The sequence below is a fragment of the Biomphalaria glabrata genome, chromosome 6, assembly GCF_947242115.1.
Source record: "Biomphalaria glabrata chromosome 6, xgBioGlab47.1, whole genome shotgun sequence".
NCBI lineage: Eukaryota > Metazoa > Mollusca > Gastropoda > Planorbidae > Biomphalaria > Biomphalaria glabrata.
The window spans coordinates 366,043-419,972 of record NC_074716.1 but is presented as its reverse complement, the minus strand read 5'-3'; the positions used below and the strand labels follow the sequence as shown (position 1 = coordinate 419,972).

The 53,930-nt window shown below is 36.2% G+C and overlaps 2 long non-coding RNA genes across 7 annotated transcripts; one reads left to right on the top strand and one right to left on the bottom strand.

Annotated features, from left to right (window-relative positions):
- The first annotated feature begins 24,620 nt into the window (after nt 1-24,620).
- LOC106058411 (uncharacterized) lies at nt 24,621-37,867 on the top strand. Of its 6 annotated transcripts, XR_008778431.1 has the most exons (9): nt 24,621-26,347; nt 27,162-27,379; nt 28,157-28,310; nt 29,087-29,257; nt 29,463-29,608; nt 30,577-30,665; nt 30,989-31,228; nt 36,505-36,634; nt 36,769-37,867. It is a non-coding gene; the product is annotated as an uncharacterized LOC106058411 (long non-coding RNA). The 6 variants fall into 6 exon arrangements; XR_008778432.1 differs by lacking the exon at nt 24,621-26,347 and having other exon boundaries at nt 27,109-27,379; nt 30,545-30,665; XR_008778433.1 differs by lacking the exon at nt 24,621-26,347 and having other exon boundaries at nt 27,109-27,379; nt 29,463-29,618.
- A 1,426-nt stretch (nt 37,868-39,293) lies between these two features.
- LOC129926739 (uncharacterized) lies at nt 39,294-42,022 on the bottom strand. The gene is made up of 2 exons (XR_008778459.1): nt 41,695-42,022; nt 39,294-41,571 (listed from the first exon to the last, which is right to left on the bottom strand). It is a non-coding gene; the product is annotated as an uncharacterized LOC129926739 (long non-coding RNA).
- Nucleotides 42,023-53,930: the final 11,908 nt, after the last annotated feature.

Below are 53,930 nucleotides of genomic sequence, written 5' to 3'. Positions count from 1 at the left end.
TTTAAGATTTTGGTTGATAATTTTAACATTTAAAGCTATAAGCTTTTCTTTTTTATATGTTATCTTCTTATCTTATACTATACAGACCTTACTTCAAAAATGTTATAAATAGGGATTGTTAGAGGGAAGCACTGATCATGTTAATGACACTTAAAGTATATAAATAATGTTTGCATCAGTCAAACAAAAGAAGACTTTTTAAAAATGATATTGAATTGCTCATGTTAATTAGTCACTTAATGACTTAAGAAAATTGAAGACTATTTCCTCTCATCCCAAACCTCATGGAGGATGGGAGAGGATTGTGGCAGACAGATTTTAAACCCAGAGCCATCAGTCCAAAGCAGGTGTACAGTTAGCATAATTGTACTATGAAATTGGCTAACTTTGGCAGACTCATTTCATGATTGAAAAAGATTAATTGAGAATTTAAAGAACTAGAAATCATTTATTTGTCTCTCTGAGCATTCTATCAAGTTTTGTTTTTTAATTGTTAATCTACTGTTTAGTTTATGTACTTTTGTTGCAATGCTAAATGTCTTTTGATCCTGAAGTCTCTAAACCTAGTGTTTCACTGACCTAGTTGGCCTCACTGCTGTTTTTTTAAGACTGTTCTAGTATTGGTATGTTTCCTTCAGTTGAGGAATCCAAATCAAAGGTGTTCATTTATTATCTGAAATATACATTAAATAGCATTTCTATTTTTGTTCTTATTAAATTGGAAAAACATTGTGGTGGTGTTTTTTTAAAACTCCGGACAAATGGCATACAAAAAAAAATCCATTTTGATCAAACTGGTCTTATGTCTTCTTGGTGGCATATGATCTATTATCTACTCAGGGATGTAAGACATCCTCCATCAGGCATTTATCCTATATGCTCTGTATATTGCTGAATTGTTCACTTGTAAGGTAATTTGTTATGTGTGCAGCATAGTGTGAATGTGGAAAGGTGCAAATTTGTGTTGAAATAGGAAGAGAAGAAACCGAAAAATGGAGTAATTTTATTGTTTGTTAATCAAGATTAAGAGTCTCATCTGCTCGTAACATAACTAATTTACTGACTCGTTTTAGGATTCTTCATTTTTAGATTAGAATCAATGTCCAAGCACTCATGCACTATCCATGTAACTTTTGCTTTTTACATTAGGTTACTAATAGTTTTATCTTTCTACATGGCTGTGTCTTTGGCTACAGATTCCTGATGACCAAGAAACAACTTACTTGCAAATGTTCATATTCTTTGCCTCTGTATGCTGGGTAACCAGTGACAAGATCCAATGTAGAGTGCAGGGCATATGCTGGACTTAATTGGATTTGAACTTTTCTACCTTTGAAAAAGAAAAAACAATTGTACTCAAATCTAGTTTAAATTTGATATTTACTTAACACACTAAAATATTCAGACAAAATTATTCATTCAATTTATTATCTTCATTATTGTCAAATAGTTAAGGTTATGTTTGTACGATTTTCTATTTCATGTCAACTGGAAACATTTTAAATTTGAAGTCTACTAGAAAACATTATATGCTTTTTGTTACCATGGAGAAACTTTTTACTTGACATTTAATTGAGAACAATGATGAATGTGCTTTTTATTTAAAGACACATAAGTTAATAATGCTATTTGATTGAGAAATATCTAATGAAAGATAACTTAATAATGCAGCCAACTATTTCTTCTTCTTCATCGTTCTCATTGTTATGTTGGAGTGTTCATATGACTAGACCAATACATGAGATGAACTGGGCAGTGGTTTCCAAATCAGGGAGCTCTCCATATAGTTTTCTTTCTATTGGGGTGATTTGGGGCCAATGTCTTATACGGGCCTCTTGGTAAAGAGAGCAGTTTTGGAGGACGTGGTCGGCATTCTCTGGTGATACTCCACATGGGCAGATTTCACTGGTTCCAATTTTGAGCTTCTGGTGCATGTGTTGTCGCATTCTGTTGTGTCCGGTCCTGAGTCAAAAGATTAGACGTTGGTCTTGTCAGGATAGCTTATAGTAAGCGTCATCTTTCTTGTGATTTGGATGAGAGCTCGTCCATTTCTCATTTATTTTGTTTACAATTAATTTCTTCATTTCTTCTGGATAGAGTGCAGAGTTTATTTGAGAGTTAGTTCTCCCACTCTTGGCGAGTGTGTCAGCCTTCTCATTTCCTTCTAGTTGTATATGGGCTGGTATCCATTGAATAACAGTTTTTTTGCTGTTGTTGTTGAGCTTTGTAAGTGCTGTTCTGAGGTTTTTAATATAAGAGGAATAAGAGGAGTTTTGCAAGCTTTGGAGGGTTGTTTTTGCATCGGTTAGCAAGACAATATGACTGTGAGGGGAACTTGGATGATTTGCTAGCATGGTAGCAGCTAGTTCTAGTGCTTCCCTTTCTGCTCTGTGACTGTCAGAGAGCTCTCCAGTTGCAATGGATTTTTCTAGTTTTCCTCCATCTGGCCATTCGATAAGTATTCCAGCTCCTCCATTTGTGGTGGCTTTATGGGATGAGCCATCTGTGTAAACTCTGATCCACTGATTGCTAGGGTAATTGGTATGTAGAAAACAGTTCACTATTTCCTTGAGCTCTGTTGGTCTGTAATCAGATTTTCTTTTTATATTTTCAATATGGTCCCTTATAGTAGGAAGAAGGCTTTCGTCCCAGGGTGGAGATTCGTTATAGTGTATCGAGGATTCCAGAGTTATTTTTTCAAGTTGGTGTTTCTTTTTTAGGTTTAGAGATTCCTGTAAGAAATTGGTCCTTTTGAGACGGTTTTTTGTGCCAGTTTTGTGGATTTTTGTTCTGAGTGGGTGCCTTTCCAAGGTTTCCAATTTAGTGAATTGGGAAAGGATTTTTATCTCTTCTTTCATCCAGAGAGATCAGGGCAGCGGTTTCCTCCATAGCTCTTATGGGTGTTGTTGTTTTGATTGCTCCTGTCATAATCCTTAAACCAATATTTTGAACCTTGTCTATTTTTCTTAGGTTGGTTTGGGCTGCTGAGCCCCATGCTGAGGCACAATATTCTAGTACAGGTCTTACATAACTGGTATAGGTCTTTTTCAGGATGTTGTGATTAGCTCCCCAATCTGTGCCAGCTAATTTTTTCAAGAGGGATAGTCTCTGGATGCCTTTACTCTGTGTTTTATCTATTTGGTTTTTCCAGGTTAGTCTCGGGTCATAGGTGACTCCAAGATATGTAGGGCTGTCATTTTTTTCTAAAGCTTCCTTATCTAATGTTAATATTATTGTTTGTTGTTTTGTTGACAGTGAGAATATGGTATATGTTGTCTTTTTTGTGTTAATGGACATGCCCCAGTCTTTCGACCAATTATTGAGTATATCGAGAGCATCCTGTAATCGAAATTTCGATGTTCCTACATATTCTTCTGTGCTAATTAAGGCAAGGTCATCTGCATACATGCTGCTTTTAACTTTTCTTGGTAGGTTTTGATTTAGATCGTTTATGAATATTAGGAACAGTGTTGGGGATAGGACTCCTCCTTGGGGGACGCCATTTTTTATACCCACTGTGTGGCTTCTTTGTCCTTGCATGCAAACTAAGGCTTTTCTATTATTTAGGTATTCCTTTATCCAGTTGTACATTCTTTGGGATATGTGATGCTGGATTAGCTTGAGCAAGAGACCTTGTTCTCAGACTTTGTCAAATGCTTTTTCTAAGTCAACCCACACAATTGTTGTTGGTTTCTTTTCTCGAAAGCCGTCTTCTATTTCTTGTGTGATGAAGGCAATTTGATCTTCTGTTGATCTGCCTTTTCTAAAGCCAGCCTGGGCTTCAGTGAGTAGGTTATTTGACTCAAGGATCCATGTCAGCCTTCTATTTATCACTCTTTCCATCAGTTTGCAAGTACAGCTAGTGAGGCTGATGGGACGGTAGCTATCCAGTTTATTTCTTGGTTTGCCGTGCTTTAGTATAGGGATCATAATGGCTTTTTTCCAGATGTTTGGAATTCTGCCAGATTTCCAGCTAGCATTGAATATTTGTAGCAGTTTTCTTTTGGCTTGAGGACCCAAGTGAAGAAGCATGTCATTAGATATTTTGTCTGGGCCCGGGGCTTGTTTTGGTTTGAGGACTTTTAGGGATTCATCTAGTTCCTTCATTTTAAGATTAGTGGTCATTCCCAAGGAGTAAGCTGGATTGTTTTCTTTAATTTTATCTTGTATTTCTGAGTTTACATCTTTATTTCTACTTTCATTAATTTGTATTTGTCCTACGCTTTGGAAAAACTTAATGAATTCATTTGCTGCTTCTTGGCCTTTCAGGGGTTTGTTGTCCTTTTCTATTACTATAGGAGTTGTTCTGTTTTCTTCCTGGTTGAGACATTTGGCTATACGCCAGAGTTTGTGGCCGTCTCTATCTACGTTTAGTTGTTCTGTTTTTCATGCCAACTTTTCCTCATGGCGGAAAGGTAATTTTTCCTGAAAAATGCGTTAGCTGCTTTTAGATTTATGTTATTTTCTATACAAGGGTTATTTTCTACTGTGTTTCTGGTTTCAATAGTGTCATTGTGGAGTTGTTGAAGGTGATCAGACCAGTTGGGGATATAATCTTTTCTTGCACCTCTGGGAATTGATTCCTTAGCTGCTAGGAGGATTGCTTTGGAGAAAGCTGAGAATGACTTATTAACCTGATTTGATTTGCAGTTTATTGAAGTTGTGTATAGGTCTGTGAGCTTTGAGAATAGGTGCCAGTTGGCTTTTTTGTAGTTCCATCTGGGGATGGTGGAGTTTTCTGATATTTTGAAGGAGGTATCGATACTGATCAATATGGGTCTGTGGTCACTGGTGGCTAGCTGGTCTGCAACTTCTCTGGTGCACTTTTTGGATAAGTTGTCAGTTGCAAAGGCTAGATCTGGAGTGGTTGATGTTAGCCAGGCTCTTGAGAAAAAGGTTGGTTTATCCTCAGGTTTATTAAGCAAGATAAGTCTGTTCTCTGCTTGCCATTCTTCAATTTTTTCTCCCCTGGCATTTAGGTCTGGGTATCCCAAGCTCTGAGAGTGACTATTCATATCTCCTAAGATTAGACAGTCTTCTTGGTCAGGTATTTGTATGTGGTCAATCTCTATTTCCTTGTCTGGTGGGAAGTAGCAGTTAAATAGATTAATATTTCCATCTGGGAGAATTAGCTTAGTTACCATTATTTCTGATTCTGAGGAGTTGGGCATAGTTATGTCTGTGGTAGGGATGTCATTTTTAATGAGGGTTAGGATTCCTCCTTTGGGTCTGATTTCTCTATCTTGTCTGATGCAGGTGTAGCCTCTAATGGAGAAACGAAGATTACTGTTCAAATGAGTTTCTTGGATGCAAGCTACATCAATTTCTTTCTCATGCAGAAATATTTTTAGAGCTTCTTTTTTCTTTTGGATGCCCTCTGCGTTCCATTGTAAGATTTTTAGACTTTTGGTCTTGGAGTGTTGGCCAGTAGTTTTTACTTTCTTGTCCCTGCTCCTGGCTCCACAGGCAGAGACAGAAGAACCACCAGCTCGCTTGTGTGGGCTCCTTCGAGGCAGAGAGCCGGGCCCCCTACCTGCACGGCAGGATTCCACAGGCAGGACACCACATCTATTAGAATGGTTACTGAACTCCAACATAGATGAGGTTAGTGTCAATGTGTTATGCGCCAGGAGGCCCATTGACTCCGACTTCAGCCTGCTTTTCTTTCTGGGTGTGCTCCCATAGCCTTTGATCATCCAAGATCAACTGCAAGGCAGCAGGTGTTTATTTTCGGATTTTTCTTTCCTAGATGAACTGCTATCCCTAGCTAACAAGTTTCATCTACCCGGGTTTAGAGTTAGAGCACCCTATACTCGCTTTTTGCAATCATTTCCCTGGATTTCTGAGATGTTTTTAGTAAATATTCTAACCACTGGAATACTTCATCTCATCCTCCATGACTGCAAACCAGTTGGTCCATGGCTGTTTATTTGCTATTCACAGCTAACCCTTATATCTAAGGGTCTTTCCCCTATCCGCAACCTGGGGACGCGCTTGGTAGAAGGTGGTAACTCCCCCAAGAGCCAACTATTGATTTGTAGAGAAATTTTATACCACCAATAAATATTTTTTTAGAGCTGCACATGTCTTGGATTTCCAAACTAAGAAAGCATATTGTTAAGTAATTTACGTGCAGACCCTGGGACCCAGGAGTAATCCAAACCTAGTTATTTTATGCACTGACCAAAACAATATGATTTTAATATTGATATGCAATGATATTCTATGCTTGGTTTTAAACAAACTACTCACTTTATCTGCCTGTCATGTCCAACATTGCACTTGGAAAAGTGTTTGAGATGAACCATAGTCGCTCTAAGACTGAAGGAGGCCAACTTGAATATCCAACATTGCAACATACCTATCATCAGCTTGGCCCAACTAATGATACTGCCCTGGTCATCATCAATCTTTCTGGATAGAAATAATCAAGTAATTAATTATGTGCCTACAAAGATACTAATTTTCAATTAGTCATCAAAACTGTACTAATTTTCAAGTCAACATGCACCAATTAAATATTAATTATGACCAAAAAATGGACCCTAACCTTTAAAATAAATCTTTGTAACACAATCTTAAGGTTTAATTTTTTCCAAGTTATTTTGTTAGCTAAAATATTTATTATCATAAACAACTAAACACTCCTGGCATCTGACTTACAGTGAGACATTGACTAACAAAGGATTGCTATCTATTCTGATGAAAATCTGACTGAAATGAAATTATGTTTCATAGTTTAATAAAGAAACTTATTTCTGGGTAGATTTTTGTTTAGTGTTTGAGAACCAATTTATTTGTAACCATTGCAGTATCTTTACTTGGAAGACACTTTGACCAAAAGTAGATACCAGAGGATAATAACTAACTAAAACCAGTTTAGAATTAGGAATTATACACACTTCAAGTCAAAAAAGAAATATACAACCCTGATATTGGAAAAAAAAGAAACATAATTATAAACTGTTTTAACCCTATACCACATGTATCCCAAATGCTTCAATACCTATTAATTTTTTTCACACATAAATCTTTCCTTATGAAACGCTAACAAATGGAGTTAATGCCACCTGAGATTTTCAATTTAGAAATCTCTATCCCTACTAGGTGAGTTTTTATTAATATAAAAGTGGCAGACTTTGAAAAAAAAAAAGGCAGCAGCTAAAAATACCAAACATGAAATGATAAAGCTGAAATACTTATAAACTTGAGCCAGTGACCAAACAGCAACTGCACAGTAAATAGAATCCTGAACATGTGCTATTCTATTTGTATTCTTGTCAGATCCAATAGAAGGAAAAGACCATTGATAGGACTCTGGTTTCGCAAGATTTGATGTTTTGCTGGCGATACAATAAGATTCAAATTAGGAACATTTGTAATCAATACATACATTTTTGAGATAAAATATATTAAATCATCAAATACTGAATTACAAAATAAATTAACAAAAAGAGTTAAAAAATGATGGGTGAACTGTTACCATGATTGTCCAGAGTTTCATACCCTGCCATCCTAAAGGAGATTTGGGGTAGGATGTAATAATAATGAAGGAATGCCCAAATGTTTTTTTTAAATTGAAAATCATTTTTTATTCTGCTTGAACTATAATATATCATGGGCATTTTAAAATTGTCTTGAGCTTTGCTAATACCAGCAAGTGTTCATTTTGATTTCTTTATTACAGTAGCTTTCTTGTATACACAACTTTTGATGTTTTATTAGTTTTTCCTTTCCACTTTGATGTTTGTGCTCTGGACTCTTGATCTGGTTGTTGACTGAATCAATCATGTCCCAATGTAGTCCAATTAACCTAAATTGACTGTATTAGTGATATTGATAACTACTAAATTTAATATTGTCTGTGGCATTTTACGTCTCGAGAGACGATCTTTTCCCTTTGCAACTTCTTGTGTGACTACAGAGGCCAATCCTTGATACACAGCTGCGATCGCAGGTTGGGCATATATAATCACCAGGCGCCATTGCATTTTCACCCTTCTTTCTGCTTCTGTTGTGTATGACATCTGCAATCTGTGACCCTTCCTTTATGCTCTCTCTCCATGTGGATCTGTCCAGTGCCACCTCTTCCCAGTTGCCAGTGTCGATTTTGAAGAGCTTCATGTCACGTTTGCATACATCCGTATAACGTAAAAGTGGGCGACCAGCGGCTCTCCTGCCTTCTATTAGATCGCCATACAGGATGTCCTGTGGAAGTCGACCTACTGGCATTCTACGAACGTGGCCAAGCCAGCCAAGGCGTCTGCTGCTGATAACAGAGCGGATGTCCTGGCATCCTGCTCTATGTAGCACTTCCTCATTGGTTATCTTATCTTGCCACCTTATTTTAAAGATCCGCCTTAGGCATCGGAGGTGGAAGACATTCAGCTTTTTTTCCTGCCATGAGTAGGTTGACCATGTTTCACTTCCGTACAGCAAGGTGCTCAACACACAGGTCCCGTAGACTAGGGCTTTAGTACTGCTAGTCAGCAATATGTTGTCCCAGACTCTTTTCTGCAACCGTGACATGGTGGCCATTGCCTTGGCTATCCTGTTGTTTATGTCTTTATCCAGTAGAGTGTTGTTGGATATGATGGAGCCAAGGTAACAAAAGTGATCAACAATTTCTAGTGGTTGGCCATTAATGCTTACTTGAGGTGCAGTGTTTGTGTTTTGGACAAGTATCTTAGTCTTGCTTTGACTGATGTTTAAGCCGAACTTCTGGCAAGCAGCAGATAGTTTGTCAACCATGGACTGTAGCTGAATATCAGAATCAGCCACAATAGCTGCATCATCCTGCATCAACAGGAGTTCCTTGACGAGTAGCTTCCTAACCTTGGTTTTTGCCCGCAGCCTTGATACATTAGTTTTCCAGAGGATCTTGTATGGAGAAACACACCTTCGTTTATGTCGCTGTACGCATAATGCAGTAGACAGGAGAAGAATATGCCAAACAGAGTAGGTGCGAGCACACATCCCTGCTTGACACCACTGCAAAACCTCAAAAGGTGCTGATTGAGCTCCATTGAATTTGACAGTACATTTAGTTTCCTCGTGAAAACACTCAATTAACTTCAGTAGTTTGGGAGGGCAACCTATTTTCCTCAGGAGTTTGAAAAGGCCACTTCTGCTGACCATGTCAAAAGCTTTAGCCAAATCAACAAAAACAATGTAAAGGGGTCTGTCTCTCTCTCTGAATTTCTCCTGCAGTAGTCGTAGAGAAGATATCATGTCTATAGTGGATCTACCGCTCCTGAATCCACACTGAGACTCTGGGTAGACTCTAGAAGCTATCACCTGCAGCCTGGATAGTGCCACTCTAGCAAAGATTTTGCCCACTATACTGAGGAGAAAGATACCCCTATAGTTGTTGCAGTCACTCCGATCCCCTTTGTTCTTGTATATTGTGACTATAGTTGCGTCACGCATGTCCTGTGGGACATGACCTGTTTCCCAACAGCGGCAGATTTAATATTAGAGGAATAGAAAAGTACCAGACATAACGTATTGGCTATGGGTTAGTAGCACTTTTTCATAGCAAAATTTTAGGGGCACAGACAGAAAGACAAGTTAAAAAGTGATTTAGCTAAGAAAAAAAAGTCAAGTTTATAACATATGTATATTTTTAAAAAATGCTATTTTCTCATTGGGCTAGAGCAAACTTTTATTACTAGATTACAGTGATGTTTTGTTAGTGAGTTATGGAGATGTTTTTTTTAATGATTAACGCAACGTTATTGTATGGAGGTTTTGTAAATAAAGAACTTACAGAGCATATAAAAAACATTAAGTTTTATGTTCAGCATATGAGGTTCTTTTTCTTTTGTTACTAAATCTCCACTTCATGCATCTGGACATTGTGTCTTCATTTTGTTCCTTTGTTTACTATAAACAACTGTCAATGAATGACTGGTTCAACAATCTGTAGAAAAGAATAAGTCTAATGAAAGGAAATGGCATTTCAATATTCCTGAAATGTGACTATTAGTTAAAGTAAATACAAATGATATCCATCTTATTCATGGTTGTGTAAACAATGAAATATTAGAATATTAGAAAAAAGAGCTGCATTTATCTTTTTCTCTATTTTTTTAATGAATTTTCCAAACTCATGAATGTTGGTAAGGTTCACAGTTTAATCCTCTACCGTTAAAACAAGATAATTAACTTAGAACTTATTAAAAAACATTTTTATCAAAAACAAAATTTCTAAGGAAAAAAAAGTAAATGTTTCCAAATTAAATAATTGATATCTCCATCTCAGTGGTGCTTACAGTCACAATGTCAAATTTTTTGATGGTATACAAACATAAGAATTCATTTATTTTTACAAACTTCATATGTTGCAACTGAAACATCCAGACAACAAAAGAAAATGAAATATATGATATACGCTATCAAGTGTAATAAAGTCCACTGTTCATCTTGACCGAGTTATTTAGTGTTTTTATATAAAAGCTGAACCCAGGGACAATTAAACTTGATGAGAAACCAATGTAGTTTCTAAAGAACTAGATTTAATAGAAAGCTGTAACATATATTTGTGAGCTCATTTTTCCTAAACTAAATGTTGTGCTCAGAGGACAAAGATTTTCATCTATTAATGATGTCATCATCATGTTTGTAAATAATATTTTTTTAGGCAGAAAGATGATTAATTTTACACTATTAAGTTAACAGTATTCATAAAATTGAACACAAACAAAATAATTATTAATGAATGAAAGTATTTGTTTAAATCATGTATGCTTAAACACGATTGGGACTCAATGTTGTTAATACTTGTTATATTTGAGTTACATTCCTTTGTAATTGTTAGTTATGTGTCCTTTGTTGCGAACAAGCAGTATGATGTATGAATTAAATGTCTATGTCCCCACCCTTTGTGACAACTGTCAGAACATTTAATCCAATAACTATTTATTGAGTTGAACTATGAGAAAATGAGAATTTCAAAGTGTAAGTAATGCATAGTAAAGAGAAAGTAAAGTTCCTCTTTCAGACCATACAGTCTATAGGCATAGGGCAGATGATGTTAAGATCATCTGTTTCTTTGGCCAATGGTTAACAAGCAGGGTGTCATGTGGCCAGCACAACAACAAACCGCCTTTACTTTCCCCAACTAAAGTCAGATGCCCATTAGAGTAGGGGCACCCTAAAAATCATGAAACTCAAAATACCAGTTTTAACAGAGATTCAAACCCAGAACCTCAGGTTTGGAAGCCATGCGCTTAACCACTCAGTCACCACACCCCCCTAAGTAATGCATATTGACATGAAATAATTTAAAGTTGAACAATTATCTCAAGTGTTTGATTACAAAATTAGACAAAAATTAAAGTCTGCTTTTCAAACTATTCAAAACAAATGCAGTCTGGTAGGTGGGGAATAGAAAGTGGTAGCTACTTCATTTTACCACTATATGTAGATCTACACACTATAATCTATGTATCTTATCTTATCTTTTGGTAAGAATCTCAACTGCATTTTTAATTGCACATCAAAATTAATCAAATTATGTCTGTAGACATCTAGAGCATTTTTCACCACCTACCACGGTAATTTATTAGCCCCATCACGAACCATGCAAGGATAAATATCTACATCATGCATGGCAGCATGTGTCATGATGATAGATCTATGATTGTAGGTCTACTATCAAATTTAACGAGTAACAACATGATCTGCTATGGCTATATTTAGGCTATATTTTAGATCAATTGAGATTTGAGATGCCAAAACATGGTAATGACCTGGTTTATTATTGATTATTGTGTTATCTTGAACTTCGCCGAGTGCAAAAGAAACGAAGCTGCATCGCATCAGTCGAGAGAAAGAAGAAGAAAGCTAACGTAGGACAGATGCATATGTGGTGGGTTTGGCACAGAAGACAACTAAATTCTAATGATGAAAGGAACTCGTAGGACGATTCCTAACTGTTTATTATACATTTAAGACCTGCCAAAGGCAAACATAAAACATAATAACAATAATGAGCATTAACTAAAAATAATTAATAAGCAGTAAATGATTAGACCAAGTTGTAGACACAACATCAAAGTCTAAATACTAAATCTTAACAAAAAACGAAAAGAAAATCATATAGTGTAAACCAACCATCTCGTCTTATACAAACACAAGAGAGATATGGAACACCCGAAACATTACAAAAAATAAAAGACATTAACAATTAAATAGAACAACTGGTTCATAAAAGCCAGTATCTACACACTGGTTGTAGAATTAGATTAACAAGAGGGACATTTAACTCTTTGACTGCTGTGTTTTTTTTTTCATAAAAATGCTACTTTTTTAAAAAAAATAAGAAAATGTTCCAAACATGGCTAAAACAAAAATTTATTGTTTAAGTACCAATAATGCTATAGTAACATAGCATTTGAATCAATGGGATATAGATCTAGATTTGTCTTCTTTTTATTTGCCTAGAACATCTTTTATTCTAATACTAGACCAGTGCAAGACATAGGCTAGCGAGAGATCAAAGCCTAAATCTCTAACTAGATGAAGGACAATAAAAATCCTAATTCATCTTACCTAAGATATAGACATCTAATAGATCATTATTACTGTTCCTTTGTGATAAATTATGGATTTAGAATAGTTTTATACTTTACTTTTATTTAGTAGTAAACCTTTTGGAGTGCAACTTGAACCAGTATTGTGATGGTGATGATTTTTACCAAAAAGCAATACTAAAAAAAATTGCTAGAAAATATACCAAGAAAAGGCCTAGCATGGTGGATGAATATTGGATTTAGATCTGCCATTTCTGTTGTTTTCATTTATCTTAGGCTTAGTTCTATAGGAATCTACAAAGGTGTAAAGATAAAAGCATAGATCTAGTCAACCTTGATCTACATTCAGGACCTAGCCCTATAGTCTAAGGCTAAGGCCTAAGCAAGGCAATACTAGATCTAAGTCTAAATGCTAATAATGTCCAAGTCTGCTTCATCCTATGCTAAATCTTGATCAAGATCTTCATTATTACAATTCATAGAAGTATAAATAAAACAATAAAGCTTCTTCAGTAGTAAACATTGTGGGTGTGTCTTGGACAAGCATAGCCATGATGTTGTAGATTTTTACAGATAAAGAATACTAAAAAAAAAAAAAAAGAAAATGGGGAAAAAATGCCCACAGTGGATGATTATTTGATGTAGATCTACCATTTCCTTTCTTTTTATTTACCATAAGCTTAGATTGGCTTAGATCTAGAGATATATCTAGATTGACTAGATCTAGAGTCCAAGTCTATAGACTATAGATAAAAGTATCATAAAAGCTTAGATCTAGTCAATCTCGATCTACAGACTACACCTGACCTACTGACAATAATAGATTTAGATCTAGTATCTAGATCTAAATACTAATAATATAGATATAAAAATATAAATACTTAAAATACGCTAAATTTAGACCTACCTGGATCTAATCTATATATTATATCTAGATCAAATTCTTCATTATTACTATTTATTTGTGATAAATTTTAGAATAATTATAATGTTTCTTCAGTAGTCAACATTGTGGGTGTGTCTTGGAATAGCGTAGTCATGGCGACGTTTTTTTACATTGTAAAAAAAGTAATAAATAAATGTCTAAATAAAGCCGAAAGCTTCTCATTTCTATGTAAACAAAGGATGAAGAACTCTTTTATAAAGTAAAAATAGTTCCACTGTTGTTCGTTAAAAATTTTAATTTAAAAATGCAACGAAACAAAGGTAGGGTAAGAACGTCTATTATGGGATAGACGTTCCGTGCGTTTAGGGCGGACAGACCGTCTATGGGATAGACGCTCCGCACTCATTGAGTTAACATTCTATATGGGATCTAATTCGTATGGTATACTTAAGTCTAAAGGTACCCTAACCCCTAACCCTAACAAATGGAAACATTTACATGCTGGTTTTCTAAAAATAACGATAGTCCAACAACATGGACGAAATCCGGGGGTAGCGATATTCTATGTAGACTACTAAATAAAATTACAATATAACATAAAAAAGTAAAATGTAATTACCTGCAGCCATACATAAACACATGGTGTAGAACCAGACACAAACAGGGAGTGGAGACGACGTAGGTCCAGTAACATACGGGAGATGCCGGTCGAATCAACAGTGACCATGTTGGTCTGCCTTGTCATGCGCGGACACAAGGTGCCATTTAGGGGGAAGGGTCACGTGGATATCGGGGTGGCCGGTGTTTCCTGATAAGATATCCACTCCACATATATAGATCTATACATGCACGAACTGTGTCAAACTCTGCCACTCCAGAATATAAGGCTTAATCAGTCACACAAAATTCTGCCCCATCTCAAAACGAAATCAAAGCCAGTGACTCACGTGTTCTCCCGACTCATTGTCTTCCGAGACATGAGGAGCCATATTTAGATTCTAGATCTAGAATCTAATTATAACTTAAAATGCACGTGATTTGTTGGAGACACGGGGAAAAAGTTTGACCTAGATCTACTTTTAGTGAAAGCAAACGTGTACCTAGATCTAAATCTAGATCTAGATACTTAATATAGAGCGGCTCATTTTGCTGTTTCAATCAATTAATTTTGTGTGTGTAGGCCTATAAATTAGCGTGCTTCTAAAAAAAATAAAAAATTAGCGTGCTTCGTATTTTGGATACTTCAAAAATATTGGATTTTTGTTGATATAGATCTAGATCTAGCCGATTCTAGCCATTATACTTTATATGCCTACCTTAATAACATGGATTTTTTGGATTTTAGAACAGTTTGGATTATTTAATACGCAAAGGTAAGGCACTTTTTTTAAAAAGAAGAAAATAGATTACCCGACAAAATGATACATGATAATCTGATGATGATACTGATAGTACTTTAATTTAGTAACATAATAAATGATAGATGAATAGATCTAAGATTCTAAGAGATTAAAATAAAGAGATGTACCATTAGTTTAGTATTACTAGTATTAGTAATATGAGTATGGCAGTGAATGTCAGTGTACACTGACTACGTTGATATGTTCCCATTCCATGTTATCATGATCAGAATACCCCTTCTTTTCTGTGTTTTTTAAAATTATAATAAACGTACCTCATTTTAACGAACAATCTAACACTTTTTTTTTAAAGCCCGTCAGCCTCTCTTAGATTGAAAGTGCATGACCCTCTCTCTCTCTGTTTTGCTCAATGGAACAATTTTTTTTTTACCTGCGCATTGTAATTTCTCCCACTCATTAAACTTTTGACTTGATTTGGAAAGATCATTTTCATATATAATGGGCCTCCGACACATACACGCTCTCATATTTTGGGCCTGTTAATTTTAGTAGCACTTATTTAGGCCTACTTATCTGCTGCTCTCCCCCACCACCAACAAAATGTTGGTCCTTCGTACACATTCCCTTTCCTATTTCTTTATTTCACTTGATATTTTGTTTTCTAAATAAAATGTTTGTTTGTAAAATGTTTTACATGTTTCGGATGTTCCTTCAGAGTTGAAGATAGTTTATTTCCTCGTCCAAACCTCCCTCAGGACGACGGAGATTGGGAGCGGATTTGAACCCTCGACCATCGATAAATCCGAACGACAGTCCAGCGCGCAAACCGCACGACCAGGCAGCCATTCAAAAAGCAATATCAATTCGGTTTTATTCATTGTAATCGTTTATTTGACCCCATTTGAATGTAGCGAAATGACAATAGATCTAGATTATTACTCAGCACTGGCTGCCTAAACATCGTTTCCATCCTTACGCAGTGTAACGCAGGATGGTTGGGAATGGAGACAGGCTGGGCTTGAACCGTGACCTCCGTGCCGCTTGAACCCGGAACCAATAAAACCAACAAAAATCTATTCTTTATCCGATAACGTTTATTACTCACAGAGTCGCCTCTTCTGTCTAGAGCAGGCATGTCAAACTCGGCGTTCGGAGGCCGCATACCACTTTGCGTGCGGCCCGCTTAGCCACCTAAAAATTATCGAAATAATGTTAAACTGTTATGCTGGAAAATAAGAGATGACAAGCTACTTGAATTGAAAAATAGTATTTGTTAAACTGAACAACGAGAGTGAGTTGCAGTGAAAGCAATTTAAGCTACAATTTGTCAAATTTAATTGCAAGCCATAGTACAACATTTAGTGAATGTGATTGTATGAAGGAGTGTCGTTAAAGCCGAAGTAATTTGTCCAGAAAAGGTGAAAGCATTCACAGAAATAGCGTTAACTAGGAACACTGTGGCAGAAAGAATAAATGACATGTCAGTCAGATTGCGTGAACAATTAAAGATTTTTAATTATTTTTATTGGCTCTCCATGAGTCAACTGATGTAACGGGTGTAGCACAGTTGGTTATATTCATAAGGCCTGTGACATCGTAAGACGCAATCATCTTCTTTTTTGAAGTAACGTCTGTATTATATAAGATAAGACAGGAATTTTGAGATACATGAGGTGCTACTTTAGCTCTGTTCTATGCATAACACCACAACAAGCGCGGATATTTTGAGAAATAACAGGGATTGCTATGACAGTACAATTTACTTGCTAGCTAGTCTAACAACGAATGGGGCACCAAACATGAAATGAAATGGTTTCGATGCAAAGTTACTTGCAAAAAAAAAAAAGAGAGACTGGTGCTAAGTTTAAATGTCCTCATTTTCAGTGCATCATTCACCTAAAAACATTCAGCGCAAAGAAATTATAGTTCCAACATGTCATAAGACCGGTTTCAGTCACTCTTAATTTTATTCATGCCTGTAGTTTAAATCATCGCCGATTTTCAATGTTTCTGGATGGCATGGGACACGAATTGGATTGTGTTCTCTACTACACAGAAGTCCACTGGCTCTCATGTCATAAAGTATTGAAGAGATTTTTTTTGCACTGCGTGAAGAAATTGTATAGTTTCTGAACATGAAAGGTGAACCTGTTGAACATTTTCAAACTGACTAATGGGTCACAACTGCGTGTAATCATGTGAAGTGCTTACTAGCAAAATTACGACTGTGGATAAACCAAATATGAAGAGGAAATCTTGTTCACTTCTCAACGTGTCAGGAACTAAACAGATTAAATACGGCTACAACATTTGGTAAATATGTCTTACACCTGGAATCGTTAGTAGATGCTTTCAATGACCGTTTTCGTGACTTCGTTCCGTACGAGCAAGAATTTTCGTTGTTTGTATCTCCATTTTCATTTGATTCTGAAATTGCTGCTGGTAATGTGCAACTAGAGCTGATAGAATAGCAGATTCTTTGTTGAAATCGAAGTATATAGAATTGGCTGTGCCAAACTTTTACAGTTATTTACCCTGAACGGTATGTTGAATTGCGGAAATTTGCAGCCAGAATTCTTGCTGTTTGCAAGCACTTATCTCTGTGAGCAGTTCTTTGCCATAATGAAAGCTACAAAAGCACCTCACCGTTTGAGATTATCTCATCAATATTTGTCATCAGTGATGAAATTATCAGTAAAAAAAAAAAAAATTCAACATGACATTAATAAGCTTGTATCCTATAAAAGATGTCAAGCATCAGAACATAGAAAATAATGCGTAATCATATTTTTAATTATCAAATAGTACTACACATTTAGCTGTCTAAGGGACAGGTATGCCATTAATTATTGTATTCCATTGTATTGTTTCTAATTTACATAAAACTAGTAGGCTGTTTTGCTGTTTTTTTTTGGCTGTGGCCCCTCAGGTCATAGTAAGTTTTTATGCGGCCCATACACCTTAACGAGTTTGACATGCTTGGTCTAGAGTCTAGAGGATCTAATCTATTCAAGTGCTATTTGAGATGTTAACTTTAGTTAGAGTATTCGGTTAAATGTGTACATAAAAGAGCGGGGGTAGATATATAGCCTAATAGAGGAAGACCACAAAGAGGTTTAGTAGCGTTGCAAGGTAGCCTACGAGTGGGCCCAGGTATAAGAATATCTTGGTTGTCACCGCCTCCCCCAATAAGACGAATGTAGTGTGTGACAAAAAAATTGAATGTATTGGTGCATTTACCAAAAGACATTTTAATGCAGTAGCAGTGTAGCCCCTTTTTTAAGATAAGGTAAGATAATTTTATTGATCCAATCAAATGTAAATGTAAATTCAGTTTGACTACAATTGACAACCTCAGCGTAACTACTTTACAAAAACAAAATGGATGAAAAATTCGAACAACATTCACTCATGAAACACATACACATTCACAACCAGCGCTTTATGAGTTTGACTTCTATGTACTTTAAAATAAGTAGGGCTAATTATATCAATTACGTTTGTTTCAATTAGGATTCCAGTAATAGTGTCTTTAAAGTCATGTTTGTACAATTTCTTAACAGAATTAAACGACTTAAAAAATGAAATGTTTCAAATGAATAAAGAAATGTTTTATGAGTTCTATTTCCCAGTATACACATTTACATTCCTAATACACTTCTAGGTGTAAAACTATTAAACATTGCTACAAACTAGTATCTGATTCGACGTTCATTATTTTAACAGTAATTAAATCTAACATTAATCTAATAACATTTTTCTGGCCTTCTTAGAAGAAATGTCAGTAGCTAGTGCTTTTGTCTGTTTCTCACCAAGTGAAGCCAACCTGCTCTTTGTCATACAAATTTGTAAATAACTTTTGTTCAATCGAAATGAAACTGGGCTTTTAACGACGAAAACGTTTTGACATTTTTGATGCCCATGAAATCTGTCGCGTATTTCAGAAACAATGACATCAATAGTTCGTTTGGATACGTTGATGTTGAGAGTCTTCTCTCGAATCTTGAATTTTTTCTTCTTGTAATTAGTGGTAGGCTCATCAAATTGTCTTTTAACCTTCTGCAATTGTGTAGAGCAAAAAAAAAAATTATTAACAGCCCAGCTACTTCAGCAGCCTTTTTTTTTTTTTACACTCTGAAAGTCATATTTTAATAATTTACTTCAGTCAAGAGCCTCTTGAGTTGACTATCTGATGTATGTATTTCTCGCTGCTCGCTATCCAACATTTTTGACACAACATTGATTGCTCTTACAATATTGTACTAGACAATAGGCAGAACAATATCATAGAATGTTTCTTGTTGTCCTCAAAGTGCTGCAGCTCGTTAAGTACAAGTTCTTTATTTATCAAACACAGCTGAAAGTCAGTTAAGATCTTTCAACTATTTGATGTGTAAGTGCTTTTTTAAATTTTATTTTAAATACAGGAAAAAAAAAAAGAAAAAAATTGAGCTTAAAGAAAATTGAATAATAAGCAAAGAGGGGGCGCGACGGCTGAGTGGTTAAGCGCTTGGCTTTCTTTGTGTCACGTCACGTGTGTCCATTAACGCACGACGTGTCCAAATAATGTCAACATTGGCAAGAGTGCAATGGGTCAGAAATAAGGGGAAGTAATTATAAAGAAACTTCTTAAAGGCGCCACGACAAAAGGGGCGCAGACAACTGGTTCGATGACATCGAGGTAACTCCAGCTTCCCATGGCCTCAATGTTGCATGCCGGTGAAAATGTCTGTTTTGGTAGCATTTGTGCGAACAACGGGTAGTGAACCTCGCCTGTCTATTGTAATAGGCCTACTTATCCATACGTGCCCCTTCTCTTCATTTGGGGGGGGGAGGAGGAAGCGGGACAACAATCCAAGGTCCCTGGGATTATGGGTGTGTATCTGAATCTCATGGAGCTCACGGTTAGCTAAACTTTTATTTAAAATAAACTTGGTTGTGAAGACTGTCCATTCTTTTTAAGTAAATTACCATACAAAGAGAAACTTAAGGCCTTTATTTGTTACAGTGATTGATATTAATGTATGTATGGTGAATATATTCGGATGAATTAATTAAGAGACCAACAACAGCGTTCTAAGACCAGTAGAAGACATGTCTAATCACATACCAATTAACATTGGTTTGGTGGAGGTGTCGCATGATCTCGAGTTGGCCCCGCTACGAAGTCCTTCATAAATCACAGACTTTATTATCTTGAACAGTGTAGCGATGCGTTGATTGGAATCAAAATGAAAAAAAAAAAGTAGCAGAAAATAAGTAAGATAAAAAGCAACCATTGCTGGAGATGTGTGCAAAAAAATGTAGTAAAATTATATTTTGAAATATTGCCAATAAGAATAATCTTCGTTTAATTTGAACTTTTTAGAATGACATGTAGAGACAATGTTTCATTAGCCTCTTCCTCATAATTTATAAGAATCAGAACTTTCTAAAATGCATATAGATATGTAGAATTATTTATTTTTAAATATATTTACATTTATAGGTGGCCCACCTGATTTCTTTAGGTGTCCGCGGGCCGCTTAAAAGACTCCTCGGGCCGCTTGTGGCCCGCGGATTGTAATTTGCCCACCCCTGAGCTAGTTTAATCCGACCAGATATTTTGAATAATAATCAACTGGTCCCTCACTACTGTTTAATATGTCTATTACGAATTATTCTATGACAATTGTTGACGCAGCGTGGCAAAACAATAATGATTAATAACAGTCCTTTGATAGAATTATATTTTGCGCATGAGTATTAGATTATTTTACAAACGAATCAATCGTTCTCTCAGCATCTCTGCTTTACATCGCCATTCAGAGAAGTAGACTCCACAACACACAGATATCAGTCTTGTTATTAATCGCTCACATTTTATGATTAATTATTACGTTTAACATTGACAGTAGTATTTCGTGTTTGTTACATTGTTTTTCGCACGCCCATCTAACCGTTAGATTATGGATAAATATTTGAAGCGTAAGCTGACATTTGAAGAAGAGCAAGAGTGTAATGGAAATAGTGACGTAAGAGAGGCCATACAGCGTAGGGCAAAATGATGTAAATATGCATCTGAATATTTTCACGTTGGATTTCTACCGTACAAAGGCAACAGCCGCAATGTGTCATATGTCTCGGTGCGTTATCGAACGAAAGTTTCATATATCAGCAGCTTTAGAAATATACTGTTTGGCCATTCTAAGACTAAGACTAGTATAATTAGGTCGCCTGCTGTGCAGTGCTCCGGAAGTGGTCGGGGTCTTCTAACACCGTAAGGCTTGTAAGAGTCCCTGAACTGACAAGACCACTGGCTTAGCGTGTTCAATCCATGACCTCCGTGTCGAAGGCGCCGTTCAATCCGGCTTAAACTAGATCAGTGGTTCCCAAACTTTTTTTTATCTCGTAGACCCCTTGCCATGTTTTCTGGTTTTCGGTAGACTCCCTGCTTAACTTGTACTGCAATTTTGCAATTCACCAACAACATTTTTTATTAGTAATTTCTAACAGTTGTAAGTCGAAGGGTAAATACGTAATTTAACGCTAGTTAGTATATCTTTTATATTGATACAATTCAAATTAAAATAAACCAAAATAACAATTGATATGTATTACTGGAACCACCAAGCATATTGGAAACGTGTGTTGTTGTTTGTCGCAGGTTCATCATCCGTTGCTACGGATATTATGTTTCATAAAAGAATTTGTTGTAGTATGAAGTAGTCCTTCAAACATTAAATATTAGTTAATTAATTAATTAATTGGTCTTTAAGTATCACAGTAAACGTTTTCGTAAGGAGCAGTTTCTCGTGTATTTCATATTTCAAGTCTGGCTCAAATATTGGGTTCACGGAACTATTTTCACAATCAGTAGAAGGGGCGAAGGTGAGAAACTGTCGTCTAAATCAGTAAGCGTTGGGCGGGAGGGTCTCATTAGCCTGGGCTTGCAACCCACCTAGCAGAAGGAAAACTGAATTCAAACTTGCCTTGCAGATATAGACCTACCCAAACATGGGAAATGTTTCGTCAAGCCGGTGACCTTTTGGCAGTTTGCTGCACACAGCGCTACATCTTGCCAGAGCCTGCGAGGCCGCTAATCCCAAACTGTTTATCTCGTTTGCAAAGAATTACATTATAGGCTTTTAATGTTATAACTCACACCACTAATGTGCCCTTAAACTGTATTGTTGCTTGAATAAATTCAATACTATCAAATTTAGGTTTGTGTTAAAACAAGTTTTTAAAATTACTTTAACAGTAGGTAAAATCAGTGTTTTATCTTTAATGTTTTCGCTATTAGGCTATAAGTAAACAAATCTTGTAAGACGCTCACAAACCGTCATCTTCTCTCTCTGTCTCATGTTGAAGAAAGATGTTGTGGGTCTATTTTTAACTTTTTCTTTGAGAATTTTTTTTTTTCAAACCTTTATCTTTTTATCAGGGTGACATCATCTCAAATGATCCTCCAACGTAATTTGTTTCATATCGTCATAAGAAGTCACTTAGGCAACCTCTTGTTTGATAAAGAAGGAATGAATCCTAGTTTAAAATAGTCAACGCTGTACAATCTACATTTCTTTTTGAACATTCGGGCGTGTCAATCTTCGTGGTTTTGATTCCGTAGACTGTGGTAATCACGTTTCCAATAAGTTAAACAATCAGTTGTCAACTATTTTAAGTTTCGGAAATTTTCGCTCCAGCCTTGTGTCCTTGACATCAAATGTGACAGTCAACTTTCATCGCCTTTGTGGGCAGTCTTCTTAGCCACTCAAGTAGAACCCTGCTCTTAGCATGTGTGTGTTGACCCGACGTTTTAGATTTGCAAAGAAAGTGTGTCTCTAAGGTGCAAAACATTTAACGACAATATGAAACAAAACTTTTTTAAAAAGACAGGTGTCTAGGTTTTTCTTGGTTCAGGCCGCAAGGAAAAGATTTCTAGGTTCATAAATCGGAGATTTTGGGAATTTTTATAGCAACAAGAAAATACGAGCGGCGATATTATGTGCTACCGAGCAATTCACGATAAGAGCCATTTTCCGGCGAATGGGTTAAAGTGTTTGCTGGCAGTGGGGAAAATGTGGCTTGAAGTAAGAATGCAGTTAAAACAATGACAAGGCGAGTTTGAAAAAAAAAGGGAGGGGGGGGGGGAAGGGTATCGCTTTAAAATTGACGAATATAGCATAGCAACTCCGCTCTTGGTATTTGTTCGCGGTATATGTCAGGATTCCGTGTAAATATTTTGGCTCACAATGACCTCCCGACTAAGTTGCTTTGCTGCTAACAGCTAAACAAGAGACCTTGGAGAGGGCGTAATTTTACTGAGGCCATATGTTCCATGAGGAAGACAAAAGGATAATGTTGAATTAGTTATGAATGAATGAGGGGGCAGAAAGATTCCACTGAACATTTAATACGATGACTGTTCAAAGTGAAGAATGATCTGTAAATAATGTGACAAGAGATTGCAACACACATTCATATCATTTATAGTACAAGTGCGAGTCGTGCGTATCTCAGTAATACTATCACTTAATTAACATGGACCCGTATTACGTCGCCTGTTGGTCAAGCCTCAACATTGCTAGCTGAGCGATATTTCCACTCTGGCTCTCTGAACCAGCACCTAGCAGTTCTTGCAAACGGAATGAATTATTTACACAGCGACGAGCCGAGGCGAGCAGTTAAACAACGAAGTTCAACACCAAGCCCCAAAGACAGGAAAAAGAAGGACGTCATCAAACACACAGCAACCAAGAGGGGTCACCAAATTGCGTGCACACACACACATACACAAAATTCGTTCTCACAGAATACAGCCTATGCATCAGCGACAAAATGTAGAACTTAGCCGACATGAGGAGCCATCACTGGCGAGAACCTGCTCCAGTAAGTTCAGTCATCATAAAGATTTATATGGCTCCTAAGCTGAAAAAAGAAGATTGGCCATCAGAAATAGACCTTTTTATCTCTTGCACTTGAAATGAGATTGTAACATTTTAACTTTGAGTGTGTCCATGAAATCTGTCATTAATTAATAATTTACATGCATTTATCACATCAAATCATCATTAGATTTAATTCCATTTTAATTCTGTGTGGCTCTTACTTTAACAAGCTATGCACAAGTTATGTCGTCGTGTTGAAATTGTGTAACTTAAGGTCACTATGATCCCGCGGTGGTATGTGTTGTTCACATCTGACAAAGAGAATTGCCTACTCGATATCGGACTTTTTGTTTTCACTTGCAATAACGTTTTGGTCTTAGCTTAGGTTACTACAATCGAGTTGTTCCATTGCAAGTCAAGTCTAGGTCAGTGATCAATGCTGGGGGTGAAAATAAAAGTGGGTTCCAGAGAGAGAGAGAAGAAAGGAAAGAGAATGATAGCGATCCGTTCCGGTTCAGTGTAACACAGTGATGCCCAAAATACGGCCCGCGGGCCAGATTCGGCCCGCGACCTGGTTCCATCCGGCCCGCCGAAAAGTCGACATAAAGTGCAGAAATGTATCTTGACCTCCACTATGGCCCTCACTTTTGATCTGATTGGTTGCTATCATGTCAATTGTTCTTTTATGAAATGGGACTCTGTATGTAAAATCTACCAGAAAAGGTGAACTTCCCTTTTTTTTTTTTTTCGGAACATGATAATACGCTTACATATTTGTTTTATACAAAAAGTTTAGCTATTTAAACTAACACCATAAAGTCGGCATTATGAAACAAATATTCCGGCATTCTTGTTAAAAAAAAAAGGGATAAACTTCAAATGTGCTATAGATGAATGTAAGTACTAGATACACTGGTTTCTAATCAAATAGTTTCAGGTCAATTTCATTTCTTTTTTTACTTTTTTTTTGTGGCCCGCGACGCGAGTGTCGGAAATAAAATGGCCCGCAGGTCGAATTAGGTTGGGCATCACTGGTGTAACAGATACTGGTATTGACTGCCAAAAATAGGTGGATGGTTGAAATGCGTCCAGTTTATTAGAAGTTTAAAAGGAGAGAATGTTCCGGCATAACTAGACAGTCACAGGTCGGTGTGTAATACTAGTTAAAAGATATTTACACTAATTAATTATTGCATAGGCTAACCAACTATAAGCCTGTAGAATGAACGTTTTCAATGATATGTTTTTGGAAAGTAATATTGTCTCCTAAATTACGTGGCATTGTTGTGTCCTAGTTGAGTTAGAGAGTATGTTAGCTTTGGTAGATTATATTGTGTATTGTTTTTAGCGACGGTTAAAGGAGTGACAGTGACGTAGTCAGACAGACGAATAACGCAGGAGAATAGGCGAACAAGGAAGAACGATGTGGCGATAGCTTAGAACATGGTTGATTAGAATTAGAGATATTTAAATAACGACGGATAAGTAGACAAGACAGGCATCCCAAGTGTTAATGAATGCATCATTTATAGTAGTAGAAAGTCTTGAGTACGTTCATCTTATTAATTGTAATGTTCTTTGGCTAATGTACAATAGTTGATGAAATAGTAGTGGATTTGCATAACACCCAAGATACTAGCCAGAACAGCATGTGTGGATTCGGAGGAGTCTCTATCTAAGGGGAGGAGGACCACCACTAGGGAGCAAAATATCGATATTTAAAATTAAAAAATCGAACTTTTTTTTATTTCATTATTTGAAAGTTTATCCATTTATCTACAAGTTTTGAACATTGAAATATGTAATTTTTAACTTTAAATATTGTTTTTAGTCATTTTTCTAGGGCATGTATAATGTTTATTTCATCTAATTCCGAATCTACATGTAAATAATACCCTTGGTAACGCATCGAATACTTTTGAGTAGTCATATTCGACCTAGGCATATTTGGCATCAATGAAACCGTCGTTTCCTACACTTTCCTAAAATAACCGTATCTCCGAAATAATATAAATAGCGTTTCGGCTTTGAACGGAAACCCGTGGTCACCGAGAGTGTAAAATATATTTATTTATAGATTCTAGTATCTTATTATTTCCGACAAAATGATTGGTCGGCATTGGGCTTCCGCCCCTATCGACATTAGTTTGAACATAAACAAAACATGGTTGTTTACGTTTCATTGATGATATAGTTTTAGATGCTCTACCTGTCGACTTATTATTCAACTTCTAAATCTAGATCTAGCATGAAAACTAAAAAGAATAGACCTTAGTCTAGATTCCTCATTCTAGATCTAGACATTATAAGACTATTAGCCGGCAGGCTAGGCTGAGATGAGGCCCTATCGAGTATCGACATCGCTATTACTATTATTGATAATTTGATTATTCATTCATATTCCCATCAACTAGATCTAGGTCTAGATCTAAACAAAAACATCCTTACCACAAGATAACTGGTGCCTCTCAATCAAGTAGGCCTAAAGCCTATCAAAGCTTGCAATTATATAAGATAAGGACAAATACACATGTGATCTAGATCTAGCTGGATTATCAACAGTTTCACTACTACAAGATCTGATCTAGACTTAGACCTAGACTAGATAATAACTAATACTAATTTTCTTCTCTACAAGTTCTAGTCTAGTTACCACTTTGACATTCACTTTGGAAACAAGACTCAAATACCCAGGTAAAATAATTTTTATTATTGAAATAGATCTAGATCTAACTATTCTAACTTTCGATATAAATGTTATCACTATTGTAGAAAAAACAAACATCAACAATGGATCTATTTTTTTTTTACTGTACATAGGGCTGGGCTAATTCTAGACTATATTATACAATACACTACTTAAATTTCTGGATATAGATAACGCGGGTATGCTGTTCTGCCTCATCGTGGCGCCCGCGTGGAAACGGCTACTTGAGGGGGTAGCTAGGCTAAATGAATGGCGAAACATAACTCCCGTGGGGATGCCCACGGGTAGACGAGAGTCAACCTCTTACACGGGCGGGGTTGTAAAAAAGTCCCCACGAACACGTCCCACATCCATGCGCTGTTCCTCAAAGGGACCGTTACATCAATGGCGGTTCCCACACAGCTAGCTTGGTACAACGAAGGAAAATGACGGTGGCTCCCGGTGCCCTCGGCCTTCGGCCATGTGCAGCCAAGCATGCGTCGGGGCCAAAGGCATTGGAAACAGCAATGTTTTACATAGGCATTGACTCGGGTCCCTCTCAAACAGAACTGTGTTCCCACAGGTTTGTTTTTTTTACTGTTCGGCTGGACGACCAAACAGGTTTTTTTTCAAACTTAGAGCTCGAAGAGCCTTCGGCTCAGCTCTTAGACATCAACAAGGATATAGATAAATAAAAAAAGAAATCACATTGTATTTCTTTGATATTATTAAAACTAACTTATATATTTTTATTTAGAAAAACTATTTAAAAAAAATAATTCAGCTGACTTTACAATCTTTTTTTTTATTTTTATTTTAAAGGTTCTTCGGCATTGATGCAATCAACTGAAATTTTATGGAAAAGATCAGGGCAGAAGTTTACACAGAGATAAACAACCTTGTCTGATGGAAACACCAGGTTGTTTTTGAGAGTTTTATTAACAGATCTGAGCCCAGGTATTGTCGTAAAACAGAACAATTCGTCGGCCTTACAGGTTTCGAACTACTTGGTTCTCTCCGCAGCCATGTTTTATTCTGAAGTAAGGATAGTTAGAATTGATTTACCTTGCGTTTAATGTTTTCAAACCCAATTCAATACTTAAATGATCCAGCGATAAACACAAAAATAAATGACTTGTTCGAATAGAATAGCGACTTACATTTAAGTATTATCCTTGAATAAATAAAACACAATGATGATAATAATCCACCATAGCTGGGCCTGTCTTAGATAAGTAGAGTCCCTAGGCGATGTGATTTGGTGGCCCCAAATAAAATAGAGGCTAGTCTCAAACTAAACTTTCCAAAGACAGAGAGATATTACTTTCTTTAGTCTAGTCTTGTAATCGTTTTCATCTCTTAAATGATTTCCACTACCGGTAGCCTACTTCCACCACACCTTGGCCTTTGATGATAAGTTATCAGCGGCATGGTCATAATTATTCTAATCGTTCTCCTCTCTCAAAAGATTTCCACTACTTCCACCACACTTTTGCCTTTGATCATTACGTCATGTATATCCCTTACAACCACAAGAAGCCCTGTAGCTAAGTACACTCCCAGCTGTACAACTCATCAAGAATGTGAAGTGGAAGAGGAAACACTATAAACACATTTATAACATGTCAAAAAAATATTTAAAAGCATTTAAAATAATCATATTTATATATTAGATGAAATGAGGGCTTAAAGCCAAAGCCTTAACTGCACAATTAAACAATGAATAACAAAAAAATATTTAATTAGGGATGAAATTATCGGTCACCATTTTTTGTACCGGTATGTTATTCATTATTTATTATTTCTTTATGTTGCAGATTCCTTAAATAAGCCAACATGTGAGATAAATGTTTGAAGCAATGAAAAGAGCCTGATGGGTATGACTTTGTGGACAGCACACATTTTATTGATGCAAACTTTGATGATATAATGAAAAATCTGAAACCCTCAGCTATTCCTACAATATTTCAGGTGATACTTAATGTAGAAAATGTTAATTTTAGACTTCTATGTGAGTTTGAATTGGTTTTACATTTAACTATTTTAAAAAAATGACTGCTCATGTATCCCAGTATAGTATTTGAAGCAAAGTAGAAATAACAGCAAGTATTTTCAGTATTGTCTAAGTAAATGTTTGACTAGTATAATGAAATAACAACTGACATGAACTGATCTAGACTGACTTTAACTTACAACTGAGTTACTTTTACCTATCCCTTAGTTTGTAAGACCGATGGGGCACCATGCAAGATTTGTCAATCATCTTTCTCCATTCCTCTCTGTCTTTTGCCTTAGTTAGAGCCTCTTTCAATGGAAGTACCGTCCATTCTTTTATGTTGTCCTCCCATCGCTTTCTCTGTCTGCCTCTTCTTCTTTTTCCTGGTACTGTTCTCTGGTCTTTGCAAACCCCTAAGAGGCATTCAATATGGTAAATCAAAATGCACTGTTAGATTTAATATATTATTGTACTTATGTATATTTTATACATTTAGTGATATTGATATTCATATCTTGGACTTTAACTAAACAACAAAATGAATTCCAATTGTATATGTGATATTTTATTTTTTGTCATATTTTCATTATTAATTAAATCACTATCTGTATTTTTTCTGTCAATGCTATAGAATTAGAGATATACTTATGGTATGTGAATGAAAGCTTGCTTATCTAATTTTAATATATACTCCAGAATTTACTGTTATGCCTGAAAGGATTTTGTATTGCTAACAATTATTATTTTTCAGTGTCATAATGATGCAGCTTCCTGGCCAGTTAAAAAGAAGGAAAAATAAAGTCTTAAGGTGAAAGAAGAAATTGTACAATTCAAAGAGACTTCTGATATATTATAAAAAGAAAGTTCAATGTTTATGAGAGGAGTTATAGAAAAGCCAACCTCACCTAAAACAGTTATGATGGTAAATGTAAAATTTACTCGATAGTTTAGTGATAAGAATATATAATAATTAGCATAACAATCATTGATAAATTATTCATGTCCATGTGGCACTCTTTTTATTTGTTTGGCAATAGTTATAGATAACATTTAGATCAACTGGTCTAAGATGGATTCCAATTTAACATTTAATATATGATTTTTAAAAATATATTTATGCTTTTCAGATTTATCTTTACATCTGTTTGAGGAGCCTACAGGAAATGCAAATTATACAGATGAAAAAATATCCTTCACAATAACATTGCACTTTTACTGTCCTAATGTGTATGAGTTCCTTTCTACCACGTTTAACTTGCCTTCAACCAGAAAAGTAAGAAGATGTATGTGTTGCTCATTAGTATTTGTCTTTTATAATTCTATGATATAATTGGATGATCACCAGGGATGAACAAATGCATGTTGTGATGGATCACCTGGGATGAACAAATGCATGCTGTAATGAATCACCAGGGATGAACAAATGTATGCTGTGATGAATCACCAGGGATGAACATATACTTGTCTAGAATCTCTTGAAACTTGAGGCTCTAGGAAATTATAATAATTATAAGAAGAATTACAATATTAGAGCAAAGGTTTATTTTAGCTCATATTATTAAAAAAGTAAGTTCCCCTTTCAGACCATGATGTCTATAGTGCAAAAGATGTAAAGGTCATCTGTTTCTGTGGCCTATGGTTAGCTAAAGTCATGTGACCAGCACAATAACCGTCATTACTTTTCCCCAACTAATGTCAGGTACCCATTAGATCTGGGTTGACTAAGAGGGGCCTTAAAGATCCTGAAAGTAAAAATTTCAGTCTTCTAGGATTTGAACCTGGGACCTGTGTTCATAAGCCAAGTGCTTTACCACTCCCCACTGTGCCTCTCATATTATTAGTTAGGCTTTAAAAATTTCTTCATTGGAACTGAAAACTTGGTGATTCAAAGATATAACTTTACTTGTTTAATTAGTTAATTAAAGTGTTTCAATTTCACTTTGTTTATTATCTTCTGTAGATTATTCATTATTGAGTAGGTCTATTTAGGAAAAAAATCCACTAGATTCAACCAATTCAGTGAAGCATTTCATGACACTTTTAGCTATTAAACAAATCCACTTGGCCAAGGCGTAATATTTTAATCATGATGATATGAAGGATTTGAACACAGGTTATTATAATAACAACATTAATGTAAGTCAAGTTTACTTTAGCCAACTTAATGAAATTATGCGAAAAGTATCTTAATCTAGTTATTATTCCATAGGATGTTGGCAAGTTTACCTTCATCTATTTCAGTCATGATTGCCTTTATATGTGGACAAATAAGCCTATACAGTATTTCCAAGAATGAGAACTTTGCAGGGTAGAGTCATTTGACTTACAAGGTGAAGGTTTTTTATATTTAATTTATGGATGTTTTTTTTTTGCAAAGCAAAATAACTTCAGGTTGTATAGACATACTCAAAAGAAATAATTTTTTTTGCAAGTTACCTTAAAACTTAAAATAAATAAATTATGGCTTTTATTGGTAGTGTTTAAAGTTAAATACTTTGAAAGCTGATCACTAGTTAAGATGTTTAAGTTTGCAAGATGATAGATATATTAAATTAGCTAGATGATATTAAATTTACTAGATTTTACAGGAATTAATTTATTCCCAAATGTACTTAAAAATATTTTATTTGCTGACCAAAGACTTTTTTTTCAGCCTCTTAGAGACCACTGGGACATTGTTCTGGGCTGCCTTTGGTATGGGGAACTCTCAGGCACCAGCTATTAAAGAAGAAACAAATAGCAGTCAGGTTAATGGTGACTCAGAGATAAAAGACAGTGTGCTGCTGAAAGTCATTGAGGTGATTGGCTACGTTTTGTATGGAGTTTACATTCTTGATGCTGTCGTGGTCCTGATCAACTTGTTCATTGCTATGATGAATTTGAAGACATTTAGGTTTGTTTCATGTTATGTTAATCATTAAGTTAAAACTATTTATATATCCCATTTCATTCAAATACTCTTTACCTATCAATTTATCGGAGAGGACCCTTTTGTAGTTTGTTTTACATGTTAATTCAGGTTTGATGATTATTACTGAACATATCTGTAGGACAGTATAGAGTGTATGCTTCATTAATAGAAAATCATCCAAAGTTGTGGGGTGAAAGTCACTGATGATTAAATATAACATCATCTATCTATTTCCTTTAGAAGTGTTCAGTGCATTTATGAAAAAAAAAAAAAGATTCCTCTGAACCTTTGCACTGTTATCAGCAGTAGAAATCTTAGCTAGCTTGGACATGTTCATGGAATGCCACAAGGTTGACTTCCTCAAGACATTTTGTATGGTGATCTATTAGAAGCCAGGAGAGCCTTGGGTCACCCACTACTTCTAACTATCTCAACATTTCAGCACTACTTCTAACTATCTCAACATCTCAGCACTATTTCTAACTATCTCAACATGCCAACTTTGGATGAGGAATGATTCCTTGCCAAGGCTGATTTGTTACAAAGCAATATATAAAAATCCAAACCTATCAAAGTGGTAATCAAAACTATGGCTTATGAAGCAAATAATAATAATGGCAATGTCATTGCCATATCAGCATAGAAATTCAACACAGGCAAAACAAAGAATGTGATTCCAGAATTGATATGTCGTTCTTAGCTTTGTTCTAAGGCTGTTAGCCACTTGATAAACAAAAATAATATTGTATACATGGACAGATTTTATAACAGTCCCACTGTTTGACACTTTAGCCAATGATTATGGATTTTTGCTGATGGAACTGCAATGGCTTTAAAAAACTGACAAAGTTGAAGAAAAAGCAGAGAAGTCAATCTGAATTGATCTATCATGGCAATAGAGTAAGTCTTATTCTGGATGGAGAAATGACCCATTCATCTGTTCACACCACAATCCAGGCAATATTCTTATTCCATATGCTAGGCCAAATTCCTACAAGTGCTCTTTCTTCCCTAGTTTGAATATAGAATGGGCTGCCTGAATCAGCCAGGAAAACCAGTGACTTAGCAGAGTTTAATTCACTAATTAACATGCATGACTAGATTGACACATGAAATGCATAGAACATAATTATATTCTTTTTTGAAGCAACATCAGTAATCTATAAGGATGGACCAAGGAGACATTCATTTTAGTTTTTCATCCAACACAAATGGGGACCCTAAAAAAGAAGAACTAAAGATGGAATATCTGTGGATGTGCTAAAACCATTGCTCTTTATTGACTTCACCAAATACATGGTTTTGATGTCAACAACCAGGTTTGCAAAAATGGCTCTTTCATCCTTTTCAAAAGAAAAGATAAACTGGGTACTTTATATTTATAAACAACTCTTGACAAAAAATTGAAACATATTTGGAAAATTGGTAGGCCAATGATTCCACTTTCACATGGATAAGCAATTGTGGAAAAATGATTTTCTATTAAGAACTAGAGAATTGCAACTTGGCAGAGAAAACACTGGACTCGGAGAATCGTCATAGACAGCTTTTGAGGATTCTCAAAACTTAGTGACTTTGTTATTAGACCAAAAAGTTTTATCATGCTGGAAATGTTCATGGAAGATGTACTCTGTATTTGATGAGCCGAGAAAGAAATGTGAACAAGACCAAAGGGGAGTAAAGAGAACCAACAGTAGAGATGATGCAGTGATGCAACTGAACAATAGATAATGAGTCTTCTATTTGGGAACCCTCAACTCAAAAAAACATTAAGAAACTAGAATACAAAGATAGAGCAGTGAGATTCCGAACTAACAAATATTCACATTTGATTACAGTTAGACCTCTAGTAAAATTATTAAATTTAGAGATCCTCCAGGACAGAAGACTTCATAAGTAAAGTAGCAATTATACAAAAAACATTAAACTATAAACTTCAAATACAAAAACAAAACTTAAAAAAATACTAGACACAAAGATAAAAGAACATTCCTCATCCCATATGCTAGAAGAAATTTATACTCCTTCTTCCCTAGTGCTATTAGAGCATGGAATGAGTTGCCTGAGTCAGCTAGAAAAAACATGTGAATTGGCAGAGTTTAAGTCATTGATTAACTTGCATGACTAGATTGACCCTTGAGACACCCGTAGGATGTAATAATCTTGGATAAGAAGATGAGATACTGCAAAAAGATGGCAATAGACTGGGGGCTGTGAAAGCTCTTAGTTTATTTCATTTGCCAAAGAACAGTCTAAGAAAGAGTGAAGGAAGGAGAGTCCAAATCAGTGGAAAGACAGTCTGAATTAAAAAACATGGGTTTAATTGTTTAGATTGGTTTATATTTGTATCAAACTGGTTGTTATTATTTTGATTTTGTTGAATTTTCTGTTTTAACTTGATGATTTCTCACTTTGATATTGTCTGTAATATTCTTCACCTATCTCTTAGTATGTTGGGGCATCTTACAAGATTTGTAGATCTTCTTTTGGGGTGTTATTCAGGAAGTCTAACTTGCATCTGGTAACAGCTAGGTCCAAGGTTTGAGTCCTCCTTAAGACTTATCTATGTATTACTATGTATAACTACTTTTTCTTCACCTTCTTCTCCCTGGGTGCTGCTATTATGTTTGATGTCATGTTTATTTCATCAATAGTCAAAGTAAGAAGTATTTGGGCCTGATATTGATTAGTTCTATACCTACTATTACTTAGTCATAGTAAAAGTATTTGGACTTAATAGTGTTTAGTTTTGTTTCACTTTCAAATAGAATAGTTACTTATTCAAATTCATTTGTTAAGGTATGAAAGAGTTGAAAAAAACATGTAAATCTTTTTTTTAATGCTTTTGATATAGTGCATAGTTCATGCTTAGAGCATACTTATTTTGCTATGGCCCAATCTCCTTTTGTTGACTATTGGGGGAAGAGAACACATGGGAGGTTTACATGCTGTCTTTGGGCTTTCAGAAAACAACTCTGCTCGAGTCAGGATTCAAAATCGAGCCCCCATGGTAAGTGGCTAAGCTGTAGCCAAGCAGTGTAGGCCCACCTCTCAGCCACACATGCCACAAATTTTGTGAATGAAAATGGGAAAATGGAACCTGCATCTGACAATGTTATTATAGAAACTCTTTTAGAAAATACTTTTTACTATGACTATGGGTGGCTTCCTGGATGTGCAGAATGCATGCTGGACTGTTGTTTGGACTTGTTGATGGTCCTGGATTCATACCTTGCCCTTCCCTATCGTCCTCTGAGATGTTTGGATGAGGAAATAAATTATCTTCAACTTTGAAGGAACATTTGAAACATGTAAAACATTTTACAAACTATCATCTCTATTTTAAAAATGGCCTCGTTCTTAAATAGGGCACTTGCTAACATTGGATACTGAAGAAGTTACAGTGCTACTACTGCAGCCTTGAGTTCAAATCACAGTATAGAATGCAATTTTTATTTAGGGCTTCAGGATGTTTCCAACCATGAGTTATGGATACATGGATGGCTGCTTGGTTGTGCGGTTTGCGCGCTGAACTGTCGTTCAGATTTGTCGAGGGTTCAAACCCTGCCCAATCCCATCCCCCGTCGTCCTGCGGGAGGTTTGGACTAGGAAGTAAACTATCTTCAACTCTGAAGGAACATCTGAAACAATGTAAAACATTTTACAAAAACATTAACATCATTTTGGGATATTATCTTTCCTGAACAAAATGTCCTTATTCTATTAATGTTTTACTGTTTGGCTTAAAAGTTTTTAGGATAAGAAGAGCTGAGTCTGAATCTGGGACTATCAAGTTGACCACCATTTCTGAAAGTTAATTTAATTTTTTATTTAACTTACATTGTGATACCATGCAGTGTTAACTTGATGTGAATAGAACTGATGTGGGTCAGTGAGTTCAGCAATACAAACTTAACCAGCAGAAATAACTGGAATATAATGGCAAAGTTCCCCTTTCAGACCTTGCGATCTACAGTGTCAAGGCTCTTTTTCTTCTCTAATATATGTATGTGTACTTCAATGCTGATTACTAAATGTACCCAATTCCTGGTAATACCTTAACGACACATATAATGACAGAATAAAGTGTTGAGGAGATGGAGCGTTGAGGAGATGGAGCATTGAGGAGATGGAGCATTGAGGAGATGGAGCATTGAGGAGATGGAGTGTTGAGGAGATGGAGTGTTGAGGAGATAGAGTGTTGAGGAGATGGAGTATTGAGATGGAGTGTTGAGGAGATGGAGTATTGAGATGGAGTGTTGAGGAGATGGAGTATTGAGATGGAGTGTTGAGGAGATGGAGTATTGAGATGAAGTGTTGAGGAGATGGAGTGTTGAGGAGATAGAGTGTGGAGATGGAGTATTGAGATGGAGTGTTGAGGAGATGAAGTTTGAGATAGAGTGTGGAGATGGAGTATTGAGATGGAGTGTTGAGGAGATGAAGTTTGAGATGAAGTGTTAAGATGGAGTGTTAAGACAGGGTGTGGAGTGTTGAGGAGATGGAGTATTGAGATGGAGTGTTGAGGAGATGGAGTGTTGAGGAGATGAAGTGTTAAGATGGAGTGTTAAGATGGAGTGTTAAGGCAGGGTGTGGAGTGTTGAGGAGATGGAGTGTTGTGGAGATGGAGGAGTATTGAGATGGAGTGTTGAGGAGATGAAGTGTTAAGATGGAGTGTTAAGACAGGGTGTGGAGTGTTGAGGAGATGGAGTGTTGAGATGGAGTATTGAGATGGAGTATTGAGATGGAGTGTTGAGATGGAGTGTTGAGGAGATGGAGTATTTAAGGAAACAGGAAACTTGTTCTATTCTAAAGTCACTAAAAGAAAGCCTTTACATTTATTTTGTTTAGTTTTGTAATTATTTTTTCTCTTTTGTTAAAAAAATTTGAACAGAATTTTTTAAATACTCATTTGGGAATCAACTGTGAAATTTATTAACCGGCATATAGGCTAATTGATTCATACTATTTGATATCTATCTTGTAATTTTGCATTCCTCTGCTATGCTGTTTTTTTTATTTACACATTTTATCTTATATTGTTTGAGATCTATCTGTGATCTATATTATCTTGTTTAAGATCTATCTGATCTAATTTGTGATCTATCTTGTTTGAGATCTAAATGATCTAATTTGTGATCTATATTATCTTTTTATGAGATCATTATTTTCATATTTGAGATCTCTCTTAGCTTTTGCAAATAGAATTTCAAGAGGTGATGATATTTATATTAATCCCTTCTTGCATTTATTTCTTCCAGAATGTCCAAAAGATTAGTCAGCTAAGGACCCTAAAATGTTGGCCTGTTTACAAATATGAGATCTTCCTTGACTACACAAGTACCTTACAAAAGAAGGCTACTCACTTGTGTTTGGATGTCAGCTGTTTTGGTAATAAATCAAGTGTTGTTTTTTCTACTATCTCTAATGTTTGTAGGTTCTAAAGCTAGAAAGTGTTGTTGCTTTTTATTGCCACATTGCCTGTCAATTCTGTTTAGTTTTTATTTATTCTTTTTTTTATACAGTCCCTGTGGCCCTTTTCAAGCATGACAGATACTATTCTAAGCAGCTTTTTTCTATGGAAATTATTCAACCACAGAAGCTGTGAGGGATATCTGAAATCCATTGCTCACTTGTCTAGAAAGACTTCCATCGATTGAGTGATAAAAGATTAAGTGTACACAACTTTTAGTAGTCACCACATAACACTTAACATTTTGATGCTCAAGACAATACTGTTCAGGAATGGTTTATTTTTCTTTATGCTGAGAGTGTCCAAGAAAGATAAGGTCAAAGGTTAATTGGACAAACAATAAACTTTGTCTTTGAATCTGAAATTGTAGAGAAAAAAAAACAACTTAGTGTTGTTGTTTTTTAATGTACCAGGTACCTACTATTCATTTACTTTGACTGTTGACTTTAAGTTAGAAATTAAGGAAAGATTTCTTTGAGCTATATTTGTCAATGACCATAGGCATTAAGAGAGTTGACACCTCATTTTACTTTTCAACAAGATGATGTCTTAAAAAAATTAAGAGCTTTTGATGGAATTCTGTGGTTGAATAACAAGTAAAGTTAATCACAGGATTCCATCAAAATCATTGCAATTTGAACATTGTTGGTAGTGTCAATGTTATTAAGTTTTTTAGTTCTTGGTGTTACTACATTATTCATTTTCTAGTGACCAGGCAGTGTTTTATACCATGAATGAATATCTGTTGTAAGAAGTTTAAGTTATACAACTCAATCAATAATATCTTTGACAATAAAATATTTTGATAAAGTTTATATTTTTGGAACAGAATATGCTAATGTGTTAAATGTACATTTTTCTTTTTTTTTTGGAATAACAACTGATATTTAGTTTTATCCCTTTGTGTCTTTCTACAGTAGATGCACTGTCATACTAAAAAGAAATTTTAAAAAATTATAATAACTTCTAATCAAATTGTCTCCCTTTTAAAATCAAATATCTAAATGAATCATGCTACTTTGATTCTACACAATCTACAGGACTACCAATGTACATTAGTTTTGAACAAAAAGTTGCTAACTTTAAATAATTGATTAACTCATTTTGATATTTATGTATACCTTGTAATAAAAGTGGCATTCATTTTACAATCTCATTTTTTTTTTATTGTAACTGGTCTGTGTTAATTTCTTTTTTTTTTTTTCAAATTACTTTGTATTGCCTATATGGGGAAATGGTATTTCTGGTGTTTCTTTGCTCAGCAAAAACAAATCAGGATTTGAACTCAAGCCCCCTTGACAGTGGTTTATGCCAGATATCCAGCATTTCATGCAGTTTGTAGGCCAAATTTAATACTCACAGTGCCCCAGTGCAGGTAGAAAGAGGAAACCTTGCCTCATTAATGTTTGCTGCTCCAGGCTTGCTGCTCTCTATCTCAACTGATCTAGGAAGCACTACAGCTGGGTTTCAGTCCACTGCATTGGCTAGAGAGGATTTCAGTCTCTCAGGCTGCAACTTAAATGAAGTCTGATGTGATTTTATTTATAAAAAGTTATATGGATGTCTTTAAGCTACATAACTTATCCTAGTCCAATGTGTTGATTGACATAGTTACCAGGTACTGGTACTAAAAAATTGCCGCTTTTATCCTCCCCTTCCAGCAACCCTTAGATCTAGTTTTTCTACATTTCTAGTTGTTTGATAGTGCTTTTCCATATGTCATTAAAAAGTTATGTTAAAAGTTAACAGGTTTCTTTAGCTAATTGCTTTGTAACAATATTTGTTTTTGAGCAAATTTTTAGCAAATCTCAAACTTTGATCTGATTCTATGGCCTCCTTCAGTCACTAAGCTGCTATGGATCATCTCATTTTCCAAACATTAGCTATGAATCATTTTCCTGACATTAGTTGTGGTTGCAATGATGTCACCCACACAGCTATATATTTGAAGGAATGGAATATGCCAATACAGTTTGGGATCAATGGCATCGTAAGCTCTGCCTGGGAGTAGCACTGTATGCTGCTAACTGAATGGTTGACTCCTGATTTTTCCTCAAAGGCTTTCCCATGTTGGTTTTAGCTGCAGACTTTGCAATCTGTAGGGCAGATGATATAAAGGTCATCTGTTTTTGCGTCCCATGGTTGGCACTATGACCAACTGTCTTTACCTTTTCCCTAACAAATGCCAGGAACCCATTAGAACCAGGTGTACTCAAAGGTGCCTAATAGTCCTAAAATTAAAAATCCCAGTCTTCAAACCCTGGACACATGTTTGGAAGCCAAGTATTTCACCGCTCAGTCACCTCACCTCCAAGTGAATTATATAGAAGCTTTTCACTGTTTGCTCAACTTTCGTTCTACAACTAAAGCAAGGTAATTATGTATTGTTAGGGACAGGGGTGGTCTCAATGCTGTCTGGAATGATTCAAGAGAACATTAGTATTATGTTAGCATGGCAGGGCCCAAGGTCATGTCTAGCCTGCACTAACAAGAAGTTACAGTTGCCAGAAGGTCTACTGGGTGGGTTGTATCTGTGCACCTCAGTCTGTGACCAAAGAAATCAAGAAAGAGAAGAAATAACAAAATGATACTTTAATTCAAATGAGCAAAGCAGCAGTTACAAAACACTGCAGATAAAAAAACAAAAAAATTTGGAAAAGATCTAGTACATAAACATTAGAAGTGGCCATCATTTTAAAACAAACTTTAAAACAAAAAACCGCCAATTATTTTGACAGTTGTTTCAATTAGAAAAATAATGTACCATAATATATAACTATATATATAAAGTAGCTTTACATATAGAAAAAAAAAACAAATTCTGAAACTTAAAGGCAGTTCAAAGTACAGAATAATTAAAACTGACACACTGTGGTCAACAGTACAGGAAACAGCATCGCCCTAACCCATATAATAATAGGCGGAAATAGAAGCATACAGCTTAGCACTAGTCTACAAAAGAAGCAAAAATAAAAATACATAAAAATAGCTCTAGAGCGTCAGTTCACAATTATAAAAAAATGCTTGCATGACCTGTTAATAAAGTCTAGGTCTACTGTTTGTTTTCTTGGTTTTACATGTGTTCCATCAGAAATAGAGATTACATCCTAGCCCTAACCAGGACTGAGTGTTCATACCAGAGACTATGGATAGTGGATACCCCCATGATCACCATTAGATAAGACAAAGTGAATTAGTATTTGAAAGTTTTAAATAGACTATGGGGATGAACTCAATGCTATAGTGAAGTCTGACAATATTAAATATTAATATAATCTTTGTTTATGAAACAATTTCTTATTTATGATTTCAGACTAAAACTTAAAATGCATTCATAGCAACACACAAACACATTCATATTAATAATAGTATAGAAAATGTTAACAGTTTTATGTTAAATATAATATAACATATTATAATTGATCTAAATAATGTCAAGTCACTATTTACACTATAAAAAGCATAGAACAAATTGTGCATGGATGTGACACTAATGAACATTAATATGATAGCACACAAAAGCAGGGGAGATAATAAATTGAATTAAAAGCATAATGTAGCAAGGCTTTGGTGTTGTGACTCCAATAATAATAATGATAATATACCACAGCCACTCCCTCCTCCAAAACAAAAAAGATAAAAACATTTCACTGAAACAACAAGAAGATTGAGGGGAAAAAAAGGAATATGAAAAAGAACAATGACTGGACTGAATGACAAGATTTACCTAAATATAGAACAAGATACAAGTCAATTATAGTGATTGCACCCAAATAGTTATTACAAAGTACATCACTTGTACCTATATTAGAAATGATTGTTCTATTCATTGTCATCTGTTAGGTTTTCTGACTTTGCGACCACTTCTTGTAATGTAACCTCTTTTTCTTCTTCTTCTTCTAGCCAGCTTTATTGCTGCTGAGCTGTGAGCTCTTTTGCAGACTGTGCCAAGGAAAAAAGTGTGCTGTTTTCTTCAGTTGTTCAGCACTGCCGTGCACGGTGTTGGTTATGTTGGGCTGTAGTGGAAGTAGGGTCTGCCTAAGGTGGATTAGGGAGGGGCATTCAAAGAGGATATGGTTTACGGCTTCAAAGGGGTGGGTGCAGTGTCTGCAAAAGAGGAGTTGTGTGGAGTTTATTTTGTTCAGGTGGTAATTTAATAGTGGAGTGTGTCCTGTTCTTAGTTGGAACGTTGTAGATTGTTCTTTGCAGGGGAGGAAGTTAATACTGTCCAGTTTGTTAGGCGTAGTCATTTCTTTGTACATGGCTCTGCCTGTGTTTCCTGATGCCCATTGGTTGAGCCACTCCTCTTTGTGATTGTTGACTAACATTGACCTTAGGGTGAGGTAGTTAACAGGTCTATCTGGTTGTTCCATAGATGAACCTGCCTTTGATAGCTTATCTGCCTTTTCATTTCCCATGATGACAATGTGTCCAGGGATCCACTGTAGTGTGATATTGATATTTAATTTTGATATCATCTGATGGATTATCACAATGAGTGTTGTCAACTCTCTTGGGCTGTTTGAGGTGCTGCTGTTAAGTTCTTGCAGAGTAGATTGGGAGTCTGTAAAGACAACAATATCTGATGGTGGTTACATTCCTTCATATAATTTGTTTTCCACTGTCTGTAGTGCTATGTTAATGTAACATAAAGTAGGTGACCATGGGTACTCAGCCTGAGGTTGGGAGGAGATCTGAATTTGAAGTAGCATTAGGGAAATGTTCATTTCTTTAAAGACGCAGGTTCCCTCACAAAAAAGGCTCTAAATGATGGTAGAAAAGGAAACAATCTCTAATGTATCTAATGTGTCTGTGTCTTTGCCTCTAGGAATTGTTTTCCCTCTCAAGATGTTCACTGTAAAGAGAACAAAAATCAATCAAAACATTTTCATAGTCAGTGAAACACAAAACTTGTCAAAGCTTTACTTAGAGGTTTAGTATAAAAAAAATATTAATTGATATACATAGCTTTGCTTACCTTTTTATTCCATACATCTCTTGATAAATATTTTGGTTTACATTTCATCTTCATGTTGGTCTACATCTTCATCATGCTGGTCTACATCTTCATGTTGGTCTACATCTTCATGTTGGTCTACATCTTCATGTTGGTCTACATCTTCATGTTGGTCTACATCTTCATGTTGTCATGTTGGTCTACATCTTCATGTTGGTCTACATCTTCATGTTGGTCTACATGTACATGTCTACCTTTTCATCATGTTGGTCTACATCTTCATCATGCTGGTCTACATCTTCATCATGCTAGTCTACATCTTCATCATGCTGGTCTTCATCTTCATGATCTGAAAATGTTCCAAAATTTAATTATGATAATGAATATATAAAACATTGGACTATGAAATCAGAGCTGTTAAGTTTTTTTGAAGATAAAATTTCAACTTGACTATTAAAACTAGATCTATAAAAACTATATGAAGCTAAATGAGTTATTAATTAACATAATTATTCTTTAAATAATTTCAATTAAAAACATGCTCAATTTGCATGCAATAACACAAAAGATAAAGCATCACAAAAAAAAGAATGAAACTTACAGATATTTGCTTTGCTAAATCAGTAGTTTAATAGCGTGCCCTTGGTTATTAGGAAAATTTTATGACAATGACATTAAATTCAAAATTGTTAAATTCTACCTTTGTCAATGACTACTTGCCTTAAAGAATTATTGATACACCAATTTTTTTAGCGTTTTTATTTACTGTCTGCTTCTCAGAGGTAATAATTTCTAGCAATTTGTATGATGTTCCCTTTTTAGATTACAAAGAAGAGATCTGTGTTTTGATCTGAAAAAAAAAAGTTAAATACTATTTATTACAACACTCCTGTTTAAAATATAATTGGTTGCTAAATTTTTTATATAGCGCTACTTTCATGCCTATAGCATGCTCAGAGCCCGAGTCGGGTGTCGAACCTCGAGCCCCCTTCTAGGTAGTCAAGACAAGCCAAGTTCAAGCGCACTTAGCCTCTCGACCACGCTTCCCACTAGATCTAAGCTACATTTCTAGCATAATAAGGCACCATCTTTAATACAAAGGACTGTGATGGTTATGGATAAGCAGACAGTCTTTAATACAAAGATTATGGATGAGTGACACCATCTTTAATACAAAGATTATGGGTGAGTGACACCATCTTTAATACAAAGATTATGGATGAGTGACACCATCTTTAATACAAAGATTATGGATGAGTGACACCATCTTTAATACAAAGATTATGGATGAGTAGGCCTGCAGTATTTCACATGGCTATGCAGACCAAGTTGTCAATGCATATTTCAACACAAATGAACAACTTAAGACCTAAAATCTAAACTATAACTAGTTATGTTATTAAGGCAGCATTTTCTTTTCACAAATATGATAAGTACAAAGTAAGACTAGGCCTAGGATACACTTGATACAGGTAACAATAACACAATAATAGTTAGATGTTTACTAGATCTAGAATTCTCTCTCTCTATATATATAATATATATATTATATATATATTAAATATATATAAAAAGTAAAGTTCCCCTTTCAGATCATTCTGTGGGTGTCATGTGGCCAGCACAACGACCAACCGCCTTTACTTTTCCCCAACTAATGTCAGGTACCCATTAGAGATGGGTGGATTCAGAGGCGCCCAGCCTTCACAGGGATTCGAACCCGGGACCCCAGGTGCAGAAGCCAAGCGCTTTACCGCTCAGCCACCGCGCCTCCACATATAATATATATATATATAATATACTATATATATAGCTCTTTAGCTAGAAATATATAGTAATAAATATGTAGATCTAGGCTTATAGACAACTAGAATCTCAATCTAGATTAGATCTAGATCTATCTAGACTTCTAGATTCTAAGAGTCTCTAGATCTAGATGAGCCGGTTATCGTGACGTAAGCAAATTTACTTTATCTTGAAGGCCTATATTCCCTATAAGAGTGAATAGTCTAGATCTATATCTATATTATAGTCTATAGTTATAGCCTATACATCTCTAGAATCTAGACATAAATTAAATTTATTAATCATGTTATAAAAGTTATTTAATCTTTGACAGAATTACCATAAAGTTGATATAGATCTAGTTGCCAAAGCAAGTAAATATTGACTAGATAATAAGATGGCATTACTAAATTTAAATTAGATCTAGAAGACACTGCAAACATACCTGGAACCGAAGATTAGACACAAGGGACATAGATCTATACACATACACACAATATACTAACCAGTGGTCGGCAAACTCGTCATCCAAAAGAGAGAAATATAAACAATACAAAATTGAAGTTTGATCAGAGTTAGTAGCCCTGGAGACACTTTTATTTGAAATAATTAGGATTTAAAGTACAATCTCGCGACTACCGTTACCTTTATCTTAGGTTGGGGGGCCTACATCAAATTAAACTTAGTATTATACCAGGGCCGGATTTACCTATAGGCAACACATGTTAGAACTATAACTTCCTCACAAGCTACGGTCTGCGGGCAATTTCTGTGCACGGATCAAAGGTTTGGAACTCACTCCCCATTGATCTCAGACAGACATGCTACACTAAATTCAAGAAGAACATTAATAAGACATATCTGTTTAAAACTTTTTATTTAGATTAGTTTGTGTCATTTTAGCTCTCCTGTTTATGTTTGTAATGTTATCACAGCGCCTTGAGCCTACATTTTTGTTTGTTAACTGCTCGAGTCGGGTGTCGAACCTCGAGCCCCTTTTATAGGTAGCCAAGCAAAGTTAAGTTCAAGCGTTCTTAGTCTCTCGACCACGCTTCCCAGATGTGCCGACAAAGGATCACTAAATTATTATGTTTGTTTTACATGTTTCGGATGTTCATTCAGAGTTGAAGATAATTTACTTCCTAGTCCAAACCATCCTCAGGGCGACGGGAGAGGGGAGCGGGCTGGGTTTGAACCCGGGACCATCGCGAACGACAGTCCAGCGCGCATACCGCACGACCATCCTCGTAAATAATCCCCCATCGTAGATAATTAATAACCATTTCATCAAATATTGACTATGTTTATGACATTGTTGATCTTTTTTAAATTAGCATTACATGTTCGTAATAAAAATAAAAGAGCTGTCATCTACAGATCGTTCGTTATCTCTGCACAGTGAATAGTGAATAATAAGATGACTTTTTTTAATCGGTAAAAATTGAAGCTTAAAATGTTTCTCTCTATAACCAACGAACTTTGTCATAGGGCAGAATATCTGCATCATAGATACAAACACACTCTCTCTCGCTCTACTTCAATTAAAAATTCTTAAAATGTGCGAAGATAAAGATCACTAGATAAAATTCAAGTAAGCCTACTTTGCGAATTTCGGCAATTGTTTGCGCCCTTAGTGATTCCTAATAAAAAATCTCGTGATATATTTTTTTCTTTCAAAATTGAGATAAATCACAGACCTATAGGCCTTTATATTAACACCAATTTCTTCCACCTTTCTACTGTTGAAATGTAAACTCTTATTTTCCTAATGAAATTAATTTTTTTAAGCACTTAGTTATAAAATTTGCTAAATCTACCTCACGTATTTGTCATTCAATTGGAAATTAATCCCATAATTATTCTATTATATATGAGTATTGTGTATTGGAATGATTGCATGCCAAATGCGATCTTTAAATTAAGCGTAATGAAGGATGGCGTAACAGAGACCTCCCCCCTCCCCCATGCGCTATAAAGATCAAATGAGGCGCCATTTTGATCGAGGTGACAGAGAAAAACAACTGCCAGAAAAGAATACATTTGATTAGAGTAGCACAATGATCAAAATCACTCAGAAGGTTAAAAAGTAAAGTAGCAATACTACATAACACTAGCTGTACCATAATTTACAAACACGAAAGGTCATCTGTCTTCATCGAGAATTCCATACAAGTCTTAACTTTTAAAACGCTGGTTGTGAAGTCTTTAGAAGTCTAACTTTTAAAGCGCTGGTTGTTAGGGTGTATTTGTTCCGTGTGTGAATGGTGTTCGTATTTGCATCTATATTGTTATTGTTACAGTAGTTACTTGAGGTGGTCAAAGACAAAGACAGTTCTAGACAAACAATTTCCATTTGATTGGATCAATAAAAATTATCTGAAAGTTTTCTGAAAACAAAATAAAATACTCAGAAAGACAGCAGGGTAAAGCACATTACTTGTTCCACGTGCTAGGACAAATGTGTACAAGTGCTCCTTATTCAATGGTGCTATTAGAGCATGGAATGGGTTGTCTGAATCAGCCAGGAAAAGCAATGACTTGGAAAATACTAAATCACTAATTAACTAGATAACTGGATTCTCACAGGCCGTAATTTTCCTTTGAAGTAACGTCTGTAATTCATCAGATAAGACAGGCGCAGTTGACGAAAAAAAAAAAGAACGTAGGCCTCAGAGAACCTGCTTTTTATGCATAAGTTGTGGCAAAATATGCAGGTCGCAACTGGGTCTGCTTTGCCACGTTAAATGGGGCATTCATCTTTAGTCACACAATCTTCGGAATCAAAGGCAAAGAGATGAGTATGTATAAAGTTACTATGAAGCAAGCAGCTGGTGATCTCGTATGATGTAACCTTTTCTCACTGCTCGCTGCCACAACCGTGACCTCCGTGACCCCACAACACACCTGACCAGAGATTGGTGTGCTGTTAATGAACAGATGCCCACTGTTGCAATAGGCCTACTTATCCATTCTCGCCCCATCTCTTCATTTGTGTGTGTTGGAAAAAAAGAGGGTGCGAGTCAACACCTACGAAATAGAGACGGAGGTCGGTCTGCACGACTGGTTTAAAGTCCCCGAGATTGTGAGCGCCTAGCTGGATCTCAGAATTCAGGGTCAGGTCTAAACTTGTATCAACTACATGTTATAATAATGGGGAAATGAACAAAAGTAAAACATGTAGAAAATCGTTAGGAAGCATAATAAGACTTTTTTTTTTTAACTGAATTTGTGGAACTACTCAATGAAAGCAAACATGCTTTCTCTCCCTTGTTTTTAGTACCGGTATTATAAAAAGTATCCTTTCAGACCTCACCATTTGTAGGTCAGATGATGTAAAGGCCATTGTTTTCAGGGCCGGATTTAAGTGAGATCATGCCGGGCTACAGCCTCTATAAAAAAATAAAAAGAAAAATATTACCGAATTATGACGGGTCTGAACTTTTCTTTTTGGTCAAACATTCTATTTGTATTTTTGCCACCACAATCTTACGTCGGTTGGCAACATTGTCGTGATTAACAAGTGCCCGCTTGTTGCATGCTCATGAGTCATTAATAATAATAATAATAATATGTAAATGTAGCTCCGGATTTACGGCAGTGAGACTACCAAAAACCTTACCATCCACAAAATCAAGACTGTAGGCCAACACTCTTTAAAACTAAAATATGCATTTTAAATATTGTTTTTAAAATGAGATTAAATTAATTTCTTCTAAAATATGGCATCCTTTTGGATATAATTTAAGTACCGGTATTGTTATTCATAATAATCATATAAGTCTTTTTAAAGTTTGTAGAAAAAGTGTATGGGGCTTAACAAAATCCTGCCCCGGGGCCTGCACGCAATTTAATCCGGCCCTGTCTGTTTAAAAAGCCAACGCTTAACGATACTGTCATGTGGCCAGCACAACGACCAACCTCCTTTACCCGCCCCTTTTATGCCAGGTACCCATTAAAGTTGTGTAGACACAGGCGTCATAATTATCACGAAATTAAAAATACCAGTCTTCAGAAATTCTTGCTGAGAACCATAGGAAGCCAAGTGCTTCACCACACAGGTACTTATCCCCCCCTTGGAGTTTTTAGAGCGGATAAAACAAAATGGAGCTGGGGTTGTAGCTCATAGTGCACCCACCCACGTTCACCTGTGTCGACCAACTGACATTTATACTGTTACGAAGTGTTCAGTACGGTTGACCCATCGAACAGTTCCGTCTTAGTCTTACAGGTCTTCCCGCGCCACAGACGTCTGCCAGTCTACCATCACAACCGTCTATGAAGTAATCTTCTATGCTTGAGATTTTTTTTCTGGTTGCGCTACATCAGGTGTTCTCAACCTGTGGGTCGCGACTCCCTTGAGAGTCGATTGACGATTTGCCAGGGGTAGCCAAAGACCATTGAAAAAATTGATTGTTATTGTCTATTCTTCTATTGCTGTGTGTGTGCGGGGGGGGGGGGGTCGCGGCTAAGTGGGGGATTGTAAAAAGGGGTCGCTGAGCATAAAAGGTTGAGAACCGCTGCGCTACATCGAAGAAGGCGTAAGTCACGGAGAGTTCATAAGGCTGTCTTTCCCGAGCGGGTCCTTCGCGATCAGTGCAGAAGTCGGCTCAGTGCAAAACATCATGATTTAATATAGACCACGGCGACTCGTGCCAATAAGTTAATGGTCTGACCCACTGCTTTTTATTTTTGTAAAAAGAAACTAGATGCCGGCACTCAGTGATGGATTGCCTTACTTTTAACTATTTATAAATTAATAATAAACGTTAAAATACAAGAAAAGTAATTTTTTTGCCCACATTGAAAAAGGTGCCGGTACGACATAGCGGTGCGTACCGTCAAAAAAAAAAGTAATGGTCATACCATATCGCCCCTTTCCCAAAATAAACTATTCCAAATCAAATCTTGGCTTTTTGTGATCAAACATAAAACAAATAATCTTTTACCTACAATCACTGACTGGTATATTGTTAATTACCAACACTGATTGATTGCTACACTACTGATTACCTACAATTGTGTAATCATCCTCTTTTTTGAAGTAACGTCTGTATTAGATAAGATATGAAAGATACGAATTATTGATCGGTACATTACCAAGTAGGCTATTTACAATCATTGATTGTAAAGCCATAAATTATGAGCCGATTTTTTTAAAAATCTATTATAAACTTGTTATGTTGTCTCTGATTAGATATTCTAACACCCCCCCTAGCGGCGAGACTAAAACTTGACACCCAGACATGACAGGTAGTAAGAGTTGTCTGCGTGGATGTGCAGACGTCTGGTGGCCTTATTCTTTTCCCTACGTGTACTAGCACAAGGTCAAGGTTTACCGCCGCGGGCACGTTGCCCTGCCTCATCGTGGCGCCCGCATGGAAACGGCCATTTGAGGAATTGGCTAGGCTAAATGGGTAGCAACACAGGACTCCCGTGGGGATGCCCACGGGTAGACGAGAGTCCACCCATTGCACGGGCGGGGTTGTAATAAAGTCCCCACAAACACGTCACCAATCCATGCGCTGTTCCTCAAAGGGACCGATACATAAATGGCGGATCCCGCACAGTTAGCTTGGTACATTGAAGGAAAATGGCAGAAGTCCCCGGTGCATTCTCGGCCTTCGGCCGTGTCTCTAGTCCACGTGTCGGGGGCTGAACGCATCGGTCAACAGCAATGCCTTACATAGGCATTGTCTAGGGTCTCTCCCAAACAGAACTGTGTGTTCACACAGGTTTTTTTTTTTTTACTGTTTGGCGTCCAAACAGGTTTTTTTTCAAACTTAGAGCTCGAAGAGCCTTCGGCTCAGCTCTTAGACATCAACAAGGTTTACCGCTACTACAAGAATTGTAAAAAAATTCAGATTTTTAAATATATCTATATTTCCCGGTGTTGAAAAACCAAAAACTAAATTTCTAATATGTAGCTTATTGTTATAACAATTAGATCTATAATCGCTTGCCATTATAAGATTCTAAATAAAGTGGATCTTGTTGCGCAACCTTATATTATCTTACATTTCAATATCTCAATCAAAACTAAAGTGTGCACGACCGATATTGAACTACACAATTTTACATCATACTTGTGCATATAAAACCCACAGCCAACACAGAGAAAGCAGCAAAACATATAACCGGTACTAAACATTGTACATATACTTGGGACAAATAGTTCTGATGCTGTCCGACTAGTTATGGGAGATTTCGATCATCTTTCGTTAGCTCAACACTTGCCAACATAAAGTCAATATGTCAATTGTCCCACAAGGCACGATAAAACCTTGGACATGTGTTATAGCAACATAAAAATGGCCTACACATCTCGATTGTTATTTCCCCTCGGAGAGTCGGACCACACTTACACCCGTGTACAAACCGGTTTTAAAAACAACAAAACCCGAAGTACAGTCCATCCAGTCATGGTCTGACGACGTTGTTTTACAGCCACAAAGTTGTCTGGAGCAAACAGATAGGGATATGTTTGTAAACAACTGCCCAGACAGATGAGCTTACCACAACTGTTAATTCGTACATCCAGTTCTGTGAAAAAATAATTATATCAAAGAAGAAAATTAAAACATTCAGTAATAATAGACCCTGGATGACATTAAAATAAACATTCAAGTCTATTTATAAAGCGCTGGTTATGCATGTGTATGTGTTTTTCGTGTGTGAATGTTGTTCGTATGTGCATCTATATCGTGCATCTATATTGTTATTGTACAGTAGTTACGCTGAGGGTGTCAATTGTATCAAACTGAATTTCCATTTGATTGGATCAATAAAGTTATCTTACATTATTACAAACGTTACTTCAAAAAGGAAAATAATTACGTCATATCACGTGTCAATCTAGTACCAAGTGTCTGCAGTCAACCCCGCAACGTGTCATACAGCCCAAAAGTATCTCCGTGCTTCAACACAGCCATCGCGTGTGTCCATTAGCGCACGAGTTTCTCGTCAAAATAATGCCAACATTGGCAAGACTGCACTGGGTCGGAAATAAGGAAATTAATTCAAGAGATTATAAGCCTGCTACCACTGTAAATAAAATATTATGGCAATACCACTATGTACTCAGAACTTTCAAAGTCCTTCATTCAGAGAACAGTAGCCTACCAGGAAAAAGAAGAGGCAGACAGAGAAAGCGATTAGAAAACAACAAAAAGAATGGACGTGCCGGTCTTAGGAAGATATTTTATGCAAAGCAAAGGACAGAGAGGGAAGGAGGAAGACGGTTGACCGATCATGAGTGGTGCCCCAACGGACTAACAAACCAAGGGATAGGTTGAGGTCAATAAAGGCGCCACGACAAATGGTGCAGAGACAGCTGGTTCAATGACACAGAGTTAATTCCAGATGACCCTGACCTTAAGGTGGCGCCTCCGTAGAAATGTTAGTGGAAGCAGATAGGCGAACATCGGGTAGTGAGCCTCGCTTCTGTCCGTTTTTTTTGTTATGTGTTTTGTTTATGTTTTTTTTTTTACTCTCCATGTTAAGAATGAAAGGTACACCCCAGTCCCAGTCCAAACAGTCCGACACGCCGTTCCACAAATGGGGCCGTCATCAGAGACCCGTGGCTGGAGTGGCGGTCCTTTGTGGCTGTTATAGAATTGAAACAGGAAGAAATTCCCCGTGGTCTGTGAACGTGTGCAACTGGCTCTCCCACGCTTGTCCGTCAAATATAAAACGTATGTTAACTCTGAAGAAGATTCTATGACTATTCCTTGAAAACAATAATTAGTTCACTGGACAAAGAGTTTATCGACAAATGGCTCACGTGACAAATGGCGCGAAAAGCATACCAGGTCAAGACTACAACGAGAGAGAGAGAGAAATAGAGAGAGAAAGAGGGAGAGAGAGAGAGTGGGTCAAAGAGAAGAAAAGGGAGAGAAATAGAGAGAGAGAGAGAAAAGAGATAGATCGAAGGAATGAGATAGAAAGGGGGGAAGAGATAGAGAATAAGAGAGAGATTAAGGCTTAGAGGGAAAAAAAAAGAGAGAGATTGGAGCCCCACCACAAAGCGAATCTTTCGACACCTTTAATCCATCGTACAAATATTCGTGTCCCTTTTGGTACTCGCCCAGGTCCCGTGCAATGCTGAGACGCCATTGATTAATTGCTCTTGTAGTAACGCTATCTTCGTTTGTCTTTTAATAAAGTTTTGTAGAAACAAAGGAAGGATAGTAGAATCAAAGCATACCGAACGACGAGAGAGAGAGAGAGAGAGAGAGAGAAACACACAAAGAGAGAGAATAAGAGAAAGAAAAATATAGAGATGTTGACATCGTGTTTATGTGTTTGTATATAGAGCTATTCCCCTCGGTAAGCAAGCTCCTATTGTGTGTTATGTGTTATTAAAGAGTTTGATGTACCCAGCATCGAGTGTTAGCGTCGCATATAGAAAATCTAATCGACCACCGGCGAACAATTGTTATGTAAAATATGTAGGTCACAGCTGGGACTGTGTACCCACAAGAAATGTTGCATTCCTCGTTAATCTTCGGACTCGAAGACAAGCCTTATTATTTTTATTATTATTTAAGCTAACATGGATGTCTGGAAATTTAGGCACCGGATATTTAGGCTACCGGATAATTAGGCACCCGATAATTAGACACTTTTTGACAAGGCGGAAAATTAGGCACTCTTTATTTAGCGACCTTAATTTTGAACATAATTAAACAATTTTAACGGATATTTTATCATTAGGCTATGGGCTATCGTTGACCTAAAAATAAATATAACGATTCTTACTACTTTTCATGATACAAAAGAAAAGCTGAAACAAAACGGGAGAAAAAATATAATCATGAGTATGTGTGGCAAAAAAAAAAAGACTCCCAATTAAGAGTCATTAAAAGTAACACTTTCATCCCCCCCCCCCTTTTCCTCTCTGCCCAAAAGTAAACAAGCTTGAACTTGAGTCGAACACTAAAAGTTGGACAGCAGACCAGTGTGTATTGGTCAGATAGCTCTAGGGCAAGTCTAGTGTGTAGTCGATATGTCGACTAGTTGTTATAAAAGATAAAAAGACTGCCATGTGTTTTCCTTGTGCGTAATAGGCTTGAGTTGTTTAGCGAACAAATAACACATCTGATAGTCAAGGATAAATCTAGATCTACTCTTACAGTTACACAGGCCAAATGTGTCTTACCCCGCCCTTTCATTGTTCAATTTGGTTTCTAAGCAATAAAATGGATCTAGATCTGTTTCGTCAACGCATTTTTGAAACTTTAATGTAACATTTTGTGAATTTCTTAAAAATGATAGAACTTTTAATAACATAATAATGCATCATGTATCCAACACAAAAAATAATTCTTAATGTTATCGATGTGCATAATGTATTAACGATTAGCGGAATATGAAATACATATAACGTTAAAAAATAGCTGAAATTTATGAAAATAATAATGTTTCAACTAATATGCATATTATCCCATATATAGGCCTATAAATATAAATAAATAAATAATAAAAAATATATATAGGCCTATGTATGTATGTATGTAATTTACTTAAAACTGAGGGAAAGCAAGTCAACTGCTATAGTAAGAATGAAATATTTTTTTTTTACAAATCTATGTCAATTTAAGAAAATTTCCAACTTCAGATTGCGACAGTTTTAGCTGTATTACATCTCGTATTTAAAAAAAAGCTATAAGATGATATACGGACTTTCCACGCGAAGTCACTCTTACTGTTACAAGAAGAAGATTTTCGGCGAGGGAGGGCCCGGAGGGGTGTAGCCTTCACATTAGACTGCTAATAGCTCTAGTTATAGACAATAGTCACTACAGACTAGATCTAGCGCGTCTTCAGTCTCGTAACAGTGAAAGGAAAATAGTGCTAAGTGAAATGCTTGCTTGAGCCAAGGTCGTTTTCAATCACGAGGTCGCGCTTCACAAGTGGGTGAAAGGCGGTGTAGACGCGTCGTCACTGGTCAGCTCAACGTAACCGGGAAAAAAAACGAAAATAGACACCAGGTATCGGGAGGGAAAGAACTCAAGGTCCAGTTTTAAAATTCAAGGTTTTTTCCCCGTTTTTTTACGAAAGTCAAGGCTTTTTCAAGGCCTTGAATTTAATATGAAATTCACGGTGTTTTCCAGGTTTTCAAGGTGGCTACGAACCCTGGCCTATTGTTATAGCGATAACAACGATTGGTCTTGTTTAAACCTCGAAGTAACGCGCGTAATGTCCTTTAGCCTTCCCCCCTTCCTTACCACGCACTCCCACTAAAAGGAGAGGATTAGTCGTGGCTAGATGTTGAACATAGCCGTGAAAATTACGTAATGAGTCTCAAGGCTACATACTGGCGGTGTAAGGAAAGTAGATCAGCATATAGTACAAATGGACGTTTGGGAATTTCAATTTTATAGGCTTTGCAGAGCTTTCAAAAACTTTGGTAGACACATTTCAGTTTTAACCATCATAGTGTTAATAACAGTAATACAAATAATAATATAAAGGAA